Consider the following 71,816-nt stretch of genomic DNA (forward strand, 5'->3'; position numbering starts at 1 on the left):
TCCCTAGAGAGACTTCTGTGCTCTCTTTGTTGATGATAAACTGTTCAGATATAGTCTGAAAAAAAAAATATTCCCGCATTGATTCAGAATATAACTTTATTAGTAAATTTCAAAGCTGCACTTCACTACAGGCACAGAATTACTGGTCTGTAAACACTGTAATGTAGTCAGGAGTTGAGGATTTTTGCCTCCTGCTGTCTTGCTTCTTTCACAATGCAATCAACTGTATGACTGTGGTGCTTAAAGCAATCCTTGCAGATGCCACTGATAAAATATTTCAGTCATGTCAAATGTCATGCTTGTAAAACACTCTAACTCTGTCCTTACCATTGATTGCACAATTGCTACCAAGAGCTGAATATTATGGATGTGAAGTTCATAAGTCTCAGTGCAGGCTCTTGTACAACTTATTCATGTTTTCTTGGAGTTCTCAATATAAACAGTAGCTGTGCTTGTCACTCTCAATTTGAGAAGGCTCAGAGATTTCCTGAATGACAGCAGCATGATTCAGACTTTCTTTAAATCCTTCTGTGTATTGACATTGCAGTAAATGGCAAGTGTCAGCAGAACTGTCTTTATGAATCCTGACTTATTGCTACTGTTATCTATCACTGTTACTGAACTTCAGCAGTGCCCAGACCCCAGTTTGTGATCAAGTTTCAGAGCACAAAGCAAAATACACAGAAAGCTAGAGGAAAAGCTGTCACCCCAGGAAATTACGGTTTAGGTAAAGAAAACCAAAGATGTGACAAAAAAAAAAAAAAATATATATATATATATTATATATATAAATAATAATATACATATATATATATATATATAGGAGCAGCTTGCTTAGGATTACAAAGCAAGAATGGTAAAGCAGGAAATGGCGCCGATCCTTCTGAGCAGCTATATAATGCTTTGATAATAAATTTATCATCTTATAATCATGACTGGCAGTCCCTGTTTAATAAAGATTCCCAAGAGTCTAGGAGTATTTCATAAACCTGTCTCTAACTTGCAAAAGTGCTTTTTTTGTTTGTTTGTTTTTTAATATCTTAATCATTAAAGCCACAGAGAAGTTATTTATATCAATGGCAAAACAGAAAGAAAAGGGAAGACATGAATATGTTTTGCAGAGTTACTGTATATTGAAGACCATATACTGAAGACCATATATGAACTACCCACACAGGAAAATAATAAATCACAGAGCATCTGCTTTCAAATCTTGCTTGCTGCTGAACTGCAGTGGTGGAAATGGTCTATCTTTTATATCTTTCATTTCCAGTGATGCTGAACTCCTTTTCTCTTCCCTTCTCCCTGGTTATTCTTTCAATTAACAGCTTTTAAATATGCCTTTCCTGCAGAGAATTCATCTTTCCATCAATTTTCCTGTAATATTTACATTGTATGTGATACTAGCAGAGATTATAAGCAAAGCCTGTAATTAAAAGTACTGAACTCTCCTTACGCTACTGTCTTCTAATACTGCTCCAGCTACATAAAAGGGCCATAAAGAAGGAGAGATTAATTTGTTGAAGTATCAGCTCAGGGACTTCTTTCTTGCCTGTGGTGTGCAGAGACTTGGAAGAGACTGCTCACAGCGACATACGCCATGGCCAAACTCCACCCTGCTGCATGTTTCCTCTGCCTCCTGCAACCAGCAAGGATCCTGGGGTGAAGAAGTAAATTGCTGCACCTCGAAATCAGATCAATACGTGCCAGAGACCAAACAGATTCCCCATCCTTTTCAGAGCAAGGGCATGTAAAGGATGCCCAGACTTCAGGCATTCCTTCCACCCCCCGCTTGAATAAGATCTCGGAGGTGATATCAATTTTCTAACTGTATAATTCCACTGACTTCTATGGACTCTTTTCTGCTTTCAAAGAAATAGTGGGTCTAAGAACTCAAACCTGAGAAAAAAGTCTCCTAAAATACTCTAGCAGGCCAACCCTGCAGTCCCTGGCACTGCTTTTGATGGAAATTTGCATGCGCATACAAAAGCAGATTTAGAAGTTATTAGTTAGATTTGAGCCTAAATGTAAAACATCTGATTTAACATTACACATTCCCATGAGTTTTGTTTGTTTGTTTATATGCATAAGCAAAATCCAATGATTGCCTGTTAACATATTATTCAAGACATAAAAATCAATTAAAATAATTTTCTACAATTCACTCATAGCCAAATGCTGACACAGTTTAAACTGGCTCACTACCTCCCTGAAAAGCAACTGGAAAACCAAGCTAAAGACAAATATGGTTTTAGTCACTTTAAGAAAAAACTTCAAGTGTTTCTCCTGCACTATTATGAAGTAACTGAAGAACAATGAATAATTTAAAAGTTTGGTCAGCTTTTAAATAAGCTTTGCTCCTACTTGATCTAAATTAAATAAAGCTATTGTGATAATTCAAATAAAATGAATCCCAGTTTAGAGGATTTAGTCCAACTGAATATAGCTGGTAATTAAGAAAATAGCAGAAGTAGTACTTGCTCTTTCCTGTATTTTCTTGTGGGCAAAGAATACACAATTTCTAACAGCCCAGGTCCTGCAGAACTTCTGGTGCTAAAAAGGTACTTCAAATGGATGGCACCTGAATTAAGTCTCATCTGTGGAATACGTAGGAAAATCAGTCACTGCTCCCAGTGGCAACCTTCGGGGATATCAGAAGAAATTAATACATCCTATCAATGTTGGGCAGTGGTGACTACGTCTGTGGTTTGGAAAGCCCTGTCACTACAGCTACAAAGGATCCTGATGGCAAAATAAACCACAGGGGATATCAGAGTCCACACAAGATTCAACATCTGCTCCAGTCACAGCAAAATTTAGGCCTGGGAATTAGGTGAGCCTGAGACAGGACTCAGATTTCAAGATTTAGCCTTATTTGTTATTGTTCTCACAGGATGTGCTTTGTTCTTGCTTTGTTAGGCTGATATATGTTAAAAAGCACTGTACTCTCTACTGATCCTACATTCAAAAGCCAGTGAGCGCTCATTATAAAGTAGGGATTAAAATTCAGTAATGAAATAATTTTCCTTTTCATGACTTTACTAGTTAAAGTACAGTAACTTATTTCACTAATCAAGAAAAATGAAAAGATTAGAATACCACAGCAGATTTTCAAAGGCATTTTGTTAACAAGTGGAGTTAAGCATTTCTGTATCTTTATCAATCTGAGCCACAGCGTATTTCCTGCTAATAAATGAACTAACATAGTGTTAACCTGTGTTGGAAACAGGGAACAGTGCCATGGTTTACAACCAGCAGGTCCAAGGTGAGTGAGGCTGAGACAACTTAGTCCTACAAAGGAGAGCTGCTCCTGCTCCAGCTTCTGCTCAGCTCCATCACTCTGTGGATCCATCCTCACCTCAGAGCTGCTTCGTCGTTTTCACCACTCCTCCAAACACTCATTAATCCACACTGTTTTTCCCTCTCAGCTCGTGTTTGAGGGAAGGTTTTTACTCAGACACCCTTTGCTTATTGGCCTATGTGCCCTGCGGCAAGTCTGCCACAGAAAACTTTTCTCTCTGGCACTCTTAACGTATGTCCCAGCCATTTCCATCTCTCCTCGTCTTTTGAAAGATGAAGTACTACTGAAGTGACAGAGCTTCGTATACCTAATAAACTTATTTAACATCTCAGATTTCTTCATTAACTCTTTGGTTGTTTATTTACTTGCCTGCTTGTTTTTTCTAAGACGTTTTTTACAGCTAAATGTGATTTTATAGATTGCCAGAGATCCTCAGCAAGTTTTTGCTTCTGGCTAAAAACACGCTTTTCTGTAGGAAGAATATTTATCCAGATCCATGCTTGTTATAAATTATTGTCACTCACTACGTATCAATGAAGCATTAACAATATGCAACAAATTATTAAATGTCCTCCTTGGTGTCATAGGCTCACATCTTAAAACCTGTGGGATGAGCAAGGAGAGATTTAAGCAACAGCTTATCTTTAGCTGCATGCTTTTGCACAAAAGAACTGACGAACATGTGTAGGTGTTTTCCTGAAGCATGGCTCAATGGAAAGTCAGAGCTGATCTTCCTCTGTCACCGCTCTCCGAAGTAAGTTATGCAGATTAAAATGCTGTACAAGAGCTTAGGCAGAACCAGTGAAAAGCCAACAGCTATAAATACCTTGTTATGGGTTTTCATCTTTTTGGCAGAGCGGAATTAGCTTAAGCAATTTCCGCGCTTTTCGTAGAATACTCACTGAACAATCCCATTAGAGAAACAGAAATTGAATGGGCAGCCAATCGTAAAAATAATTGCTCAACCTTTATCCTTTCCAGATGATTTTTGAGAATCTGAACTCAAGAGCCTTCCTTATGCTAAGCATGAATTGATTTGTCTAAAATTGAATTAATTTTATTTGGGAACAGTCATATTTGAAGGCAAAATGTTGCTTGACCAAAATTTATAATTTTGGCATCTGGTTTCTGCGTGAGTACAGTCAAAAAAATAAATACCTGTCTTTTGAGGCTGATTATGTCTATATCTGAGAATGAAAATGTTTTACATCACCACTAGCAGGAGCAGGCTGTTTGCTACAAAGACCTCTGGACTAGCAGCTCTAATGCGAAAGAAGGAGGTATAAGTCCCAGAGCTCTATTCTCTCCTTACATAATGGGTAAGATGCATAACCTCTCTATATTTGATTTTGCCCACTGACATAATAGGAAGGAATATACTTATAAGCCCATCTGACAGACACACTTTCACATACGTTATTAGTTTAGAAGTTTGTAAACGGAATTTTATCGAGACCAAAAGCTGTAATTTGAAAGGTTCCAAAATATAAAATGCATGCAGACACAGGAATAGCACAGAGACTCTCTGCAAGCTGACCCTACAGATCAGAAATTGTTTCAAGATTATCTACATCCTTTTTAAGGTGTCCAATTACAGAAGGCAGCAATAGAGGAATTAAAAGGAGAAAGTATATTCCAGATATTAACAAGAATATATCTACAAGACCACAGATGTATACCTGATATTTTTGTATTAGGTAAGATTGATAAAGTCTTTAAGGTAAAAAAGAAATGATGTGATTCTATGGCCACCATTCAGGCAACATTTATAGTTAAACTACTAGACCCCTATTAGACAAAGGGCTAAGAACTTGCTGTTTCTACCAACTTGCCCTAGAAAATTCAGGATGCTTAGCAACTTGGAATTCAGACCTGAGTCTGGCCACAGAAGGACCACACAATTATGCCATATACTAACAGGTAGCTGCAACATGTCATCTCTTTTTTAATCAAACAGTAACATGCAAAGAACCATTTTTTTCAACTTTTCACCTGTTAGTCAACTGTGATCATTTCTATTGATTTGCACTGCAGCAATGTTCAAGATCCCAATACTGAAGCTCTGCTGCCTTAACGTTTGTACACACCCACCAATTTGTCGTGTCTGCATGTTCCATGGTTCTTTATATGCACAGTGAGTGCGTACATATTTGTGTCTTTGCTATTTCTTAGCCTTGTGAACTCACCTTTTTATGAAAGTGCTGCAGAGAAAAGCATTTCTCTCACTGTAAATCACGGTCTCTTTGGGTTTCCAGAAAACCATCAAGGTAGTGACAATATCCCGAAACCAACAAGCTCCCTTTAATTGCCAACAGCAACAGCTTGGTCTAGTTCACTGTTGGGATGGTTATTCAGTGCTAAAGGCAGCTAAAGCTAGTCAGCTGGTCACTTAATAGTTAAAAATAAAAATTTAAAAAAAAATACACCTGCCAGTGACACAGGGGAGAGTTGCATAAAGATTCATGAGATCAACATTTTGACTGCAATTCTTTGAGACATCCTTGTGTAAGCTTTCTCAGCAGCTGGACAGAATGAAGTCTCCAAAGGGAGAGCTTCTCCCAAGAGGATTTAAAAAACACTTCGTATATACACCTTGTATTGATAAATTTTTCTTCTGTAATAAATGTTTAAAATCCCTGTACCCATTCTGTCTTTCTATTCATGATTCAGACAGCATTTAGCAAAAGAGGGTCATTCTATTAGAAACAATAACTGGCATCCCATTCATGTTTTGTTAAGTCACCGCTGCCTGGAAGCCTTGAACAACCTTTGTAGGTATTCTTCAGTACCACTCAAAGGAAGTAGACCTTCTGCAAGGAAGAAATGTATCCTTAGGTAGAAATATAAAATGGATAAAGATTAATAGGCATTCATAGTTCTTACTGAAATGATCAGATCCAATTAATTCTTGAAACTAATAATAGAACCAGCAATAAACAATTATTTAAACCAATGGAACCTAAACACATATGTAGTCCCAATCAGCTGTAGTTTTGAATACTTTACTGACAAAGGGTGAACTGAGAACCTGGCAAAATGCTTTGCTAGTCTGGGGCCTTACTGAAAACTGAATGAAACTCCTCAGCTGTTCAGAATTAGATACAGAAGATTTTAGAATCAGCAAACTCCTTAAGATACGAGGACAGATCTCTTTTCAATGCTAGTGAAAATATATATACATATTTCAAGTTCTTTACTCTCACCTACTCTTCACTAATTGGGAAAGGGCTTTTCCAATTGCTGACATGGCTTTGGACTGCTCAAGAGATCTAATTAGCATTAAGTCACTTTATCTCTGAATCAAGCATTTTTCTGTTCCTGCTATCTTCCAGCAATTAATGGATTAGTGCTTATTTATGTCTCCAGGCCATTATTAAAGTTTTTGCTTTAATCTGGACGTTTGAATTGATGGTCGCCTGACTCTGAAAAACCTATTGTCTGTGAACTCTGGGGAGTGAAAGCAAGAGAAGGAAGGATGGCAGGCCTGGAAAGATCATAAAAATACACGAAAAGGAAGCAAATCACTGAATAGCAAACCCATCGCTGAAGTGAACTCAAGTCTGATATCTGATAGATTGTGTGAGGGTAAGGTGACTCGAGACTGCAGTCACTATCTGAGACTGCAGCGCAGAAGTCCTGCCCAGTCCAGCATCATCAGACCCCAACCAAAACCACTGAGCCTCCAGCACTATGTGATGCTGGAATGGGACTCAGAATCAGCTTTTAAGAATACACAGAAGTAGCAACTGAAAGGAAGTCAGCAGTGTAGAACAAGCTACATAAAATTCAGGAACTACCATTTTTACATGCAAACTGATAACTTACTTTTTAGTATAGTGGCTGACTCCTAGGTAATTATTTGCAGACAGAACAATCTACAGCACTCACAGGACACGGTGTGACATGGGGGAGATAAACAGATAAACAGGTAAACAATGATTTGTAGAACATTCAGTATCTGAGGACAGGTTCTGTGGATGTTCCTCAGTTGACCAAGTATGAATGAACAACCCAGTGACCAAGCAACACAGTGTTTTTTTATCTGCAAAACCTGAAAATCATTCCATTCTATTCTCAGTGCACTGCATCTATTGTTCCTGTTCCTCAGAGAGTACATGCACTTGTCTGAAAAGGCTATAAAGTGAAACGGGGAAAAGAAAGCACCAGTGAATAAGAAGAGGTGTTTTTAGAAACCACTTCTTCAGTCACTACTTTGGTTTTTGCTTTTAGTCACAGTCTGTTTCCCAGTGGATAATAATGTTAAAAGTTCGACGGCACCCACACACAGTATCGCCAGTCAGACATAATAAAGATAATTCAAGGAGCAGAGACTCCCTTCTGAGCTCTGAACAGCCACATCTGTCTCAGTCCTTTGGGCTTTTCCCTTCTCACTCTGTTTATTTCCTCTCTTTGTATCCATCAGTTTGCATAAGCACAGAAAACCCTTCTCTTCCACAAAACTGCTCAGACAGCTGCCTGGCTAGAGATGAAAGAAACCTGCATTACAGGGACTGGGGAAATGTCACAGCTTGTACTGAGAGAAAAATGAGCTACCCCGGTGCAACAACAGCCCGCTGACATAGACCAGCTCTGGCTAAAGTACTGGCCTATTCGAGTCTCAGGTGTATGTGTTAAAATTAAGATGGCCAGTATCTTACTTGACTTATTTCAGCAGCTCAAGAGACACATCCCAGGTCTTCTGCTGAAGTCAGGAGACTTTCCATCCACTTCAGCTCAAAGACTGCCCACACTGCCTCGGGGGCAAGCAGAGCACTTGCCAATCCATCCTACTTGTTCAAAGCAGGCATATTAAAAGGCACAATCTTGACGGTCATCAAGACTTGGTAGTCATCAACAAACTACCTGCTATGCCTTTTACTTCTTCCTAGTTTTTGCTTGAGTTCAAATTTGGCTGAAGCTGATCCACAAAGAGCCTGAAAATCTCATAAATTTGGAAAAATACCTCTCCCTCTCCCAGCACCATGCCCACTCCTGCCAGTTTTGTGATTTGACTGAACAACTCAAAGCTCACGAAAGTGAAGGCCAAGCCATCAAAGCTGTTATTTTTCCACTTCATAATTCTCACATCATTTTGGGGGTTCCTAAGTGGCTGGCAGACATTTTCAACATCTGATGTTGGCAGCTCTGCATATTGCCCTAGCCGAGCTCGCATGAACTCAATCATTTTCAGTTTAAAGGAAGCTGATCTCTAAGTACATCCAATAAAACCTTCATGGAGAGACTGATTTTCATACCTTTCCTGATAAAAGACAGTGTTGTTCACAATCAGTCTAAAGTTAAACACTTTATTTTCACTGACGTTGAAAGTGAGAGCTACTTACTAAGACTTAATATTCAGAAGGGAAATCAGTGGGAAAGCAGCTGGGGAAAAGTGTGCCGCTGGATGAATGACTAGTTTAGTCTATTTCTTCTTATAGCAAAGGAAAGTTATGCAAGAGAAGGGATCCTACAGACACATTACAAAATATAAATAATGGGTGGTTATAAATGAATAATTTCTTCAGTGGCTCCTATCATGGATTCTACTTTTTTTCTGTCTAAACAGGAAAATCTTTATGAAGTCCCAAGACTGGAAATTTGTCCAGTTCTCACAGACCGACGTCATTCTCTATAAAGCAAGATACTTGAATTTAAAATGCTGTATTTCTTAACACTGGAAAGTCTTGGCTGTATTTTAATTCTAATTACTTTCAAAACCAGCTTTTGACTGTGCAGCAAATGAGATAGCTGGCATGTTAGAATAACACTGCAATGCTCCATTACTGTCTTTTTGTGCTGGAAGGCGAGACAGTCATGGCATGCTGCAATATTCCCACTATTTTTAAAATGAGCAGTATTTCTACAGTTTTTGTAATAGACTGAAAGACTTCCCAGCTCTGCTTAGTATGATTTTGGATAGTTCTTCTGGTTTGGAATAGAAGTGACTATAAGGAAATAACAGATAATTCAGAGCAAAAGACTTCTTTTTCTGTCCATAGCGTTGGATGGCTTGCTTGATGCATGGGGCAAAATGCAAGTTTTAGACAGATTGCAATGTCTTAATACCACGCAGTCACATATTGGTCGTCAGTGTCAAAGGGCTGTAGAGCTGAAACCAGCAGAAAAAGAATGAAAATAGGCGTCCTGTTATTAATTTTCACAGCTCCTTCACACAGACAGTACTTGCAGAAGCATCCAAAGCAGAGTGCGTGTCCCTGGTTGGAGTACGTTGCATTGCTCTGGGGGCACGAAGGCGCCCTGCGGCCAGGTGAGCCATTGGCAGCAGTCACTTAAAGTGCAGCCTGACACCTGCTCAATGGCCAACAAAAAATTTTGCAGCTGATCAAAGGACCTAGCAGAAAGAAAGCAGGGTGGGGGAAATTGCCACTGCTTTCATGTTTGTATATAGTATCCAGATGCTGTACCAATGCTTTCCAGTCCTTTGCACTTTCAAAAGTATCTGCGGCCATTGGACCAGGCTAATTTGTCTAGGGAAACATGCTCAGCCCCTCCATGGATAAGCTTTCAAGTGATTATTTTCAATTCACTTTTGCAAATGTGCATACACATTTTTCCATGAATTATAATGACTTCCAGAAATGGATTCAAAGATAGAGTCCACAACTAAAAGACCTTACAAATAATATACTGTAGTGGATTAAGTGACATATTACACTTTTTCATAATTGCAAATCACTTTGGAAGAGACTGTTAGTTTCTTGAACATTTCCCAGACAACTTTCACAAATAATTCTTGATTTGCGATTGTATTGTTCTTGGGAGATGTTCAATGTTCAAATTCTGATGTGCATTGATTGGAAATTCCAGTTACACAAAATGGATCCTTCTATTCTTATTCCAAATAAATTCTAAACTAGAGGGTTTTTTTTTGCCATATTTTTATCAATTTAAAGCTTACATTCTGCAGACACCCTTTCAATATTTGTTTTATACTTGCTCCTTCAAAGAATGTTTCTGTTGATGAAATAATTTCTTATAGTATTTCTGAAAATGGAGCAAAAAGCATGGTTGAGAAAAGTGGATTAATAATTCAAATTTGCATTTATGATTACAACTTTGCAATGTTCATTTAATTTAGGATTAGAATTCTCCTAACTTATTTCTTTGTGTAGACCCTAAAATATTATCGGTGTAGTTATAGATTGTACAACAATGTTCAAAGGTTCTCAGAGAGCACAGACTTAGAGAAGACACAACAGGACACACATACAATATCAAACAGATAAAAATCAGCATTTGCAGTGCTGAGAGGCATATATGGATTGCCCTGCCTTGAAGGAAGTCATCTTTTTGTACGGACACTGCCAGACTTGACTTTTATCGTGCTTCAGAAATCATTCTAAAGAAATCAAAACCGTTTTGCCTGAAAGGGCATCACATGGCATTTGCAATATTTCCCTACGGCAGAGCACAGCAAGGGCTTACCTTGCAGGATTATTTGAACAGCCAGCAATTCATTGATTGCTCAGTGCTGTGAAGACAGAAGTGTTATGTTAGTGCTTAGTATTCTCACAACTTTTTTAATGATTATTTGTTCCCCCATCACATCTGCAGTGCCGCAGATCTAATAGAGGAATGCACCTTCTGGAGAGACTCCAGGGCACAGACTTATTAAGAGCTAGATGCTGGCTTCAGCTTTCCAGGCATGTGATGTGACTGCCATTTGTGGCTTCCCTTGAGCTGTTTGCCTGGGAAAGCCACCCCTCCCACCCCTCTGCAGGGATCTGTGCCCCTCTGTGCCCCTGCGTGGCTCTGAGAGCTACCAGCCCAGAATCACATCTGCCTTTGGGACTTGCTGCCAGGAAATGCCAGGAAGGAGGACAAAAGCCTGAACTGCCTCCTGTTTCCAGGGTACCCTTGGCATTGTTAAAACACAGTGTCTCCTTACCTGCTCCTGCTCCCAGAGTTCCTCCCTGGACTTCTAATCTTAAAAATTCAGATATTCAAATCCAGACATATAGTCTACATTAAATTTAAACCCTGTGCTCTACGCTGATGAGGCGTCTGCTCCTCACAATCTTATAAGCAAACAGGCTCTAAATGTAGATCCCAGGAAAGCTTCCAGGGCTCAGATTTTGAGCAAAGGGAACACTTCCATATTCTGCACCACATAGGAGAGGCCTGATGTTGCAGGTCACCTCTGCACCTGCGTACCACAGAAAAGCATCCAAGAAAAAAATGCCTTGGCTAAGGAAAGCCATTAGCTTTCAAGAAGCAACTGAAAAAGCTGCCTTTTTTTGTTGTTGTTGGTAGTGGTTTTGTTTTTTGTTTGCTTGTTTTTTGTTGTTGTTGTTGTTTATTTTTTTTGTGTATGTGTGGTTTTTTTGTTTGTTCTTTACATCATTTGAGAATATTTTCAAGCAACCTGAAACCAACAAAAAATGCAGTTGGTGAAATTCCATACAACTTCCATTTTTCACTGTTGGTGTATGCTAATATCCTAAAGATCCTAAATTGGCAAAGTTAGCAAAGCTTTGTATATTTGGTTGCTTTTTTTTTTTTTTTTTTTTTTTTGTATTTATTGCATTTGTCAGTTGAGTTTCAAAATGATGAGCTGGTATCTGAACAAATTCCTTAGGCAGTCTTAGGACCAGGCTATATAATGATTCAAAAATAAATAAATCATGATAACAGGAAAGGACAAACTTCAAGATAAATAATCTCTCTCAGAGGTGTAAATGGAGGAGTCACAATGACAGTGAAGATGAAGTCTAGATGAAGTTGAAGACCGTTATTCTCAACAATTTAAACCTAACCATCGCAGCAGAGATACTTCGGAGAGAGAAAATAAATCATGGCATGGGATTGGGATTAATTGTTCTAATTTAGGAAGCAGCAGAGAGGAAGGGCTGATGGACGGGCAGTGTACACCCCTACCGGTCCCCATCACAACTCAAAGCAGAATTCACTGGGTGGTGGGATGGGAGGGCTACAGCTCTCAGCCTTTTTGGTATTTCCATAACTTGGGTAGACTAGCAAGAAAGGTTTCTCTAAGGAGGCATAACTATACCCCGCCTCTCTGATGGGACAGGTCTCCAAAGCAATTGACCAATACCACCTCCAGCTCATCCTCAGTCTAGGCCCTGTACCAGTAGCAGGTCTTTCCATTCATTGCCAATGCTGCAAACCGTAACACCCTGCTGTTCTAGGCCCTTGGCTACAAGAAAAGTGTACCTCCCCAAGGTACAGTTATACCCTTTTCATTTAGACATGGTATACAGAAATGATTAGCAAAGATTTTGAGACCGATTTCTGCTTCAGCCCCTCTGACATTCATTGGCAAAGGCTTCCGGCACTCTCAGAGTTTTGCAAATGCAGCATTAAAGCTTTTCTGCCTCCTGTCACTAGTTATTGCAGCTCTATGAGGTTGCTGTTTTCCAAATGGGAAGTAAGGGGCTGGGTTCTGTTTACCTATCCAGTGATATAAAACCACAAATTTGGATGGCTTCAGCCTCGAGCATGGCCACAGGCAGCACATTGGAGACCTGGGTTTTACTGCTTCTCCATGACAAAAAAAAATTAACCCCTTCTTTCTTGAAAAATATTACATAAAGAACAGAGAACACTGAAAAGGTTTTTTGAAAGGGCCAAGGACTGCAGATAGTAATGACGCCAGAGGACATTTAGCTTAAACTAGGGAAGGTGAAGAAACAGTAACAGAGAGAAGGGAAACAAAGAGGAACAAGGACAGAGGAGTCTGGTGAATGCAACTGCTGCTACACCAGCCAGCACAGAACAAGTGTTTCATCTGTCCTACAGAATAGATGAAGGCAATGGAGACAGTAGGGAGTGGGGAGATGAAAGAGGCAGACTTGGCAGGAAGATGTCTGCGCACAGAGGGATTGGACTGCCTGCGCTCTGCTCTCCCTTGCACCTTGTTCTCGTGCTGCGGCAGGGTTAGGAGGATAAAGGGTTAAGACGGGGGCTGCACTGCTTTAGAGCCCTTGCTCATGAAAGGGCTTCTGACCTACATGAACGATCCTTACTGGAAAAGAAAAGCAGGCTGAACTTCAAAACAAAAGACTCAAAAGGTGAAATGTTAAATATTGGAAATACCAGAACAAATCATTTCAATTCTTCAATCCCCATCTTCTATTATCTGCAATTATATTCAATCATAATTTTGATTATGTTAAAAATATTTTTTTTTGTGAGAAAACTATTAATGTTAGCTTAATGTCATCCAGCTTCACATGGTACCTGTTTTTGTAGTGCTCAAGGAATATGTCAATATGTACCAGCAAATACTGAACAGAGCAGATTGGTTAGATGAGGCACGAAGATTTGTGATTCCCTTCCCTGGGTTTGCAGGAACGACAGAACCGTAACCTTCCATTGCTGCGTGTAGAAGAGAATGCAGATGAGAAAGGTGTAGGAAACTCCCTATTACTTTCCACACTGCATTTCTGAGAAGAGCCTGAGAAAACACACGCACACTCCACCAAAGCGAAGGTTAAAACTCCCCATGATTACACAGATTTATTTGTGGGCCCAGACAGGAGCTTGAAGGAAATGGAAGAGAGCATGATAATGAGCGCAGAGCCCTGTTAACAGACCCCAAGAGAGATTTTCCAAACCTGCAAGGAGCAGAAACAAAGCAGGAGCTGTATGCACACTAAGCTTAGGGTAGCTATGGCATATCTGAAAGGTTTTTCTTGGAAAGCTACAGCTTCCACTATGGGACTGAACCCTGTAGAGGGTTCTGTAGCCCCCCTAATGTTTCCTCCAAGTGATAACACTCAGTCACTGCACGTCTACAGAACAGACCAGGGTGTGTGTTCTGACTTAACAGCCAGCCCTCAAAGGCAGGTAACCAGACCGATGCAAACACACCAACAAAGCTGTGCACTCAAATAAGAGACAAAGCTGACACATAGAGCAGAACGCTGCTGGATATCAAAGAAATCAATTTTGCACACCCAGCGCTGAAATATGGCTCAAGCACAGCTCATGTTTTTTGCTGCTATCTAATACACACAACCTAAAAACATCTCCACCAGTGCCATAGCCAGTTTTTGTAGGCGGATACACAACTGCACATGCTGAAGTTATATGACCCATCTATAACGACTGGCAAAAGGTTTAACCATAGGTTCCTGTTTTTCCCTACCGTCCTTCAAGACACATTTTCTTCCAACATGAGACTCCTGTTTTCCCCACCACTCTACAGGAAAGACACGTTTCTGGTAGCATCACAAATTGCATTGCCAGCACAACTGAGCCACACATACCAACTCTGTATGCCCTAAAACAAGATCTTCTCCAGGCTGCCTTCAAAGTGATCCATACGTGATCACTTTGTCTGTGTCTGTGTCTGGGGACTCTGCTTTTATCCATACAGCCAGGCCCCTGTTCTCATTCCATGATTGCTCATTTGATATCGTTTAGGAGATGGCCACTCAAATATGTTTTTTTGATGTGGTTCCTGACAACCTCAGCTCGTTGCAGTCATGTCTGGTAGAAGTTGTTGGTTTAGGGTAAGTGAAATTCACTCTATGCAGCAATAATTCATTAAAAGAATGCTTGTATACAACATTTCCTAACCACTTGTTATTAAGATCTATTTATAGTGATGTCGTTTATACGAGTTTGAATTTGATTTTCTTCTGGCTAAAATTCTGAGGGAACAGTTATGTTCATGAAGAGTTTAACAGAGCTACAGTTTCAAAACCAAAACAAAACAACAAAACAAAACTTTTTAGACATTCTTTTCATAAAACATGTTGTAAAGGCTGCTGGATAAAAAAATAAAGATAGTTTAGTAAGACACAGCAAATAAATAATAGATGTCCTGCATAGAAGATTAGTGCTTTTCCTCTCTCAAACATGTTGGCCAAATGCAGAAAAGCAAACCCTAAGGAGGCTGGGTCATAGTTAATTGTCTGTCAAGGGAGAATATGAAATGATGAAACCACATTTTCACCCTCCATAAAAAAGTGCAGGAAGGATATTTACTTTGCATGTATAAATAACACATTTTATTGTTCTATTTTAGCATTTCTTTTCCTCAGACCACCTCCAAGAAGGTTTCCATAGAAACTTAAGAAGGAAAACAAAGCGGAATATAATTTTTGCTCAGCTTATATTGGTTCCAAATACCACTGCACTTACATCAGCAATTTGTCCCTGCATACAATTTTATCAGCTGAAAATTTAAGTGTTATTGTTGATTAAAACAGCAATTTTGATTTAGCCCAGCTATCAAAAACACTGCTTCCAATTCAGTTTATCACTTCTCCAAGTTATGGCATTTTAGAACATTAAAGATGAGTGAGCAATTTTTGAAGCACCTATAATGAGCTCTATCAAATTGAAATCTGCTTTGGAACAAGTATGGTCCTCTGTTCTCTCTTTTCTTCCCTGGTACTGATTTAAGGTACTGTAGTCAATATATTAAATCTTTAAACAGGTTTCAAATATGAATCTTTTCCATTTCTTGAACGGTTTCATACTGGTAATTATCATAATGATTTCTTAAGAGAGCCTGATCTCTCTTCCTTCCAAGGGATGTGAGTTGGCCACTTGCTGAGAGCGATGCAAAGCCTGTGATAGCACTGGCACGCATTTTTTGCAACTTCAGAGTCTTGATTTCTTTCCTTAGGTTTTTATTTATTGCACACTGCTTTTCCTCCCCTCTGACATTTTAAAGTCTTTTCACCAAAGACAGAAAACAAATAAAAAATAGAGAAATCAAGAGAGTTTAAAAGATTCCCAAAGGCTTCAAGGACGCAGTCTCTTTTCTGCATGCAGCTACTTATTACTGTTATTCACTTCTGACTCATTTATACATGCCTGAAACCATTTTAGGAGAACCAGTCCAACAACAACTGAATGCTGTTTTCTGAGGAGAAGGCTCATGCTGAGATGCCTGGAAGATTATAAATCTGAGCTAGAGGAACACAGAAGTAGTTTCACTCAGAGACCCCATTCTTAGGGAAGCTGCAAATTAGCAAACCCTTTTAGGATTCCAATTTCAATACAATTTCTTCCTGCTTACAGAAGCTGAAACCCGCTGACCTCTCACAATGTTTCTCCTAAATGCCAGTTGTTGGAAATCAAAGTTGTCTTGGTGGCATGAATCTAAGCTTTTACTTTTATTCTGTTCTAGCTTTGCTTGTCACAAAGAATAAGAATAAATCTGTTGCAGTACTAGAATAAAAGAACAAGTCTTTTCAGTTTTGGTGCCCAGGATCTGTTATTTCCACTGCATTATCGTTTCTGGGTGAAAGAGCACTATTTATGCACATACAGCTACACAAACTCCTGCAGGCGGAACGGGTGACGATGAAATTGTACGTTCCCACCTTAATTCAGGGTGATCAGCAAAGATGGCCCACAAATTGAGGTTTGTTTTCTTAGTTTGTTTCTTACCACAGTTGCTTTGGGGATGGCAGATTATTCCTTCTATTCTGCTTTAATCAAAAGCTTTTCTTTCAGAAGAAAAAGAAGATGACAGAACCCTCCCTGAAAAGCAAGCACAAGGGACTAAACCTTTCCCAAGAGCTCTTCTCCCTTTTCTCAACTCACACACAGCAGGATGCAGGTAACAATAGAGAGCAAACAGCAACATAATAACCTATAAAGTCATTTGCTGGGGACTTTCAAGCTTGAACTCTAAATTCTAACTTTGTTCTAAGGTTGGATACCATACCGCTTTCATAGTAGAGCGAGTGGTTTCAGATTTCCTTGCATGTGTTTATTTTTAGGCCAGGTCTGCTAATGAGCCCAAAGTGGAAAAAATGCCCCTGATGAAATGATGTAACAAGTATGAGCTCTGAATTTGTGCCCAACAATGGTTAACAATGTTGGCACTTGAATGACGGCCAGAACGGGCCGAATTTCTGTTCCAGCCATTTTAAAAAAAGAAACACGTTGGCCTATCTTTCCTCATTCTCCGATAGTGAAATGTAAAAATAGCACTATGCACTCCAGAGGGCTCCAAGGGCTCCTTTCATTAATGTGAAAAATCCATCATTTATAGCTCTGCAGCATGAATAGGTTTGGAAGACATTTAATCACTAGTAAAAACGCCACCACCCCAACCCCACTCCTGCGGCCGTATATATAGCTCACAGCTATTCATCTGGACTCGTGGGGAACTGCTCAAGTGTCCCATATATTCTCCATAGTGAATGAAAACAAAGGAACGTGTAGTGATAACTGCTAGTCCAGAATACAATTTACACTGAAAATACATAAATAATTATTTGGAAGGGTAGGCAAATGATAGAGCTTGCTTACTAAATATAATAGATTTTGCCTGAGTACTTTCCAGTGAGGATCAAATCATACTTCTGGTCTCTGTTGCACTTCTTGGCATGATATATGGCAAATGGAAAAGCAGCTAGAAGAAAATCCATCCTGGTATTATGGACAGGAAGGCTTGTATCTCAAGGACTAATCTGTATTAAACTTCAGATCCTTCTACAACAAGATTTGAAAGTTCTGTGTAGTTTCCTGCTTTCCAGTTACAAGCTGAGACAGATAGAATAAGGTTTTGCTCTAAGATTTTTCTGATTTGAAATGTTCTGTGTGTAACTAGCATAAATAGGTTACGCTACCTATTTGTCCGGATACACATATACAGGCTTCTACTTTTATGATAAAAAAATTTAGATTCCTAAAATTCTTTCCAATGGTCTACTGTCTCTTTACACTGCAATTAAAAGATGGATCTAGATGTTGGTGAGATCTCCATGTTTCTCTTGGCTTTCTGCAGTGGTTTTCAGTACAAAGCCACCACAGATTCTCAAAAAACTGCTTCATTTCAACAACAGCATTTTTTTTTAATATCGAAGTTCTGGTTTAAAGACTTGTATCACTGAAATGTTAGGTATTGATTTAGAAAATGATGACTCTGATATGAAAAGTTTGTACTTGAGATTGAAAGAGAACAGAGCAGTTAGTGAAAATATTTAAAGTAATGGGCAGCATCTTCTATTCTATAACTCAACAAGTCTTTGATTGCTCAGAAATAATGTAGCATAGGGAATAGAAAAAAGCACAAAGTGTGGCAGGATTGAAAAGGATATCCTGGATCATTAAGTCCAAATCTCGCATAACCACATACTGCTTTAAAGACAGAGAGACATTTTACAGGCTTTCCATTTCTGACAGCACCAAGCCAAGATTATTTGTGGTTTCTCATACAGACCTTTTTCAGATTTGACAATATATAAATCTACCCTTAGACCTCCCAAAACTAAATCAGAAACACTGTTAGTGCATGAGAAACAGCAAACATGGCGCAGTCTCTTACTGCCTTTAAGAACTGGTTGATAAAATTTTGTCTTGCTGCTGTTGCAGTGGTGGGATCTGTGTTGGATCTGGTACTGTCTGCCTGTGGTGCCCCAGCTCCACGTGGCCCACTTCAGCTCAGTGGCGTGCACCAGTTTTCATTTGGTGGAAAAATGCCCGCATATGATTTCTACCCAATTTGCACTGTTGCTTCTATTAATAACTGCAGTCTTGATTTCAGATGCAGAAAACAGGCATGCATACTGGCTGATCTGGTTTCTGTGCATCCTCTTTCCATGTTCAAGCAAGGCAGGGAGCCTGAGAGCGGAGGGTGCCTGTTGCAGGCAGCACCATGCTCATGAGGCAGAACAACCCTACAGCCTTGCTGAAACTGACAGTCATTCATCCCCTTACCGTCCCACTGCTATCTCCCATGTGTCAAGGACACTTGGGGAAAGAAGCTGAATTAAAGAAGAGGTGCCAATTTAAGGCAAATTAGGTAGATAAGCTATACTAACTGGATGGACTTTCTGTCAGAAATAAAGGTGGCATAACTTGGTTTCATTAATTCATTTCAAAGTGAATTAAACTGAAGCAAATTGAGGCCATTTAAATTCTGCCTGAGTATATGGTTTCACTAATGCATTTCAAATCTAAATTCATTTGGGTTAATTTTATTGACCATCCCTGAGTAGACAAGAAAAGATATAATCCAGCTTTAAACATCTGTCCCTGGATTTTGGGATTTATGCATTCTATTCTATTTCGTCTTTTTTCTTTTATATATCTACCATTGCTATTTGAATTTCAAGATAAGTGTCCCATAGGGTACTGTGAGTTTTTTTTTTTCCTTTCAGAGAGAACCATCTGGAGAAAAACAGCAATATTGCCAACCACTAGCATTAAAATTGTGAGTCAGGCCTTAAAAAATCATGAGATTTATTTAAAAGTGTGAATCTTTCCCCCACAAATGTATTTACATTTTTAGTGTGTCTCTGATATTTTAGATGTACTCCAACCACATTTGCAAACTGCAATACAGGAAAAGCTGGCTTGCCTACATAACAGCTGGTCTGCAACAGCCACAGCTTTAATAAAAACACCAAATATCAGGAGCCCCATAATGGAATCCTGAGAATGGAAATTGTAGAAGTCGGGAGCCCTGGCAGGACGATAACTGCTTATACTTGGGATAAATTTAAATGAACCTCTTCAGTGGGAGGCTGGCAATCCAGAGGCAGCTAAGCTTGAATCCTGCACTTGGTTAGCTCTGATCCCGGTACAGAAATGGTCTCTTTACTCCTTAGTGCTTGCACAAAGCTGCAATCCTGCTTGTTGAAGAGGACGTCAATGAAATGCAATGCTTGGTTGCTTTGCTGAACTCTGATCAAATGACCTTGACCTTACTCCTCAAACATGTCAAATTTGTCTGTCCAATACCTAGATTGTCTCCAGAATACCTAGAATAGAGGTGTTCTGATCTAGTATTGACTTTGAAGCTTCTATTTCTTAAATCCAGTTCAGAATACGTGTTTCTCTTTTAGGTTACAGACAACAATAGTGGTGGTGACTAATAGAAACCTCACAGTATCGAGCGTTCTGCAGCCAAGTCAAGCAGGCCAGAGATTCCCTTGAGGGACTTGTGAAAAACACCAACAGCTGCTTCAGGCCGCAGGAGTTTCCTCAGAAGAAAACTTTAGAACAAGTTAATGCGAAGAGGAAATATTTCTAACTTGCACTTTTCTTCATTCACTAGATGCTCATTCACAGATTCTGAGACACGAGGGACACAGCAGAGATGTCTTTCCACAGGAGCTGAGCTCAGAGTCAGAGCTACACAGCACTTGTGTGGTTTGGCTAAAGAAGGGGTTCTTGGGATCCTCAGTCAATCTACGACACTTGGTCCAAAGCACCTGGAAGCGAAGCAGCTCCAACAGATTTAGTCCCACAGATGATGAGGTCTGATCCAAGCCTCCAGAGGAGCCTTCTCACAGGGATCTCTCGCAGCCTCCAGCACAGGACCTGAGCTGCTCAGGCACTGCAGGGGCGGAAGAGAGGAGAGAAGAGCTCCTTTCCGCTCAGTCTACACTTTCTGCAAGTATGACAGCATCAAACCTCAAGCCCACTCATCAGTACAGATGGGTTTGAGAGTCAAAGGGATTTTTTTCTCCAGCCCCATTTGAAAGAATTATTTTTTTCTAGCTTGTGCTTGCTGAATGTATTAGCAGCCCTTTAGTGTTTGGCACTGCATGGGAGCTTTATACTACACACAATACAAGTTACATAAGAATAATTACTGGCCTGCATGCTGAGATACTTGATGAAGGACATGTCTACATCTTTTTTTTCAGGCACGGATATACCATAAACAAAGACCATTAATTATAAAGCAGCTCCCTGGAGAAATGGAAATTACTCGAGGAGTAAGAATGATTGAAGAATGATTGCTCTGTGCAGGTCATGTCCCACCAAGACGCAATTTGCTTCCCTTTGCATCATTCACATCTGTTTTCCTATACTACCGCTCCTGTATTTTACTGACTTTTTATAGCAAACCTCAGTACAGAAGGCTCGATGAGATCCATGTCTGTTCCTCACAAGACGTGTACAAAACGCAGTAAAAATGTTTTTGTGGTGTATTTAAAGACATTACCACAGCCTAGAGTTACAAAGGGGCATTTTTGAATACAAAAGCCAGGTCAGGATTTTAATTCAGACATATATAATCCTTCTTTACCCCACCAATAATCAAGTACACTGTAGACAGAGTAGCATCTCTTATGTTTCCGTCAGATTGTTTTTGCAGGAAGGATTTATTTCAATATGAACATTATAAATAAATTACTTGAGGGAAAATGAATGGAAAGCATATCAAATATGATTATAACTACCAAACAACATCTTTACTGGGCAGATTCCCCTGTCTACAAGATTGCCCAGTGACCGTTCAGGCTGGAGTGACAGGGCAGCCTTTCTCTGTGTGAACTTCATGATCCAAAAAGGCCTGCCTCTCGGTAAGCAGGGGGTTATATTACAAAAATCCTGACATTTCTTTAAATTCACAGGTCCCATGACCTCCATGACAAAACCACAGTGTAAACCTCCTACTGAATTAATATTTACCCAGGGCATTTCAAAGATAGTCCAGGCATTGTAAGCACAAGTGCTGGGCTCTAGCAGATAGCTATTTACATTTCTCTTTCAGTCACCCCTGGGACACATCCCCTCAGTCCACGGACACAACTGAGACTTTCTACCCATATGAAAATGCTGCCATCTGGGAAAGCATTAAAAAAATCCAATCAAACACAAACGCCAGCCGTGATAATGGCCATTTACACATCGGACTATCTCAAATGACAAAGCAACTATGTCCTGACCACAGCACCATGTACTACCTCTTTCCCCTCTAGTTTTGAACGTACAGTTGTGCTGCTTCCTGTCCTAAGCTGCCGGGTGGTATCGCAGTGCACACTTCAGCACTTGCTGTGTTCTGCTGCTGCAAAGAGTGAAGTCATCCCAGATGGTATGCAAGGATATACTTGCTTATAACGTGACTCATGTTTTGGAACCATAAAAATATTTATTTATTTTTGTACACTATGTATTGGTGTGGTACATAAACCATTCTGCACTCTCTCTTATGTGGGTTGTAGAAGTAGCACCAGGTTGAGGATATCACCACTGACATGTCTTGTACCTCTAAATCCTTCTCAGGTTGGGAGAGAGCAACCTGAGCAGGCAGCTGCTCTCGTCAGCCTTGCTCCATGCTACCCACTGAAAATGAGAACTGAGAAGTCCTTTCCATAAACGCTGTGGCAAAGCACAGAACAAATTATTTGATCCAAGCTTTGGTTTATATCCTGCTTAGAAGTCAGCCCCAAATTGGTTTAGTAGTTCAGGAATCTTGAAGAGGAAAAGTAAATTATATGCAATGCAACTAAATTGAATCTAGTCTAGCATTTTAGATCAAATATTCAGGAATAGCTATTAACATGTGTGAGGGAACTGAAGGTGAATTATGCTCCCGAGCTAATTGAAGAGCTTCCTCTAAAGGAAAGGAAACCTGTTTTGATACTTTATTTTGCTAATGAGAAGCAACGTAAAATGACTTCCTAGTTATTATGCTGAAATATGTCATGCATATTCAAAAACTATCTCTGAGGAACTGAAACAATTTAGATGAGATGAGTTACTGAATACATGAAAGGAATTGACTTCACGATCCAGCTAATGATTAGATAGGCTCAACTGTTAAAAATAATGACTGAACCAAAAAAATGTACATTCACACTAACTGCAACCACTGATAGTTACTGTGAGCTTGCTGGCTGAATTGCAATTTAATTTTATTTCAACTGTTTGCTTTTCATTTGTCTTTAAAAAAAAAAAAAAAGAGTCAATTTTTGTTCTTTGTACATGTGGAAACTCAGCATCAGGTTTCCTGGAGTTGGCTTGTGACCAGAGTATTGTCAATGATTTTCTAAGGTAGTGCTTTAGCTGTCCAAGAGATTTGACACTGTAATGGTGAATGTTCACCCATTAATTCTGGTTGCCTATTTGGCACTCTTCCACATCATTCTTTCAAAATGAATTGAGCAGAAATTCACAGGTTAAGACCAACACCAGAAAAAAATACTATCCAAATGGCATCTGCTTAAGAGAACCATACTGTACCTTCCCACCGTTACTAAAGTTTTTAACTAGCTCAAAGCAGATTTGCCAAGTACTATGTTGGCGTACACATCAGAATAAGCTTCCAAACTGAAATCTATGAATTCTCAACAGAGTTACAATTAATTGAAAATCAGTGATGCCTGTTTACAGTATCTTCCTGGCCCTCAATGTTCTTCAGCATCTTCCATGAACAAAACCTAAGTTAATATACCCAGGAAAATTTCCAGAATCGGCACTCAGATAAAGATCTCTGATCCCTTACCATTTCCTGTGAGCAGGCTAAAAGAATACGCAATACATAAAAAAGATATTGGATATAATAACCAGCCCTTGAAAGGTTGGAATCATTTCACTGTAGGAGCAATGCACTACTGGATCCAAAGAGATTATGAGATTCCATACCTAATGCAGGAACAAGTTGTAACTCTTCCCTGCTTTTTACTCCAAATGCATACAAGTGCCACAATAAGATTGGTGTTTGCAAACAACCTCATTTTCCTATTTGACAAAAGGCAAACTTGTTTCATCTCTTTGTTTGCAGTTTAACCAAAAAAGTACAGCACCACGCACCACTGGTACCAGCTGAGAAACCCCCGAGGTGGAGAGCAGAAGGCATGACGTACCCCTAGATGCCCAAATGTTGTCCAGCCGAGGATTTGTAACTTGTGCTGCTGACAGATCCTGACCTTCAGAGCAAGACTGCAAGGACAAGGGTCAGGGAGTCTGACTCATTCGCAAGCTCTATATTAAATCTGTCTCACCCAGGATATCTAATGCCTCACCGTTTACAGAATTAGTGTCTGGTTTATTATCTTCTAATACAATATTTTTGTAATTGGGAGCCTGTATATTTTTGATATGATCTGAAGGCAGTGACTAACACAAGACCATCACCCCCCCTTGCCTGGAGTCACTGTGGCTGCAAATGGGCACAGGTTTACACCCCCACGCAATCAGCTGCAGGGTTAGGGCCCTACCTTCTATTCATCAGACACAAATCAGGGAAGCACAGATCAGCAAGAAAGGCCTTCACGAGAGAAATTCTGAAAAATTTCTGACATACGGAGTTTTATGCTTCACGTGTACGTCCTATGAGGAGGCAGAGGGGAGAGGGCAGCAGTGCTTGAGCTGAAACGGGGAGAAATAGGGAGGCTGGAATGAAAGAAATTTTAAGCAGAAAGGACACTTAGAAGCACCTAGCCCCCAGGTGAAGAAAGGCAAAATGCCTTCACTCCAGCTTTCCTAATCAAATTAGACAGATTTGCAAGGTATAGAGTATTTCTTGCTTGTGGAAACAGATAATTGCCCAGTTTGCAACAGCAGCGACCTGCTACTGTGCTGACTAGGGCAGTTTAAACATAGAAGTCATCCACAGTGGCCTCAAGCTCCTAGATAAGTAGTGAAATTCATCTAGACCCCAATTGGCTTTTGTAAGGAAAGCTTAAAAAATCTCTGTGTCTTAAAATTAAGTTACCAAGCCAACGCTCCATCTCTAAACTGACACTTCACCTTGCTTGGGTGTCCTGTGAATTGCGGTAGCTCGAGCTGATGCAGCTAAAAGAACACACAGAGAAGACAGAAACAGCCATTGCCACAGCCCTTATAAGCCATTCCCAAGCATGGCAGCTGTCAGTCCTTGGGTCTGCCTCTGCTGCAGTTATCTGCCTCAAGCTATCTGATCCAAATGGATTATTTGGATCCTTCAGTTGGTGTTACACACCAAAAACCAAGGACAGGAGATATGCTACATACCCTGGCACAGAACAGAATAAACTCACTAAGCTAAGGCTACAAATAATACTCACTTTGAAATATGTTACAGGATAACGAGTACTTTAGTGTAAGACCTGTTACACTGAAATGAACCTAAAGCAGCAAGAATTTAGGCTGCAAATATTTTTATTTCATGATATTAGCATGTATTACGTGCTTTTGACTAAAACTCAGAAGTTCATAGTGTAAATTTATCTCCTGTTTCAACTCACACAGGTTACAGATATTCCTGCTCCCCTTGAGTGTCAAGCTGAACTCAACCCCAAACCCTCAAAGCTGAATCCAATCAACATTTCAACCTGAAACTACATAAAAACTTTAAGTTTTACTGACCCTTAAGAAAATCTTCAGCTGCCTTGGTCTCCTTGTTTGCTCAGGAGATTGAATAAACTTTAGGAATACGTCTGTGAAGCAAGGCTGAAGTCTTACTGGGAGCACATGAAGATCCCATTCCAGTCATGCTGGATGATTTAATGTTTCATAAATACAACACAGGCTTATGCTGCTTGTTATTGTGATGAATGCAAACAATGAAACTAATATACAAAAAAAAAACATTAATTTCTGAAATGCGGTGCACTAAAGGTGCACTAAGTCAACTCCCAAAGGGAAAGCCTGTGACAGAAACTCTTGGGCTAAGATGGTGCAAGCAGAACAAGGCTTAAGGCAATACAGCTGCTTTAGCAGTCAGACTTGGTCTCAATAACTTGGACACCTTCATGTGGTTGTGCTCCCAGCCTGAAATGTCTCACACCAAATTGCAATGCTCAGCTTTATTACCTGAAATTCACACTGAATTCACACTGAGCAAAGATCTTTGTTATACAGTAGACCACTGTCACTCTTAACATGTAGCATGTTTGGTATCCGAGAGACTGAATGCATTTTCTATTAAAATGCAAACAAAAATCTAACTCCCTGTATCATTAACTCAAAATATGTGTTAATAATCCAGGTGGATTATTTCATGTTTGATCCTAGGGATTCAGAATGGAGCCCAACTCATTTATCTGCAGCTGCATCATCATTACTGGCATATCAGGCACACACAAAAAAATTTATGAGACTGTGTCATTTGGTCAGTAACATAAATACATCTAATTAACAGCCACAAAAGGCTGACCTATTGACTAAAACAGTGCCATCATCTCCCCAGAGCCAACTTGCCTTTTTTCTTTCCTTTTATTTCTCTCCTGTCCTTTACATTGAAAATATCTTTTGTTGACTGAAAGCTCCAATCTTTTTTGCATGAAGAAGAGCCTTTGTAACCACAAAAAAACAGGTTAACAACTCAAGAAAAGATAAGAGCATTTTAAAATATTAAACCAGTATTTCTCATGTCTGTATCTGTTCAAAGTTAGATGGTTGTGCATCTTGAAGATTAAATGTTTTAATTGAAAATTTCCTGAGGTTTATAAGCAGTTTGTTTATTCAATCCCCATTTTTCTTATTACTAGCATTTATTAATATAGGATACAATGGAATATAACAAGTTAGGAAGTGATAGCCTTGCTAAAACTGAGTTTGGCAGAATGCTGATATTCTCTCTGCTGGTAGAGAATGTGCAATAAAAATATAAAACCGGTGGGAATTCATTTTGACAGTGCAAGAAAAGTGTGTTTATTAAAATATAGTGCTTTCAGAATCTACTTTTTTCTTGAAAGGTGCTCATAACTCAGACTAGTTCATATTACACCATTAGTGCATAAAAACTTGTTTGCTCCCGGTAACAAAAATTGGAAATATTTTTCAAGAGCAATTGCTGCAAGGCAATCTCTGCATTTTCATCACAGATGCCTGTGCAGACTCTAAGCTGAAACTACTGCCCATAAAGTTACTTCAATTAGCACATCAGCCTTTTTACTTACAGGTCAGTACGATAAGTATTAACAGGCTCGTGCAACACAACTTGAACAAATGAAGAATCAAACTATGATCTCATTAATCCGAGCTACCTCCTACTTTTAGTGGAAAACAGTTTCGGTTCTTTCCCTAGCAGCTTGCTTTTTTTCTTTTTTTTTTTTTTTTTCCTTTTCTTTTTTTTTTCCCCCCTTTGGCACTGTTGAACAAATACAGAAACACAGGCAAATAAATCTACATAGAATGAAAAATAACATCAAGACTCAGTATTTTCCACATGCTTGCTTGCCCACCTCTTGCCTTCCTTCCTAGCAGAGAATAGCAATCTGGCATTGGCCCCTTTTGCATTTATGAAGATAAAGTAGCCCACATACAGGGAAGTAATGGGGCTCCCTACTGTTCCTTAGTCACTTACGTGGAAGAGAAGCGTACAGGCTCATGGCTGAGTACAGCTCTTACATGACAAAGCACTTTCTCTGTTCATTTGAACCATTCCTTTCTACTCGCCATAACCCTGCTTGTTTCTCAGCTCCCTCAATGAATAAAATCCATGTCAGTGAGCACTGGGCTCCAGAATACTGCCCAGGGAGTACTTTTGCTGGTGACAATTCACCTGCAGCTTTCCCCGGTACAGAACTTCAAAGATCAGCAGAGATGGACTTGAATTCAAATTTCAGACAGAAGTTTTATAGTTTTCTATTTGGGATGTGGTCCTAAGTCCCCTGGTGATTTTGAGAAGAAAAAAAAAAAGATAGAGAAAGAAAAAAAAAAGCAGGGTATTTTATCCCACAGACAGTTTAGATACTGCCTTTACAAAGCCATGAGGAAAAAGGTGAACTACCTGAGCCTCAGCATTCTGGCAGAAAGGCTAAGCAGTGCTGCTTCACAGGTTTCAGTCCTGATACACCGGAAGGTGGTAGGAACTAGAAAGCATCCGCTGACTTTAAAGTTTAAATCTTGAAAACAAAGAGGTGGCTATTCAGCCCGTAGTCCTATGGTTTCATGTTAAATCAACTGAAATCTGTCTCTGCCATGGTGGATGATTTAAACATCATGAACAGATACAGTTCTCGAGGACATCAACTACCAGCTCCAAATCACTCACAAGGGAAGTCAAGTACGAAAAGCCACTTAGAGACTGGATTTAGGACTGTGATTTAAATGCAGCATTTCTATAAACAAACACATACTTAACAGCCTAACTATTCAGACATCGGGAAGTGGTACTCTCCAGTTCAGAAAATCTGTGTAATTTATTATGCAATTAGCAAGCATTGTGGTTACCAGTACTAAAGCTAGTTTAATTTATCTGAATTCAATTCAGAACAAAGTCAGTGTAGACTATAAATAACAGGTATTATACTAGTTCTCTATCCAGACTTAAGACGACAGTTACATTAAAAAAAAAATAAATTGAAAATACCTTTTTTGGAAATCATACTGGGGACTATTTTAAAGCAATTCATCAGGATGACATAAATGTGTGATACAATTCTGCTTGTGATGTATAGAAAATAAAGCATGGCAAGTGTTTTAAGTCAAAGATTTTACAAAATTATCACTGCCAAGTTGCTTATTCTTCATCAAAAAGCCTTTAAAAAATGTGGAACTGGCTACCAAAATTAAGACAATTTCATGGTACTTCAGAAGAATGTAAAAAACCAAGCTTCTGCAACATATCAGAATATATTTGAAAAATATAGTGCGCATTTGACTGAATTCTGTTCAGTCAATAGAACTATGGCAACTTCTACTTCAGAAAACTGGGATCTTAAAGGGACACTGCGGGATTTGGATGCCCTCACTGCACTGGGACGACGGTTTTCCCACTTGATATCTGACCATAATCAGCTATTTGTCCACCCCTCACCTTTATTTTTTCTCACAGTTTTCTCTATGCATTTGTATACCTTGAGACTCCAACCCCAGGTGTGGTTTTAAAATTTATTCTAATAAATACATTTAATAAAAATGATGCAAATGCAATAAAACAAAGGAATCAAATGTAGCCAAATGCTTACATAAACTAAACAATACAGCTATCAGGAACAGACTAATGAACCCATGTCAATATATGACGGTCATCATAGATCAGGTATTTTATATTTTAATTCATTTTGCTGCATTTCAAAAGCTGAATTAGATTTTGTGGCAACTTATGAAAATTTATATATAAACATCTTTCAAACCCTTCCTTCCTGTTGGATCCATCTACCCTCACAGTCCTCATTCCAGTATTTTCCCTCTGCAGGTTATGAATAGCTACTACTCTCTGCTGCAATGCTCTGTGCAGCCTTTGTCATATAAACAGAAACTAAAACAGAGGGTACGCAGTCAAACTGCTCAGATGTAGTTCAGGTAGACCTTCTGGGAAATGAGGACGGGGGCTATTCTTGACTAAAAGTCATTATCTCAAAAGGCTCATTTCCAATTTAAGCTTAAAAAGGGTCCTGAGTTTCTACTCCAGAATAGCAAAAGCTTTGGGCAGAATCCTCCACATCGTCACTCCACCATCAGCGCTGGGTTTGGCCCTGTGCAATGTCACAGCCAGAGCAACTGAAGCAATAGATGTTGCCAGAAGGACGGCACTTCCTAAATTTTAAGGACCCTGAAAAAATGACTATACCTTCAGACCGACAACAAAGATAACACAGATTTTTCTCTCCTGAAATTTGTCTACAGCCCCTAAAACTAATTAGTTTAAAATCTAGATTAATACATTAATGATAAATAAAATAATTATCTCTAGTTTTATCTCTGTAAACAGAAACCTACAGAAGTGGCTGAGTTACTGAACACAGTGGATTGGCTGAGTTTTTCACAACTAAAAATTAGATGCACAAGCTTAGAGAGAATGAAAGCTTTTCCCCCTCCAGATGGTAAGCTGCCTAGGCAGTAATTGATTTTAATCACAGACTCCTGACAATATTCTCTGCCTGGGAAGGGTTCAGTAGCTACTGATGTCTGCAGCTGAAAGAATATGGTGCCTATTTTCGGTTATTTTATGGTCCAGTTCCCAGTGTTCCCAGTGAACTTTCAGTAGCATGGTTTATAACATTATTATCCCCTCTTGTTCTGTACTTTACTGCTTAGTTTCAATTGTTGGACTTTAAACCAAACTTCCAAAAACGCCATCTATCTTTTCCAAGCCATTGATAGAGCCATCAGTTTAGAGATGTATACTACCTGCTCCACCTGGTTTGACACGTTACAGTATCATATTTTCCATTCACTCATACATAACATGTAGCCAAAGCTCTTTGACCTCAAGTTTATAAATGGGATTCAATACTCTTGCCAGAAATTGTCCCCAAATTTCAACCCAGTTCATTTAATTCCAGTATCCCTTCAAAGTGAGCATAGTTAAACATATTTCTTCCTGAATTCCCATCTTTCCCAGCTGGCTCTCAGGGAGAACCATTTGCAGTAGTCTTTCAGTGACACCAGAACACCTATTTTTCATCTTCATCTCAGCCCACAAAGTACGTGAGACATTATGTTTACTACAGCCCACAAAACTTTGAACTTTTGTGTATTCCTTTAATGCTGTAATAGGCTGTCCCTAAATTCTCTGTCTGCTTCTCCTTTATTGCCTCTGAAAACATCTACAGAGGTCCCAGGACTTCAGTCAATGCAAGTGCTTGTGTACCCTGGGTTTCAGGTTACCAACCATGAAATATTAAAGAGCATTCTCTGATGGTACCCTTCAGAAATTACTAGATATGAGTGAAAATGCCCCTTTTAACAAACTGTTGGAAGGGATTAAATAATCACAATCAACTCATGATACTTTCCTCTGTTACATTTCTCACAAGACAAGAGAGATTAAAGTTTTCGCAATACCTCGGCATCTCCAGTAAGATATCTATACTTCAGAAAGAAGAGATTTAAAATTATTCACTACTGGGTCTTAATAAAGGACTTGAACCAGCCCAGATTTGAGTAGTTTTATTTTTAGAATAGATTCAAATATTTCCAATGAAGAAATACTCAGATGTACACAGGTAACACAGACACAAGAAGCTCTCTACCCTCTGCCGAATAATTTCTGTGGGCTTTACAGATGCTATGGCATAAAGAAAAGTTAAGTGCATCATGTAGTTGAAACTATCACATACTTTTTCTTTATTATATGTAGCATTAGGAAAAAATATAACTGCACCACAGGCATCTCTCGAATTAAATACCACGTACAGTCCCTTCATTTGGTTGATGCACTCTAATGATATATTGGGTATAGCCACAGATGTTCTTTACTAAGTTGTACTGAAATCAATCTAATTTTGAGATGAATGAGGTGGTCTGATTTAAGGACTTGATTTCCCAGCATAACAAAACCATTAAAAGAAGTGAAGCCTCTTACCACTCAGAGAAATTGGCTTATTCATCAGAACTCTGTCATGGTTTCTACCTTTTAAACCGGAATTTCAGAAAGGTATCTATGAAGGTAACATCCATCAGCTATTTGGGAGGCACCTGGAAAACAGAAAAAGATGTCTCAGATTTATAAACAACACTAAGTTAAATTGCAATTAAGTATACAAAATATTGCTTTAATATTAGCGACAAGGTGGTAGAAGATCAGCACCAAAGAACAACAGGGATAGGTACCCATAGATTTTTTTAAAACTGAGTTTCAGTAGCTCAGGGACAGGGTAGCGCGATATGGCATAGAGCATAAGATCAACTATGTCCTATCTTGTCAGTGTGCCAAATTTTAAAGCTCTCTGATGGCGTGTGTGATGTGAGCTCATGGCTTCCATCCAGTTCTCAGTCAACTGATGTCCTCATCTTACCCACTGACACTATCCAGCAGCCTCAGCTGAGGAACGGATGTTAGAGGGAACTACAACATCCGGCCCTTATACAGAGGCAATAGAAATTTTTAGGCAGATCTTTTTTTCTGTTGTTGAAAAAAAAAATATGTTTGAAACTTTTTGTAGACCAAAACTGGAGTTTTTAAATAGCAAGAACACTATTTTGTTAAATGATATGGAGAGACTCTGTGCTGGTTTTCCAAAGCCATGCCCACACTGTGTGATGCAATATTGATCTGAACAAATTTGTTCTCGCACTGGAAGCAGCGCCGCTCTGTTTGCAGAGTGCTCCCTCGGCTACTTCTCCCTGCTCAGGAGGAGGTGAGACAAGTTCAGACGGTGTCCGGCTCCCATGCAGCTACACTGTTTGCAAGCACTTGCTGAAGCATATAAGTAGCCAGCCTCACAAGCCCACTAAACGGGGATGGGGAGCAGTTATCATTTGTGTAAGTCACGTAACGTCAGCATCTCCTTGCTGCTTTAAGGACCACAGCATTTCCCAAATCGCCGCAGCACTGTGGCTGTGCCGTGACAAGTCACTGCTGGCACAGGCTGCATCCTTGTACACCTGTCTCATGACTACGACAGCAGTACAGTCTGTGACTCTAGTGCAGACGAACATATATTCTTTAGGATGAGTAATTAAGCACTGAAATGTTCTCACCCTGAGGAGCAGAAAAAGCAGTTCAGCTTTTAATATATACCAGTTCTAGAAAGCATGTGAGCTAGTAGTACTCGCAGGCAATTACATCCAATTACAAATAACTTTCTCAGATAAAGTAATGTTTTCTTTGGGAAACTTCATCAAGCAGATTATGGAAATTTGCATTTTATTATCATTACTGCATTTTTTTTCATTGTAGGCATCACACAAACCTGGAACCCTCCTGTGCAAACACATGAAAACAGCCACTTCCCTCAAACACAGAAGAGGGGTCGTACTGTTCTCATTTTGTACTAAATTTTATAGACAGCTGAAGTACAGGGGATATAAGTGGTTTGCTTAAATCATACACAGTTTATGGCAGAGACAGGAGACAAGCCGAGCTCTCCCTAGAACCAGCTCTAGTACCAGGACTGCAAAAATAACCCTTTCCCTTTAAAGGGCTGTAACACACTGTGTTTGCGGGAGAAAAAAATGCAAGTGATTCTCTGCAGGACTGGAGCTTAATGGCTTGTCACTGTAGTCAAATAATTCAGTGTCAAATGCCAATTTTGTTTTTAATGATGTAGTGGTGTACCCAGCTCCCACACACGTTAGAGGTGCCTGGGTACTGTGGAGTCTCACTGGAAGCTGTGCAAAGCAGAATTCGAACATCCTTCACCACCTTTTTAATGAAATAAATTCATCTAATAGAAGTCCTTCAGTGCTTGAGTTCTCCATTTTACATTCATACATACTCTGTACCTTGTCTGTTTGCATTAAAAGAAAATCCTTTTGATCAATGCTCTGGCAACAAAATTGCACTCCCCTGCATAGAGCTCCCCTCGGTCAACCCGCGGTGTAAATGATAGTTAATAGATAAAGAGACACGCTGTCAAGATCAGCTATGCATGTGTTAAAGCTTAACTGTCTCTAAGGTAGCAAGGAATAAAAGCCTTTCAGGTAACGCATTACCGTCTAGCCTCATCTGCAATACATTTCAGTACAAGCAGCAAGGCTCCTTCCCTCCTCCTCACCGTCCTGATTTCCCTTTGCATCGAGTCTCCAGTAGGGTAAATGGGAAAACTTTGTTTCTCACAAACTGGGCAACTGAGACGAAGGAAACCAAGGTATCTGACCAAAAATATGCTTTGCGCTTTGCCTTACTGTCACAGGTGGCACCAGAAACCAGGAATCCACAAATTCCAGCCTGTTACTGGATCAGCAAGCTAGGTTCCTTCTACTGTCATCCAAATGGTGTGTCAGTGGTTATTCTAAATAAATCAATAAAAAAAAAAATACTGGCAGCCTTAATGGGGTTTTACTCTTCCACATTAGGATTACTCAGTGAGGAATCAGCTCCTTAGCACATGGTACAGAAATGACCACATAGTCACACAAATCCTCCTCCATTTACTGAGCTGCATTCACTTTGCAAGAAGCAGACCTCTATAAAAGCAGTAGCTGAGCCCTGGAAGTTCTTCTCCAAGCACAGGTTAGCATTGTGGGGCAGGAGATATTTCCATGCCCTCGTTACCCAGATTCACACAGAGGACTGGTTATTTATTTGCATGTAAACTTACGTGGAATTTCAACACTCTGACATTTAAAACAAAATATGCAAATCTACCTTTGCTTTTTCACATTTCCCAGCCAGCTACAAAGTTTACTGCAATTTTTGACAATCAGTATTTGCAATTTAAATAAAAAGCAATCAAACTTTGAATTTTTTATTTTTTTTTTCAGCAAGTCAGAACACTACCACCATGAGTAAAGAGAAAATTGTCGTGGTAGTCAAAATGAAAATGTCATCCCCCATAAGACCATAAGAGCAGGGGTCTCTGTCCTTTGCACTGCAAAGGATCAACACCATAGGCTACTTGTTAATAGCCATCGTAAGATCAGGATTATGAAGATCCAGGAAGAAAACCAAAAAGCAGAAATACCAATCCAAAGAGATGAATGTGCTATGACTGGTTAGGAAAGGAACACTGAGGACCAGTAGGATCATTATCTTATCAGACTAGTAAAGAACACTATTTTTTACATCACAAGAAATAGAAGGCAGCAACACCGGCAGTTAACAACAGCATCAGTATTCAGACATATGGCTAAAGTTCCCCAAAGTTAGTGCACAAAGCACGTCAGCCTGAGAGGAGATTTAATTTGTTTGGGAAGTTCTTATGCAGCTACTGCCTTTAACTATAAAAAATATTTCAAAGCTCTGTCATCTCCAGCACTGTTTCCAGCTGTGTTTAAACAAATCTGATTTCCTTTGTCATCATATGCAGCTGTATCTTCCCTCTCCTCTGCTTTCTTTTGAAAGCAGTTCGTGGCGATAAATTCAAAGAAAACGCACCTTCATTCCAAAGGGGAATATTTCTTCCCCACTCTGATGGTCACTGATCACAGACACATATTACAAAAAAGAGACTGAAATTGTACTAAAGGTGAGTTAGTTCACAACTACTCCTGCCCTTAAAAGTATGGTGTACCAATGTCAGGGCACTAAACAACCCTAGTCCTCTCTACTCATAAGAATGATGTTTTGGTCTAATGTTGCCTCCTGTAGCAGGAATACATAGAAAACAAGAAAATCCCTACACCAAACCAAGACAGGTCTCACACACACACCCCACTCAACAAACAGGATGGGAGAATAAACATGCTAACATGTTAATGCTGGTTTGGAAAAGGTTTGGAGAGGGGAGGGGAAGGCAGCAGTTATATAATTATCTGCCATTTCCATCATGCCCTCTCGTTCCCTCCCATCCATACACGTTCATACACAGCAGTGGGAAAGGTGGGGGGAAGAGAAGGGAGAAGAAAGCAGGGGCAGCACAGAAATCAAAGCTAAAAATCAAAAAGCCCCGATTATAATGCCTGTTTTTCCAACATATGTCAACATCTCAGAAATGAAAAGAGGTGAGAAGTTCACCCTCTGTACAGCATAACCGCTAGCAGGGGAGGGGAGTGAGAGAGCCCCCAGGTTCATTCATAGGTACCTCTGAAAACCTGAATTAAGCAGCTTATTGTGCTAGCACATAATGTGACCAGCTTTGCAGAGATCAATGTCTTCTCTACAGATGCCTGCTCACCAGCTGAGAAATCAATCAGCTAAGCCTCAACAACTGCCAGAGGAGCAACCAAGGGCATGCAGCCCTAATACTAAATTTAAACAGAGATTACAGCTCCTATTTCCCCAGCAAAGTGTTTCGGCATCAGATTGTAGGAACTCCCGTTCAGAGCTACTGTCACAAATGCTGGAGAAGAAGAGAAATGAGGCCTCGCTTCAGCGTGTCTGAATTGTCATATCTAAATAGCACGAGGCTTTTTCCCTGCTATATATCCCTCTTTCTTTTGTGGAACGTCCTCACGGCACCTGACCGAGGCACAGAAGAGCTAAGTGCTCTCAGTGCACAGGATGCCCTCATCCTTTTGACAAAAACATTTAGTCTCCACACTCAGCGTCCTTACATGTGGAATATTAGAAAATTCACCGATGTGCACAGGCTGCAGTTACTGATAAAGTCCTTTGATACTTACCCATAACTAAAGAGAGAGAATATTTTTATAATTGCTATGGGCTTTTAGTAGAAGTGTGAAAGAAAGGGAGAATACCCAGCCATCTCCTGTGGGGTCTGCTTTCGCTCTTTGGAGCTGATTTTGCATTCTGAGAGCTGAGGGAAGGAAGAGAGTAAGAGAATTCAGCTGGGTGAGCCTGATTCTTTCAGAAATACAGAAAAACTTGGTTGTTGCATAAAACAACTTTTGGAAAATGCCATGAAGTCCAGAGCGCAGCGCTGGGGAGGGCTCCCGCTCAGCTCTTCACTCCCTCTTCCAGGGCTTGGGAACAGCTGCTGCTCTCGTGGGCTCGACCTTGGCAGCTGCCATGCACTGATGGCAGTCACTGGTAAACGTGGGATTTCTTAAGACATTTTGATTTTTTTTCTGACAGTTTAAGATTTGAGATTTAGAGATGACCATCTGCACGCTGCACTGCAGGAAGACACATGCAGGGAGGACACCCTTTTTTGTTCTAATACTCTTCAATCTGTTGTGAGAGTTACTTCTGATTAATTGAGTTAAACAATCTGGTGTGCTTTGCTGTTCCTATAAGTTAATGAACTTTTCAGTCATCTTACTCATCAGCATGTAAATCTAAACCCACTGTGATTTAGAGAAGAAAAACAGGCAATAAAGAGGGTGTTGGGCTCAACCTGCAGCAGTTTGGATCTCAGGCAGTTACTGTCAGACTAATTACAGACTACGTGAAATCTACGTTCAATTTCTGCATTTGCAGATATTTACTTACTATTAATTGCCTGAACAGACTGAGCTACAATATGTATACATACATATATACATATACACAAAGCCCCCTCTCAATCCACTGGTCCATCTTCTGCACTGCAGCTTCCCATACTGGATCACCATAGGCAGCAGTGGCCGCCTGCAATATACGTTTTACGTGGCTTTCTGATCAGGGTGTGCACCCCTCATTAACCAGTGAGACATCTCGTCTCACATTCAGCCCAGCACCACCATGCCATGAGAGTGACTGCTTCAAGGGCACAAATCCACAAAGGCAGGAAAGACGGGCTTTGCCTTCCTCCGCTCTTTGCTGTCATCTCAGCAAAGACCAGTATTCTTTGTCAGACCTCCTAGAAAGGTCAGACAAGTTTGTTCCATCCATCTTTACCTTTTTTTTTTTTTCCTAACCAAATAAGTCTCTATATTATGGCTTCATTTGAATACCAGTGATAAAGACATCAAAAGTTGTTGTCAGCTCCTGAGCAAGACCCTGATGACATACCACTGACAATGCCAAAGCCACTCAGTACCACATCTCACAATTAATCTCTCTTCCCTGCATTCAAATCCATCTCTGTGTTTACACGTATTTGTAAATAAAAACATATATTTCAGGATTGAAATGTATACCTGGAAAAATTAAAGCATAAATTACACAGGCAAGACTTCAGCCTGTGTGTGCTGTATTTCACATCCTATCTCTAGAATTTCGCTTTGAGAATTTCCTGATAAAAAGTAGAAGACAGGCAAACCCCTTCCAAAGAAAAAAGATTAGAGGAACCTCAGAGAAGAGAAACAGCTACTCAGAATGATCTGCTCCTTTGTAATGTCGTAATTTCAGTCCCTCCCGCACAGCACCTCAGATTGCTGCCGACAGAATGGGAGGAGGTTGGGTTAGTACACAGTGGTGCCAAACAGCACTCCCTGCCTTAAGCAGGGATTTTAATAAGCAAACAAAATGAAAATAAGAACATTCTGGAGAAAAAGAAAAAAAGAAAAAAAAGAGAGGGTGGGGGAGATAGTTAGGGACCAAAGAGAAGGTAGGCATGACTTGGATTCCAACAAAAATCAAACATTTTAGGGTTTGGTTCCCTGCTTCTTACTAACTATAAGAAAAAAAGGTTAGACGATGAAGGGAAGGAATATTTCACAGCTCAAACTCAGGATTTTTTTTTTCCTAAATTTTAAACTCTATAGGAAAATGATCTATTAAAACTGATATAAAATAATCAAATCTTTCTTCAAATTTCATTCCTTTCATTAGCTTTTCATCAGCAATGTACCCAAGACTTTAAGATAGTTAACGAAGTTTTGGCTGATGCAAATTCAAAGTCAACCATAAAAAGGCTCTTGTACTTTATATGCTGCATAATCTTTCATTGAGTTTAATATTTTTATGGTCTACGTTATACAGATATGACTACAAGATAGATTTCAGTTTGAAAATGGATTACACAATATTCCTAGCATTCAAGGCATGCTATCAGTAAAAAAGTTTAAAGAGGAGATAATATTTACTGTGAACTACTTCTCCCCTATCTGAAGTGGAAAGTGAAGTATTCTGTAGCTAAATGAGAAATGACTCATTTTCAGAGCATAAATCAGAGTTTTAATTGAATTGAATTAATTGACAGTTGTTATCGTAAGAAGAATTTCTGTAATTTTTAAGGAATATCTAATACGCCTTGTTCATAAAGCAAAAGTTTGTAAAATGGAAAATAACAAAACTCTTTCTTGCTGGTTAATCTTTCTTGCAGAAGTCGCTTCCAGGAAATATATAGCTCCTATGTTAATGAACGCAATCATTCACAGGGATGCCCAGGGGCTTAGACAACCCTACATGAACCCAAACTGCAAATAAACCTCTCATATATTATCATATATAATCTCATATATTGAAATAAAACACAGTTCTCTGTACTAAACTAGAGTTATCAATAGAATAGGAAATCACTTTTAGTGGGGAGAGCACATTTTCTTAGTCTTGACATGGATAAAGTGTTTGGCTTTAATTTCCACACTGTGAATCATCTGGGTATTCCTACAGTTCAACAGAAGTAACATAGGATCCTGAGCCTATTAAAAGTATTGGCAAAATTCTCCATAATTTTAGTGGAGCAAGAATTTTACTCAATGTATCAACTTTCTTTTTTTTCTTAATGTGTGTGCATATAAATTAAAAATATGCTTTTGCAGATACACATCTGAATTACTCCTGTGACTCCAGAAGGATGAGTTCGGAATCACAAAAGCAGAACTAAGATAAGAACGTGATCTATTATGTGGATAGCAATTTCCAAAGCAGGAGAAAAATATCTGTTGCATGGAGACAGAGCTAAGAAGTCATATAGGAAACATTTTCTCTCACAGTCTCTCTCACGATCAGCTCAAACCGAAAGCTTTATTCTGCTGTTCTTTTAGAGCAGCCACAACCTTTACCTCTGATGAAATATTTGCCGGAACAGAAAGAAAAGGCTCAGGATCAAATCTTGTAATGACAACTCAACAATGCTGTCCTCTGGAACATTTTTCTGAAACCCCTTCACCTTCTTTCAGTACAGTTAACTCCACCAAATGAATTTCGCTCTACCAGCTGAAGTCTAACTACTCTAAAGATCGTCTGACTGCACCAAATTTCTACAAGACCTGATTCAGGAAGATACTTGGCCACATATCTGATTTTAAGTGCAAGGGTAGTCCCCTTGCAATCATCAAGTTCCTCATGTACTTAAAGTATGGCGTTGGCCCAAGAATAATCTGATTTTCTTAGTTGAGTATTCAGCCCAAAAGGATGTGTATTTTCACATGGTCCTTTTCCTATTCCAACCCTTCTGGATGTGACTAGCTGTCTCCATAATTAACTTCCCGTTCATTTTTACAATTTCATTCCCAAAGTAATTAGTTCACGGGCTGCTCCAGCCTGAATCTGATAAATTTTTAAAGCAGCAATGGCTCAAACCGTGGCATCTCTTCATCTCTTGTAAATACCACCTTCTATATTCACTAGTTTTTGGAATAAATGCCTCTGGCAAGAAGTATGTTAGAGCCCTCCAGGTGCTGATTAAAACATCCCCTCCTGAAACACTCCACTGGCCTGGCCTTTCCTGAATCCTCTCTCAGCTTGAGAAATTTAAACTGCTCAGCGTCTCAGAGCTTAATGGGGAGGAAATTAGGGTTGGTTTTAGGCTGTTCCTGGGCTGTCCTCTGGCTATTCTTATTTGGGCACATCTGAGAGATTGCCTAAAGCTACAGGAAATACTTTGTACAGCTTGACTAGGATCACTGTGACATTGCATTCGGCATTACTTAGTAGGGACATTTTGACTTAAATCATCACCAAATCTGGCTATTACTGACGAGAGAGTCATTTCTTCTCTCTCATGACATATAAGACATCCTTCCTTCATCCCTAACTCAGGATTACATTCAAATCATACTTAAATGTTGCATACAGTTATGGCTTCATCAAATTCCATGTATTTATTCTCCTTCAATTACATATTCTAGCTCTCTTTCTCTGCGCCTCTAACTATTCAACCACTCCATTTAATTTGCAAAAACACTTGGGGACAGAACTTGCAAGAAACAAAGTTAGTGTACAAGGAATCACATTCTTCTGGTTTTTATTTTTAGTTTTCACCGTTCTGGAAATTAGTTTGATGTTAATTCACTGGAAATGAAGCCAGTTTAATTTACTGATTGGCAATCCTCAAGAGAAACTTTAAGATTTTTGTAGCCAGACCTATTAATCTGAAGTACCTTCTCTATTATTAATGAACTGCCTTTGCTTTTAGCACACTGCTATCAGGAACTGAAGATGTTATTTCGACATGTTTGAAAACATGACTTTCTCCAGGAAGTTTCATCCGCTCATTTATTATTTGCCTTGAAGCTCTCATCAAAGGTAGATGACAGAAATGTTCTTCCAGATAACTGCCCTAAATCCTCTGAAGAGGTTTATTTATGTCATTATTACAGTATAAATTATTGTACCGATATTAATAAGGTTTTACTATCTGCATCCTTTCCACCTCTTCTGACATGAATTTAAATGCACACAACCGACACTTTTTCTTAGTTCCAAGAACGACAAGAAGGTTACTTTCAAGAACCTTCATAATGGAAACTGCACTGCACCAAAAAGGCATTTAAAATCTGTTTTGCTTTTGGTGAGTACAGCAGTGAAGTGCTTGAAAGCTGGGGAACACTAACTAAAAGCAGCTTCTGGGCTCCACGTGTAAGCACATGGCTACTGAGCGGCTGCTGGAAGCGCACTGCCGGCAGCTCTCCCACCCCTCCTGCAACGAGCAGCCTCCCATCCTCTTCCTCCTGCCCTCTGGTCGCCGCACAACCTTGGAGCTGCTCCTGTTTTTAATTTAATCTCCTACTACTAAAACCCACCGCTAAAGGTTAGTGACAGACACTTTTCATTCCATTCATGTGAAAGCCAGAAAAGACAGACAGCGCACCCTCGTCTAGGTGACCGCAGCACAGGCTGCCACAGGTGCAATCCTCTGAGGCCAGGCTTTAGCAGAAATCCAGTATTACAACTGAGGTCACTTCTTCAAAAGCGTGCAGCTTTCTGCAATCTTCTAATGTAATATTTTTGACAAAACTGCATTAAGAACTTGGCACACTAAGTACACAAGGTGGTTTAGCCAGCTTCCTTTAACCAGAAAAGTCTTTCCTGATATTAATTACATTTCGCTTGTGCTTTGGTATCTGAATCCTAGCAAGATGATACAATTTATTTTTTGTTCTCATGTTTGTTAGTACCAGATCTGTGCATTTTCAATCCATTTCCCATACAAGGTACTTGTCCTAGTCACTGGCATGGAGAAGGAACTCACCGTTTCTTTGCACACCAGGGAGAAATGGCTGATTAAAAATTTTGATAGGTTTGAGGTCCACCCAGTTTGAGTGCTTTTGTTGTGGGACCTGGTAAGGCTTGAAAATATTACACAGCTTGGGGAAAGCCATCCGCTGTGTAGTAATTGCAGTTCTATCCTTGCTTTATGTTTACACATTATTATCTGACTGCCCATTTAGGAGAAATAATTAGAACTTAGCTAACTATAAATAAGACAGATTTGTTCTTTCTGGCAAATTCCTTAATGCAACTGATTACCCTTGGCAGAAAAAGCTACAATGGCATGAACCTCTTAAATAAAACCTGCACAATGATCTTTCCATCTGTCTAACTACAATAATTAAAGACATCAGCAATGCAGAGTGCTTTAGATTTGGTTCTCAAGCATGGATGGCATCTATCATTAATTTGACTGACAGACTTATTTGTCTTCATTGCACCATTTTGATCTTATTTTCTGCTAGTACAAGGAGGCTTGCAGAGGACCAACAAGTCTGACAGATATGCTCTGCTTTCAGCTACACCAGCGGAACCTGGAACGACTTCATTTAGTTGCATCAACAAACAAAACAAGCAAAATTTTACTCATTGGCTGCAGACAAATCCACAAGTTTGTAACAAAATATATGTCTGCAGGAGACATAAGGGAAATAAACATTCTTTTTATGTGAAATAAGAGCATCGGTTTCAATCTAGTTTATAGTATTGCTGAAAACATTAAATGCTAACAATACATTCTTTGTTCCAAAGTCAGAATTCCTGAATTCTGAAGAGAGATATTTTCCATTGATTATGTAAATTGCATTGAAATTTGTGGTGCGTTGCAAAAGACTTCTAGAAATATCTAGCTCTACTAGTTGAACTGGAGTAAGGTAGTGAAATTAGATAGCCTGCGTAATTTCAGTATAAAAATCCATACTTGGGGAAGGACGGCACTGTTGGTTACAAGCAGCAGTGTACGAGGTTCAGACTACACAGATCACTTAGTCTCTATTAAAAGACTTAATATAATTGTTTCAGAAAAAATGCCACTCTATCAAAGATACTGGAATTTGAAACTAAAATTCTGCAGACAGATTACTCATTTAGAAACGTTGCCATTTTCATTCAGATACAGTCAATATTATACGGATTTAAGTAAACAACTTTGTCTAAAAATGCATTTGCTTTGACAACTACAGAGACTAGACCATTAGATTCAATACCAGTTAATAAAATATCTACGAAGCACCTATCCTTCTGGAAAGAAAGGCTGTCTTGAGGGTAGAAGTTCTTCTGTACCTGAGCATCATCCAGGAACATAAGTAGAGAAGGGCCCTAAGGGAAGGTGCTGCCTCCTGGGGTCTGAGCCCGACGCAGAAGAGCCTCTCCGTGCTGGTAGGAGCTGGCTTGAAGCAGACGGCCGCACGCCAGCTTTGCCCACCCTCTCGCGGGTGCCTTCAGCCCCTGCTGCTGGTTACCGCTGCCAGCAGCGCACCTCCCACAGCCTCGAAGCAGACAAGTGCAGTCGCTGTAAATGTTATGGGTTGCAAAAGATGGCACTTCTGCTCCTTCCCAAAAACACGCAGCTGAGAACTGGCAAACTGATCTCCAGCCTACAGGAAACCTCACACGGGAAAACTTTTTCTCATTGGGTGTGACCTCTCATTTACAGAGAGTTTCTAACCCAAATTACCTCATTTGATGCACAAAATAGAAGTGAATATTTAGGCATGCAAGGTTGCATTTTTCTCTCCCCTCTCTGTTAGCTAGGTAACACCTGCCTCAGAATGATCCTAGAGGTAGTGCAGCAGGATATTTTTGTGTAACAATATAGAGAAAAATGATCTGGGCAGCTGTTCTCAAGTCTCAATTTATTTGCTGTCAAATTTCCTTCTTTGTCAGATGTATATTATTCTGGAGAATGAAATACAGGTGATCTCAACTGGGAAGCTAATGATCAATTTGCAAACAATAATGAGCAAGTCCCCTAAGAAGAGAATTCTCATTTATCTTGTGTTTCCTTTATATTTTTGTATGGCTTCAGGTTGGATAATACACAAGTCAAAGTGGGACAGTTTCACCATGTCAGAGGTTAGATGCTGGTTTCCCCCTGGTCACCAGAGTGTTTGTTACTTCTCCTTGTGCAGAGCACCAAGCCCCTCATGCCTGCAGCAGTTTCATAAAAATATATTATTCTATAGGACTTTTGTCCTAATTTAGCACTTCAAAACAGATAAACTGTGAACCTGAGGAGAATCAGAGGGAGTGAAGAGGATATAGTAGAAAGAAGTTCCTAAACCAAGAGCAGAAAGATAAAAATAGAATACACATGTAGCAGAAAACAGAAAGCCAATCCAGATTCTGTGGGTAAATCCAAAGGAAACTGCTGTGATCCTCCGAACGTCTCCATTTGGAGATGTGTCAGAGCTTTTCCACACACGCCTTGTGCTCCTTTCTCAGTGCTGGGAAAATTATTCCAAAACCTCCAAGATTTTGTACCTCCTTCCCCCTGCGACTTCCTCCTTTCTCCTGCTCAAGCCAAGCCGTGCGGCTGAGGCACATCTGCCCGGCCCTCCCTGGTGTCTCCATCTGAATAAGCTGCGCAGTGGGACCGAGGAGAAGGGCAGGGATGCCAGAGAACTTAATCAGGTTCTACCCTGAGTTTCCACAGCAATGTCTAGCCTCGTACAACTAGAGCTGCATCTCCTCCAAGAGCCACAGCCAGCAGCCTGGGGACTGCTTGCCGCTGCTGCCCCATGCCCGAGGAGATGAAGTCCAGCAACACCAACAGAAATCCTCCTGAGGGCTCCAGCTGCCTCCTGGTCTCTCCTGGCTTCTGTAACACACCCAGGGGAAAAGCCTGCCTGTAAACAGCCTCACTTGTCCTCACCTGTGTGCAGCTTTTCTCTTCATTTCTGGGATTGCACACAGCTTCATTAAGCCTGATTTCTGCATATGAAATGCAGATGGGGTGGCCTGGCCATCGCTGCACTGACCCCTGCTTCCACGTACTGACCCACGTAGAGTCGGGCCCCGTGTGGGATCCGCAGTTACTGCAGAGCCAGTTCAGAAATCCTTAACCATATAAACTGAGTCACAGCCCAACGATATCAAGCTAAATAAAGCACTGTTATAATTTTAATCAATTAACTTGTGGGTTCTGAGCCTTCAGGTTACAGTGTTCATACTGCCAGTGTTTTGAACAGTATCATGCTGACTTGATAATTATTCAACTTACTTCTTTTTAAAATGAAAATAGACTCCCTTTGAATCACCTGACAACAGTGCTCAGGGCTTCAGCAAAACAAACATTCACCAGGATGTCAAGATGCTTCCGTTGTTTGCTAGTTTCAGAATAAAACTGTGATCCCAGAGCAGGTTTCTCTATGAACAGAAAATAAAGGATTGTGCTGTTAAATCCAAGATTGCAACTGAAAGTGCTGGCGGGCTAACCACACAAGGAAAGAGGTCCACAGTCGTAGAGTAATTTATGTATACGGGAAATCATAGTAAAAATGATTATTTTACAAATAATAAGGGAAGGAAACTTATAAATTCATTGGCCATTCTTCTACTGCTCTCCTAAAAACTGTTTTTCCTTGTAAACGAGTCTATCACAGATTATTTGAAATGAAGCTTCACAAAATTCAAAGTCAAATGAAGAGTATATCGTGCTACAACCCACACAGTCTCTAGGAGCAACATGCAAGGCCAAGACTAATCTGAGCAGCACCTACAATCCCAGTCTTGCAACTGCCTATTATAATTAATGCTCAATCATAAAGAACAGCACCAATCTATTTTCACACATAAAATGCCTGACGCTTTAAAAGCCTTATTCAAAAAACGGTACTGACTAGTCTTGAGACAGGAATTTCTATGTATTAAACAGAGAAACACGTTTCTAGAAATAAATTAAAAATACATTAAAATAAATAAATAAATAAATAAAAAGCTGTCATAAACCAGTCCAGCTCACTGATGATCAGAGAGAACCAAATACTGGAATTTCAGCTAGAAAGCAGCAGCGTTTCACATGCAGCACAATGTGCTTCAGAGCCAGGTTTCTGCGTGCTGGATAAATTGCAGCTTTGCCACCCTTTGCTGCAGAGAACAAGCAGAGGAAGGATTCTAGTTTTGCAGATAACAATTTACACACAGTATTAAATTCCCTTTAACACTCACTGTTATAACATCACCAAATGCTTGTATACTTTGGTGTTCTGGACTCCTCAGTTAAGCTGGCAATTTAGAACAAAGAATATTTCAGATCCAGTTTCAGTACAAGGAAGTAGAGAAGTCAGTGTTGATGCTCACATTTCCAAAGCTGAAAGGACTTCAGTCTAAAGCCATAAATTATTCATAGCATATTCTGACACATTGGGGAAGAGACCTGAATATTCATGTGCCACACAACTGGTAAAGTCCCTACAAATTTGGGAAATGATGAGACTGTGGAAACTTTCCTTACTTTCCTCATGGGAAAAGCTGTGCCATGGAGGATTCCACTGATACAAGACATACAATCAGAGCAGATGATGCTGTGGGACAGACTTGAGCCTTGAATCAGAGTTCCTATTTTTTTAATCAGTTTCCTCCAGAACAACTGGGGACGCCAGCAGTCTGAGAACTGTATTGTTAAATCACAGTCACTCATAAAAGAATACCAATCGCATTGCACTCATTTGCTAATCAGTTTGGATGTTGTTCTCATAATGCAACCATACTCAATAATGTAAACATCTGATTTGTGATTCTCTCTTGCCATAAATCTTCTTCAGCCATTTATAATGAGACAAAATGAGTGCAAAGCACAACTATGCAAACTTGGTGGTCAGTTCCATCTACTGTGCATCGATAAAAGTGACTGGCTAATGCCTTTAACGATAAAGAATGGGGCCTTCTTAAGTGTCTGACAATTAAGTCTCAATAAAACAAAGTAACCAGTCCTATAACATCAATAAAAAATATTACAGAAGTCTGTTGCAGCACTGGCCAGGCGGTGAGAAATCAAGACTACAATGCTCCTCTTCCTTTTGAAAACTCCTGTGCGACCTTGGACACCTACCTTAAACTTTGTACTTCATTTCAACACTTCTTTTTTCCCCATTTTCTTCCATCTGTCTTAAATTCTAAACAATTAAGACATCGACTGTCTTATAACACCTCTTACAAATATGTCCTGTTCTTGTCTGGGGTATCTCAGAAGGACAACAACTCTGCTATCAATACTTAAATCTTAAGCAATAGTATCAAGATTGCCCAGAATTTGCCTTCACTTAATCTCTGTATTTCAGTTTTCCCACTGCAACATTATTATTTTCTATTTCTCATGATGTGTAATGAGGCATATATTGGCTTTGACAGCCCCGTACCTATTGGCACACAGTACCAGGAGAGCACTAAAGATTATTGAGCTAAACAGCTGATAGCAGGCACCCCCTTTATAAATGACTTGGATAAGATTAAACGATGTGAAGAATAAAATTGATGTTAACTGATGGTCATTGCAAAGCGTTATTTTCAGGAGGCTCTTCCCCACAACGTGTTTCACTAATGCAAAGCAACAGGAGAGCAAGTTAAAGTGACTAAGTGTATGGATTAGGTTTATCGTGGAGACGATCAAAGCTGCCCTGAACACCCAGGCACCCAATTTCCATGAGTGCAAATTGAAAACAAGTGCTTAGAGCTCCCAAGTTGCCTTTAAAGACCTCAACCCATAAAAGATATTTTCTTCTAATGAAAAGATTTTTCAGAGCTCCATTTCTCACTTACACTCCCAAAACAAGTCTCTCTCTCTTTTTTTTTTCCCCAGAACTGGCTGTGAGGCTGTGGTTACGCTTTGGGCAGCAGTACAGCCTCAGCAGGCTGAAACAACCACTCCATGCATGCTCCTACCCTGTGTTATCTCTGTAATCTGCCAGCAACTGCAGAACACCAGAAGCTTAAAGTTGGAGCTGCTCATTTACTTTAGAAGTTGCTGCTCACTCTTTCATATTAAAAAAAAAAAAAAGAAAAAAAAATCACAAACCAAACAGCAACAACCCACACTCAGCTGCTGAACTGAACTGTAGCCGTAAGTGAATTACAGTACACGTGTTAAGTATGGCAACCAACTGCCCTTGGACAACACCTTACAGTCTTCATTCAACACTCCCGCTACTCACTGGTATAGGTAAGTAAAATCATCCCCATGCTAACTAGAAAAACTGAGGATGAGAAATCCAAGATCTGTCTGAGTCTGGCTTCGGTAACTCGGTGCCTTTGGCAGGAACAGCAGCACAAAGGAACCCTGCCCCGAGCCCTTGAGTGCTGCTTTTTCCTCCCCATTGCAGCCTAACCACGCCCTCGTTTGTGCCATTTATTATTGAATGAAGTGCTGAGATCAGAGCTAGGTGTTTCCTAACAACAGTTCCCAGATATTCATAAATACCGTTAATAACCTGCAGCAATTTTGCCACGCACAGCGCTGCTGAATGCAGACTGCTGCAGGTACAAATGTCAGATTCAAAATGTGTGAGCTCAGCAGATGAGCCCCATGCTCTGACACTGATCATATGTGTTGTGAATGTCATATATGGTGTGTGAGCTGATACAACTCTCACACCGCTGTAAATATCTTTAGACTAGTTATGCTAAATTACCCATTTATTACTGTGAGAAATGAGTATGATTCAGATATCTATTTTAGGGTGAAATGAATTATGCTCTAAACTCGAATGCCTGTACCACTCCAGTCTTTCTTGGGAGTTAGGATCACTGTTCCAGGTGAATGCAGTCCCTTGTAGCCGATGCTGATTGCCTTCTGCAGGATCACACAGGAACACACCGGTGCAGAGCTGGGAACAGCCCTTCAATTTCCTGGCTCGGCCTGATGCCTTTGTGCTAGGTATTATTGCCCTGCTTTTGAAACTCAGTCAGAACAAATCTTAGCTTTGTCCACGGATACAAAATAAACCACAAGTTTAAAAAAAAAAAAAAAAAAGAAAAAAGTGCACACTGAAGACTCGCGTATATAAGAGTGACTTCTCATTACCGCTCACCAAATTAATTCCCACTGCCGCGAGCAGTAAGGTGGCATTTCAGCCTAGTGCACTGGGTATTACGTTGCTTAAGGAGCGGAAGCGCACAGTCACCGTGAACCAGCCTCAGGTGGATTTAAATTACTCTCTGCTCTTTCAAAGTGACAGTTTCTGATCTCTGATTTCCATTGGTTACTAAGCTACTAGAAACAAGCATATTGTACATGGGTAAACAGTTATCATGTATATCTGGGTCACTAGCCAGCCTGTAATGCAACCTGTCTTTAGTGGTAATACACACTGTGTTCCTTCACACACGTTTACTGGCTACAGCAGCTTAGCCATGTTTAAATATGCTGAAATTTAGCTTCAGAAAGGCACAAGAGGTTGTCGATGTTGCTCTGGTGAAATAAATCAATCCAAAAAATCTATGGGATTTCCTCATTTAGATAAAATCTTGGAAATCTTGGAGCTATTTGGCATCTCTTAACATTCCCATCCTTTCTTGGACAGCTGTCTTTGCTTCAGGGTACGTGGTTAGCTATAAGGAAATGCAGGTGGGACACTCCCCAGAAAGAAGCTACAAATAACAAAAAGCACCTCCAAGGACAAAGGAAGCTGCATAAAATAGAGAAGGTTTTGACTTGCATTTTCAGGCATGGAAACAAACCAGCTACATAGATCCATGCCCATTTCATGGTCCTTGAACCAAGATGGCAGAAGCAATCTTTTTTCCTAGACCCCTAAGCTGCAGCACACATTCTTCCACAGAGATCCTCGAATAACTGTGAACAGCATGAAAGCATGAAAAATCAGCTCATATTGCAATTAGTTCTATATAGATCCAGTAGTAGAGGAAATACAAACCGACAAAGAGAGCCAAAACACTAACTGGTTTCTCCTCATGTAACACACTGCTTCCTATAAGCAAAATAACCTTTTAATTGCAGCAAAGGCTTTAATGATGCTTACAGCTTGTTTACAAAATAATGATCCCTCCTTAATCATTCCGTATTTCTCCTCTGTCGTACTGCATATTGATACATTCTGGGCTCTTTAAAATAGGATCTTGCTTATATAACACAGGCACAAGTGAAGTGAACTTGAGATAGAAGCTTTCGCTCTACAGCAATTCACACAAAGAAATATCTGTATGATTCCTCCATGGCTGCGAGCAACATTGTCATCACCGAAAAGTTTTTTTTCCCAATTCATTCTCAAAGTTCAGTATTTTTAATAAAAGTGCATAATGTACTGTTCCAAGAGTCACCACATACCTTAGGCTAAAATACTGTCAGCTCATCATTCACTTCTTAGGAAGATCAGTACTACACGGTTCACTTGAACTGATTTTTCATTTTAAGACTTAAAAAAAAAAAAAAAAGCTTGCTTTACATAAACAATTAGATACATTAGGCTCATGTTACTGAATGGTGACTGGACCCAGCTTAAGGAGTGCTCCCTGGAAACCTCCCAGGACTGAGGTGTGGCAGCTCAGCAGGTGTCAGGACAGGATCAAATGCTGGAGATGCTATGAGGATCATGGTCCTTTGGATGATAATTTTGTAAGGAAGAGTAATAAGTGAAAATGGCAAAATTTAAGGGTATTAGGCAGGAAACTGAAGATATAGAATCTCTACTGTAGGATTCCCTGAAAGGCTCCAAGTAGCTCATGTGTGGACAAACCTGGGAGCAAAATCTCCCTGTATAGATGAGAAAATGGTGTGAGGAAGAGCATTTCAGATTCAGTGAAAGGGTTTACACAGAATGACTTTGGCTTCACATAAATATTATGGGAATCTGGCAACTGATAACAGTAAACTTGTTAAACTAGGGCAGAAAGAGTACATGGTTTGGGTTGCACCATTTTCCAGGGGGAGGTAAAAACACTTGATAAAAGGGTAACAGAAAGTTACTAGGACTAGAATGACCCAATTTAAATGAAAATATCAATATAAAAAGCACAGGAGAAATTTGTAGAAGATAACTACTAGGATACTGTAAACTCAGTAAACAGCAAAAGAAAAACAAGTAGAAGAAAGAATTGTTCTGTAAGTTACAGAAAGCTCAGCACCAGGTCAGAGTGAAAAGAATCCCTGTTTTACTTACACAATCCAATCCCTGGACTGAAATTCCAAGGTCAGATAGGAAAAGTACAGCACTGAGATTGTATTACCAGTCACCTGGCCATGGGGGCAATAGCAGCTATGACATGCTGAAAGGCATCAGAGGCTATGAGAGCAGGAAATGCTATCTAAATGTAGAAGAGGTGACAGGCATGATATCAAGATTAAATATTTAGACATCGCTGACAATTGCTTCCTTGATTAGCTCCTTGTGATTCACTGGAAGAAAAGCAATTCTTGGCTTGCTTCTGAGCACCATATAGCTCTGGCTTGTAATGTCCTTATAGGCTCACAGGAATTAAAAAGGCTCCACCAAGAAAGAACAGTCATGCACCAATGCCTGTGCAGTCAAGGAGTTCCCATCCTGTCAAGCCCAGCTATGTCCAGGCCTGGTGAGGTTTCCCATCAAAGAGGAATTCAAAGAGCACGAATACAAAGCAATTAGTTTTTTATACATAGAACAATATGTTCTTTGAATTAGTTCTTTGAATCTGGTAGCATTTCACGTTATTTTGTTCATGGATAAAGAGAAGCCAAAGGAACAGAATAGAGACATTCAGGATTTGTTCTTCCATAAATTCAGGATGTATCACATCCAAAGCATGGCTTCTAAATATGTTTTTGTTGTTGTTGTTGTTGTTGTTTTGGTTTTGTTTTTTTGTATGTGTTTTGTTTTTTTTAAAGAAACAATAAATTGCGCGGTTGCACATTTGCCTGCTAAAAATGACAATGGAGAGGTAACAGAGAGCTTAGGTGACTGCCTAACCAGTTCCTCTTACTGATCAAGACATTAACTCTTTGCATTTATACTCACTGAAAACATGACTTTGTACAGAATCAAATGTTCCTCTATACACATAGCATGCACAGGCAGAGACAAATGCAAGTACAGATGTTGATTCCGTGGTGTGATGCAGTTAATTTGAACTTGTTCTTAGAGATGCTCAAAAACCTAATATATTTTCAAATTAGGCTCTTGAGGTTTGATCGTGTTCTCATTAAATATATGAATGAAACTCTCGGTGATTTTTACCAAGAGCCAGGATTTGGTCCTTAGGAAGACATGAAAACTTAATGTTAAGTGCTGCAGTCTTCTTAAAAAGTATTGTCACTATTCATTGATTTTTTCAGAAATAGCATCTCATAAGCAGTTACATCATTTGTTATCATAAGAAGTTCCACTGATGCCTCAGGCTTCTCTGAGTTTCTTTATACTATATTTTCTCGTCTGGTAGAAGGATAAATGTACAAGGAACAAGGCAGTTTTAAAGTAATTTTCTTTCATTTTAATTTACAGGTTTTTGTAAGATTGCAGTTGCTATGTGCAATTTCTAAAACCATAATAATTTGCATACATTAAGAAGGTATGTGCTTGCAGTATGTCATTACTTCTGTCTCCTGCATAGCTTTTCTATATGAAAAGCAATTCTGATTCAGAGTTATGAAAAATAACATCTAAAAATACTGTAGAGAAGTTAAATTAATAATACTTGGCATTTATTCCTTCTCTTGAAAACATTAATAATTGGGGAGTGTTCAGAACCTGTCTAGTTCTGAATATAAGTGAAGACCCACTGGAGACAGAAAATATCTCAAATTTTAATGCCATTTAACTGACAAAGAAGCAAAGGACTGGGTAGTTGAAGAGATTTGCTACAGGTTTTCACGCTTTGTCTGTATTCAGACAAATTTAGGCTTTTTAAAAATCCTCAAACCCACATACCATATTCTTTTTTGTCACAAAAAGTTGCTACCGAGTACTGAGTGGTTTTAAAGTCCTGCCAGGGCTGAGTGTCCTGATGCATTGCTACTCCGTGTTCTGAACTCTCTGTGTGAAGTGAGTTCATGCACATTCACTCATGAAAAAATAATGAATAAATTGCACTTATTTAAGGACCGATTACTTTAACTAAATGCAAATCAGAAATTTAGAAGAGAACATTAATTACATCCAGTGACATACATATCCATTATAAACTAGAAAATATACTCGCAAAACGTACCTGGAGGTAGCTCACCTTTCTGAACAAGCCAAGTTTTATGGCTTGGATAGCAACACCACTGAGTTTAGTACAGGGCAGCTCTTGTATGGTGCTTTAATACTGCAACACTGAGATGAACAGCACTCCAGGGCAGCTTGTTATAACCACAGCAACAGTTAACTTTGTCTTCTTTTTACAAGCTTTATTCCTTTGGTCTCCCCTTAAAAACAAAGATCCCTGTTGCCTTGAAGTCTTTTTTTCCCCCCCCCTTTTTTTTTTTTAATCGGAGTGATGAGAATTAGTCACAATTTTCAAAATTAAATCTCACTAATGCCTTATAAAATTACAATGAAAATTTCTTTCATAGTTCTACTGGAAATTTCTTGTCTGACATACATCTCGGGTTGTTATTTACTTTGTTTCATGACTGCATCAGACTGGTGGCTCACAGTAATCCTGTAAATCAAAAACTGCAGTTGGCTTCTTCCTGTCATTTTCAAATAACAACCCTCTGGCTTTAATCACATCTGTTTATATTTAAACAGTTGTAGGCTTCTTGCAGGAATTATTAAAGGAAGTTCTCTAGCTTGTGTTAAGCAGGATGTCAGACTTCTCATGCCTCCTGGCTTGAAAAGCTAATTCTATAAACCCATACATCTCAGGGCATCCACCTATCTCTAACAGAGCTGATTACGGGGGCACTCACCTCAATCAAGTTATTCCATAACTATTCCCTGCAACGTTCCTCGGCCCCTTTTCTAAAGCATCTAGGACTGCATTTTCAGAGTCACAGCACTGGATAAATATTGTAAACAATTATATTTGCACTTGCTTAAGTGCCTCGCTCATGACATGAGCTGGTTTAAATTTGTATGCTTCTACAGGAAAAAGTAAACACCGAGGCAGGTTAGGACATAGACTTGTACTTAGGAACCTGATTATTTAGCACCTTCGTTAATGCTTTAGTCATATTCTTCAGGCAGCAAAGGACTAGGAAACCTACTGGAATTTTCATACTGATGTGATCCAGACTTAGTCTCTGCCCAGATTCTGTTTAGTTTAGCGTCATTATACTTTTACCAATATTTACTTATGATCACACTTCAGCTGTGCTCTCGTGTTTCTTTACCTGATCCTGCTTTTTCACTCTGGTTTATCACTTTTTCCTGGCTTTCATGGTTGAACTCTTTTCTCATTGTTCAAAATTGCCTTGCAGCTCCTAATGTTTATGGAACTCTTGAGTTTGGGTAGTGAATTATTTCTTACTTAAGAAGAATACTTATTTCTACTTGCTGGAAATAATAGTCTAGCACTTAGATTTGTTTTTGCATTTATCACATCACAGAGCAGGATCTTTCCATTAACTGCATTCACCCTTCTGCAACTTTAGTCTAAATTTTGGTCTGAAAACCTGTCTTAACTTTTTAGTTGTTTAACTAAACCTGCTCTACCCTACATGCACAAACACCTTCTGGTACTTGCTTTGAGAAAGCACTTCTACACATTTACACTTCTCAGAGGAATGTAAAAGAAACTTTCAAGGTTTGAGATGTCAGATCTGATTTCCCGTCTCCTTCCTGACTTCAGGAGAAACCCCAAAAGAAAGATTTGCTGTTCTATGTGATGCAAAACCAGATCAACTGAAAGTGATTGGCTTTAATCTTCATTAATTTAGCATCTACTTCATATCTGATTTCTATGTCCCTTTGCTGTATGAAAGATGTAAGATAAGAAATATAAGAACCTTTGTAAGCTCCCACATAATTAATTTTTGGTCTTTCAGCTCGAACTGTACCAAAGTCATGTATCAATTTTAATTAATCTGCTTTTTTCCTAATTTTTATTACTCATTTCCCTAGCAGGCCTATTATCACCCTACCGTGGCAAGTTGAGGACTTGGCCTCTGAGCTGTGCACCTACCGGCACTCATCCTCCTTGCAGAACAGAAACAAAGAAGCAGAGTAGCAAGACAGCCCCACACCTCCCCACCAAACTGAGTTGTACTTTCTGCCTGGAACACGCATATCGCTATTTTGGGTAACAGCTCTGGGGCTGTAAGGCAAAAACAGCAAGCCTGTCTATGATTGAAATGGCTGCCAGAGTGCCTTTTGCTAATTAAGCTTTCTATGGTTCACCAGCACATGCAGACATCTCCCTGCAACCCTCCTGCAGTCTGAGGCCACCTTCTATTTAAGCTTTTAGAGTTTCTCCAGACAGCTTTCCCAATACTGAGAAGATCAGTAGCCCGGCTCTGTGTTATATGTTTTCTTTAAAAAAAAAAAAAAAAAGGAAAAACAGTGAGAAGTGGTCTGGAAATCAATCACATCACGTTACAGCCCTGTCTCACCCTATGACACTGCTCATCTCTAACAGTTACCATCTTATACTCCGGAAAAGTGTACTCAAGCACCATCCTTTCAGATGGCAGCAGCTGCCAAGGCTCTTGCACATTCAAGGAGCTGAGCGTCCCCCACTTCAGGTGGGAGACAATGAAATCTCCGGATGTCTCCCATCGTCAAACATTTCAAGGGCAGTAAGAACCAAAGGACAAAATTTGCCCTGAAATATTGAAGACGAGCTGATGGAAAAATACCTGGCTCCTCTCTAAAATGCTGCTCTGCTAAAGGAATGTGGAACACCGCTGTCTATTCCTCTATAGGTAGATGACCTCCTTATTACTTCGCACGCATTGCTCCATTAGCCAGCTCTGCTCTTTTTCATTCTAATCCTCAGCAAAGAGTTCTGCAGACTCTTGCTAATTGTTGCAAAAATTTTACAGTGCTGAAAATTATTGCTGGATCATTGCAATGGCCTGTCATTATGAGTAAAACCATTACCTGCAAATATTTTGAATGGAACAAAGCAGTTCTTTATCATTAGTATGGTCTTGTATGAGGAAAAATAATACAGTGGATTTGTTTGCAACATTCTTACAGCTATTGTTCTAAAACTTTCACGGGGAACTCAGGAAAAAAGAGCATCACTCCACATGCTTCCAAAAACGTCAGATGCTATGGGGTATCTGCAGTGTGGAACACTTTGGAAGTACCAGACAGTTATGGAAAATGCTGCTGACATATCCACGTCAAGACTTATAGAGTAGATTTGCCTAAAAATAATGTGCTGAAGTTTGTCAAACACACACACAAAAAGTAATTGTTTCCAGTGTCAATCACTCTCTTTGTCTTCTTTTCTCTACCCTTTCTTTCCTCTTTTTCTGTGCATATATATATAGATAGATATACATCCAGAGATGGCATCCTGCTGTACATGGAACACATGTGTCACCAGCCTTTGAAGACTAATATATGAAGTGCCAGCTGGATGTAGCAGAATAATAAAATGTGCACTGCTAAAAGTTCCTTTCTGTTGCAGGAAATGGTAAATAAAAGGATGCATGTGGAGATCATTTGAGATAACTAAGACAGATAGATTAGATGTTACTGATGGAGTAGGCAGCCAAATTCATACCATTAAGAGCTGGTCTGTTATTTTTCTAAAATACAGAAAAATAAGCAGTGGAGACACAGGAGTGACACAAGAAAGCCTACCACAGGTGTGTCTCAGCAGCTCCATGCCTCCTGGGACCATTCATAGGCTGGAGCTCGGGGCTGGGCTTGGAAGAACAAGCTGGATTTACTATAGTGAAGAGATTTCCCAAATATCTTGTTTTTCTCATGACACTACTATAATCTGATCTTGAAAATATTTATTATCTACAGTATTATACAGTAGCATGATGAGAACAAAGGGGTTACTGCGACTACTCAAAGTTTGGTATGCCCTGGCAGAATCAGGCTTGTCCTTAAATTTGTACTAAATATTTACAGGAAAAATCCAAAAATTTCAAAATAGAGCCTCTGAATTTCATTTTGAAGTTATAATAAAAAATGCCAGTTCCATGGGGACTTTGGTCCTTGTGGAGAAAAAAAGAGAAAATCCCCAAAACATAAGAATGGCTTTATTTTTCAGTTGAAATTTCAGAATCGTTTGCTTTCATTTTGAATATATCTTTAAACTCTACAAATGTCTCATGATTCCGCTCTGACATAAGACTGACCTGTCAGAGAGTATTTTATAAAGACCATTTCCTAGTTTGTAAAATAATAGAAAGCATAATTACAAATAAGATTTATCAAAAACATATGAACTAAACTTATGAACAACTTCTCATCCCCGTGCCACCTTACGATCACCAAATCCTAAAATCCTGACAGAAATTTTCACTAACAAGAGCTCAAGACAACGTCTTACTCTGTGGAAAAATGTTTACTGAATGCATTGAATCAGTTAATTCCTTTCATTAAGGTGAGAGTAAAAAGAGAAAAGTTTTGTGACAGTGACACACTGTTATGCACAAGATCACCACAGAGCACAAATACTTTCACATCCCTCAGAAATTCATTAAATTTACTGACAGACTATAATAAAGACAGGACTTTTAATTTCTTTCTTTTCTTCAAACCGTACTTTGCTTTTTTCTGTTTTCATTCCTTTTTTTTTTTTTCTAAGTGTTTCTAGCTCTTGCCAGATCCTAAGAGGTCTTACCATATTTTTACATTTTATAAAAACTAATTTTGTAACAGTCCTTCCTTTATGAGTTAAAACTGAAAAACTGAATGCTGAATAATGAATTACAGCTCTTGTTAGGTAATACTTATCCTGCTGTTGATATTTCTTAATGCTTTTCTTGTTCTCTTTTTACAGCAGAGTTCCCCATGCTTTATTTTTATCATTTATTATTTACAAGGTGCCATGTGTTCCTCATTCTTCACAAAACAGCAAACGTTCCAGGTCCCTGCCCAGAAAATCTTGCAATTTATGATCAAGATGAGGTGGAATCTTCTGCTTTAAAACCCTCTTGAATGTTACATCACGAACAACCAGTAGAAATGTTAACAGCCCATCCCAGCCTGCTGCTGACCAAATAAACCTAGGACAACACTGAGGTCTCATTTGTTACCGTTACCCCCTAATCTGTTGCCTTTCCATTACTTCCATTCCATTACTTCCGTACAGTGGAACTGATTTTACATCACGATCTGCTACACATCTGTGATGTGCTCGTGTTTTGATGCTGATCTGATCTTACAGTTTGGAGAAACCTGGATAGATAAGAACTTGAGAAGTGACCATGACATAAAGCTATATTGCAGATCATAGTGTCTAATTTCTTCTACTCTGGTAAGGTAAAGTTCACCACTACATACTGAACTGCTGGCTATAGGTCTATAAATATAACTTATAGATCTGTAAATGCAACTAGTTCGTTCAATCCACATCTTGGTGCCGGAGACATCTCATTAAACGCCAGTCAACAACCTCTTTTGCTATTCTCTGGTGTGCCAATGAAATGGCTGGAAAAGTCACAAAGACGTGGAATTAACTTTGATTTCTCATCATTCTTTTTACACCGGTTAACGAACAGTTCATCCTGTGACAACAGAAGTTAAACCACCACCAGGCTTCTGAACTGTCTTGTCATTTGGGTAAGCATTTCAGGCTTTCAATAAGGCTGAGTTTTGTAACTTTTCAGCGATGTTACACTGCTGAGAAAATACAACAAATATGAAACCTTTTTCATAGTTCAGAAAACAGGCTCAAATTTCTCAACATTAAAAAAGCCAAACAAGTGAATCTTGTTAAGTACTGCTAATAGCCATGACCATCTAAGATGATAAGCAGAGCTAGCTTTTTAACAGACCAAGCAGAATAGCCAGAAAAACTAGACAAGCGTTCAGGTATGTTAGCCTTTCTTCAGGTCTGAAATAGAAGTTAAATTTCAAGCTAAATACAAGCTATAAACAAGTCAATTTGGCACGTATTGGGCCTTCTGAAGCATTCTGAACCTGACAATACAGATGAAAGCTACAAAGATTATCTTCAGAAAGGCAGAAAGAGGGAGTTTATAAAACATGCTAGTGTTACTGGGATGAAGAGGAAGGAAAGTTACCAATTTCTCTCTATAAAGCATTTATTGCTAGATATCCTGCAATTGTGTCCTTTTTTCTTTCTAAAGAAGAATTCATCTTCTTTCTAAAATAAGCAGTCCTGATCCTCGTGGTGTCTTCATAGCAGACGTAGGTAGAGTGTAGCTTAGTAGAGCTACACTCAGCTCTGCTAAGCCTCTATAAGGTTCCTAATTGAACCAAGAAAAGTAACTTTGGTTTAAGGTAAGCTGCATTTCTCCTGCCAGGCTTTGTATTTATGGGCATGACAAAACCAGGAACATTTCCCTCTCTAGCTTGGGAGACATAGTTATAGATCAGACACCATTATGCTAATCTAAGTACAGCAAATGAACAAAAAAAGGCCTCAGGAGGTAACAATCTAGATTCAACCTACCTCTGCTCATGTGTTTACAGTAACCAGGAAACAGCTAATCCTCTTATTTCTAACAACAGCTCAGTTCCTCCAGGACGGCCAACTGAGAATTGGCTGTAATTACTGATTGCAGGAAGTGATTACTCACCTCCCTGACCTAAAGAAACTAGGCTTCAGCCATACCTAGGGTGTTTATATATTTCTGTGCTCATATAAACACTTTTCTGAATCCCTCTAGAAACTGCAAATCGTATTTGGAGAACACTGTTCTACAGAAATGACAAATGATCTTATATTTTGGAGAGAAGACTTCAAACTTGGAGTCGTCAGTACTTCAGAGTTCTTCATCACATTTAACTTTGTTCTGAGATTCAATGAATTCCTATGTCAAGTGGTCATGATGACCACAACCCGCATCATCATATTTGCAGTCTAAATTCATTATCACTTACAAAATGTTTTGCAGTGCTTAGAAAAAAAAATGTTACAGAAATGGAAAGCATTTTCGCTGCACTAATTAGCTGTGAGAGTGAGATCTTTACAGAATTGTAGCTCACACTACAGGGGTCCCTTTCCAAGGACTGCAGGTATCTTTTAAAACTTTTTTTTTTTTAATGTCTGAACACATTTATTTTTTATTTACCACAACCAAAACACATAGAAAGGCATACGGAATGCATGGTGCCAATATTATTCCGTAAACCATTGGCTTAGCTGGCCTTAGTTCTTCACATTTTCATCTGAAATTACACAGCCCTATTGCGAAGGAATAACATATACATTTCTTTTTGTCCTAAGGAAGTGCTGTGAAAATTAACATGTAGATTACACACAGGAATCACGACTAGAGCTTCATAGCTTGACAGCTCACAGCAACTGCTCAACAAGTTGGAGCAACAATAAAGGATAAGGAGGGGAGCCAATGGGAGTGCTGAGTGCATGGGAAGGAGCTAGAATTAAGGTGGGCAGAATGCAATTATTTAAATTGGAATTTAGATAAGACTGCAGAACCAACATGCCAGTAATGTGAAAAGAGAGAGATGAGGTACAGGAGATATTTTGATTACTGTTAGCTCACTTCACAGATTTTGTAGGGTGATAGCACAATCTGTTATCACGAAAAGAATTGTGAAGTTTTAATTGAACACATTAAGGTCTCTTTATCCATCCCCGGAGCAAAGTCTTCAATGTTATAAAGTCTAAGTGCATTTTCTAAATCTAGTTTGACTCAGTTTTTGAACCACCATTTGCATGAACAGTCCTTGAGCAGCAATTTGCTGGCTTTGATTTATGAAAAAGAACCCAGGCTGGAACATCAGCATCCCAGCATCAGCTGTTGGAAGGATTTACAGCACACCACAATGAGACACCCTGCGTGTCACAAGGAGCAGACAGGCACTAAGCAAGGTTCCCCTAGCAAACAGAAAGGGCAGACGAGCAATAATGCAGATTTTGCTGGAAATCACTCTATACGTCAGAGAAAGACAAAAGTGTAGAGAGCAAGAGAGAGAGGACCAAATTTTTCTCTGTAGCGTCTCCATCTATGGGTCTGGTTACAGAGTAAAGCATGATAAAAATAAAGTGAATAAAGGAGAATTGAGTTGTTCTCCAACCAGGGCTTATCAAGTAGTTTTTTTTGTTTTGTTTTGTTTTTGCCAGAGCACAAATTCTTTACATGCCCTCCAGCGTCCAAACAGCAGCAATGCTTTTGTTCTTCATCAGCCAGACAGTTTCCAAGTTATTTTGCCGTGAACTCATCTAGCGAAATCTCCCAGTACGCTCTGCATCAGCGCGTGCCTCAGGAAACAGGGACTTCACATGCTACCCACATTCACCCTCATATCCAAGCACGTGCATATGTCTACTGCAGGTTATATCTTAATCATTGGTACTTTCTGGAGAAAAGTTTCAACGTCTGCTGTGTCTTAATTATAGCATCTCAAGGGATACCAGCCGTCTTTCACATTAGTTAGCAAAGCCTTTCCTGTTAGTGATTCTTTGGAGGCCAAAATGTTCATCTTAACATTGCCACAAAGCAGCAGGTGAAGAACTCCTGGGCAGCAAAGCCGCACAAGACTTATTTGCCTTCCAAGCCTTCACACAGGATTTACTTACTCGGTTTGCAACAGAAATGGTAAATACCCCTCTGCAAAGAGATGAATTCCACCTCGAATGAAGTGGAGTTGTTCAATACGGAGCAGGCCTTTGGCAGGTATAAATTATCACAACTCTGTTGTCATGGAGCTTTGGGAATTTATCCCTGCTGAGGATCCGCTCCAGGAGTTTGAGGCTTTTATTGCTGTGTATGTATTGTGGCAGTGAAAGGTTGTCTATCATGATGAAAGTAAGCGTGGCACAATGATGTGCTTGTATTTATAACACTCAGTGTTTTATATGTGACTGTTATTCATTACTTTTTTTCTAATCTCATCTGCTCTTGCTACTTTCTGAATCTGAAATCCCCATTAAGATGAACTGTCCGTAACAGCCTTTATCAGCCACTACTGGCCCTGTGACATGGACAACTAACGGCACGCACACCCCTCTGCCCCAATTTACATCAGGGAAAAGAGACGTAGAGAGACTGGGTTAGTGACAATTTTAAAGAGAACCAGTGCTACACCAAGATACGAAGATCTAAGTTCCTGCAGTAGGTCCTGGGTTCACGTGACCGTTCACGTGAATGCTCAGGTTCAACAATCCCTGACAAAGTGAGGACGTGCTTCTTTCCGAAAATGACGCAAAGACATCATTACAGGGAATCAACAATTCACCTTAAAAGTGAACAGGAAGGGAATAATGAAAATGTGTAATGTGGCAATGTTTAGCAATAAGATCTTTTGAAGTATTCTCCTTTAAAGCTTTATTTTTGTGCTTTATTCAGTTGCACAACTCCACAGAATAACTTTTATATAGTTGTCTGAAAAAAAAATGAGTAGTCTTTTGCATTTTCCAGATGAGATTTGCAAAAGCTCCAAGAGATCTCTGAGCACAAATCCCACAGCTTTCTGCGGGACTTGTACTGTTGCATCACCTGTGTTTGCCTTGAAAATCACTTCTGAATCCAGTGGTTTTCTATCTGTTTCTGGCAATGGGGATGGAGTTAGTTAAACCAACACAAAGTCAAAGTCAGAGTACATTTTTTTTTTCCATTATAGACTTATGTTATCACATGGACATGAAAGAAACCCTAAAATAAACTCAGTTTGCCTGACAATCTAGAAGCCAACTTCTAAAGAATCAGTTTGTCAAAAGACAGACTTTGGTGCCCAACTATGTACTTTAATCACTTGTTTCACAGGTGTTAAAACTGAGGCATTTCCCACAAAGGCATAAGACATAACTGATCATTCATTTCCTATCTCAGTTCGTTAAACATACGATTGCTGTTGATAATCGAGATCACAGGACATGCAATCTTTAAAAAACATTATAATCTATAGTGAGATTTTTATTCTGCCTATGTATAAGGATCTCAATCATTTTTGTCTCTGTTAGCATCAAGACATCCCAAAATTTTAAGATAGGTATTTTTTTTAATAACTGAAGAAAAGTTAAGATAAAATGCATTTTTGCCCTGCTTGGAGACAAAATGAACAGCTCTGCTACAAACACGCTTTTGCATGTTAACCCAGGTAATTTGGGAATGACGGAAAAGCTGAAAGGAAAGATTCAGCAGAATTTATTTATGGTAGACTAGTCTTACATGCCAAGTCTCACAGTGCATGTTCTATTTAAAAATGACTTCCTTGCTATTAATCATGTGCAGCCATTTCTATGACAGCAGGAGAAAAGATGAGCTGGAGCTGGTATATTCGCACAACTCGTGACCCTGACACTTTTCCCTTGACAGGTGTCTATCACAGCTTCCCCCACCAGCCTGTGCTGCAATCAAATGGGGATCCCTCCTCTCATCAGTTAGGTGGTGTACATACGTCTCTGCTTGGTTGCTTTTCTTCCTGTGAAATGCTGCAAAATAGAGAGATCGTTGTGCTGCCTCTGCACATGATGCTGTATCAAAGAACACCAAATGATTTAAACAGTGACACAGAATCACTCAGAGCCTGGCCCAGTTAGAAAAATTTAAGAGCAACTCTCGTATTCTGGCACATGAGCAAGGACATAAAGATTTGGCTTATTGAGCTGGAAAGACAGATGCACGCTCAGGATCCCACACAGTAAGGTCCCAGAAATCTTTCCTTGTATGTGCTTCCTTTTCAGAGGTACACATTTGTTATGTATCAGCAGACAATTCCTGATCTGTGTGACGAGTACTTTTTAACCCCCACAGATGAGATTCTCTTGGATTTCAGCTAAAAATAAATATATTAAAAAAAAAAAAAAAGGAAAGGAAAGGAAACACCGTTAATAAAAAAAAAAAAATCTTACAGGTTGCAACTGAGAACTCATTGTGTAAATTCAGCATTGGAAACATGAATTTCCCACTCAGCAGAAAAAAAAAATAAAAAAATAATGACTTTGGCAGCTAGTGCAGCGCAGGAAGGCCAAAAGCTGTAATGAAAAAAGGTTTGATGGTTCTAAGGGCACTGAGGAAAGCACATTCTCCATCTGATAAGGGATATACGTGCAAGATTAGCCCTGGCTTCCCAGAAGAGCCCTCTCAGAGTGACATCAACCGTCCAGAAGAAAGGGATTGATGTTCACGTTTGCCACATGTAGGGGTTCAGCGCTGCTGCACTTGCACAACAAAAAATACAGCTTTGTAACTGCTTCTGGGCAAGTCACACAGGTGGGAGAAGGTCCTTTAACCTCTCACACTGAGCATGAAAGCAGGATTCACACACATGTACACGCATGTATTAAGAAATCTCAGACTTTCTCTTGTTTTGTAGGAAGTTGTGTGGTATTAGGGATAACGGAACAGCTTGGGAATCAGTAAAAACAGGTACTATCCTAACTTCTGCCAGTGTTGAACTATGTAGCCCTTAGTAAACCAGCTTATAGATTACAAAAACAGAAGTTACAGTGATCAGTTGGTTGTTCTAATGTAATACAACCATAGGAACACTCTAAATCATTTCCAGCTCCAAACAGACACACATTTTTAAGGGGGGGGAAACAAAAGAAAACAAAACAAAACAGGGAACTTCGATTTTTAAAGGTCCAGGCAGAGAATCCACAGAAATCACTTAAAAGCAATGTCTATGGTTAATTACCTTCATTGTAAGAATGTGCATATAGACTCAACTGTTGCCTAATTTACAACTTTCCACCACTTAATCTTTTTATACTTGCTATATTGAAAAGTCTTCTACTTTCACATTCTGCACCCAACATAAATACAGACTGGGGCAAACCATCTTTACTTAAGCTAAACAGATTCAACAGCTTGGGAATGTTGCTGCATAGAATGTCCAATCTGTCCATCAGCCATCCCCTAAGGCCTCACCAACTCTTTATTCCTTTTCGAAACACGAATCTGAATCTTCACACGTACTCAGATATTCAAGAGGTAATCACATCACTACTGACACTGAAGTACCGTAACTTCATGAAGTTTCTCATTTTGCATTTTCAGGTCTTTGGCCACTGTGTGACAATGAAATCTTACATTCAACCCATTATATGCACTGTGATTTCCCAAACCCTTTTCTGGCATTGTTTCTCAAGATAGAGTTGTTCATCCTGCAAAAGTAAGCTAAATTTTTTGTTCGTATCTCTATGCATGGGTTTATTTTCAGTTTTACTGAAACATATATGACTCATGGATCACTTCATAAGTTATGCTTATTTCCAAAATCCCAAATCTTATACCATTTATATGAATTTACCATTAATGATTTTTTTTAACATATTTTTCGGGTCATTAAAACAAATGAGAAACAGAGCATGGTCAAACAATTCCTATGGGATCCCATTAGATAATAATTCCCACTTTCCATATTAAGACTACCAGACAAGCAATTTTAAGTCCCTTTAATGTGTTGCCCAGTTGAATTTGCATTATTCTCATTTCTTAATCAAAGGTTGTATGGTACCATGACAAATGCCCAAAGAAAGTCCATTACATCAGCACTACAACATTCATCGACCAAACCTCATATATCATAAGAAAGCTATTGAGTTAGTCTGACAAGATATACTTTCCATAAACCAATGAGAACTGCCATAAATTACATTATTCCTGATTATTACTTTACTAATAATGCCCCATATCAGTCTTTCATTATTTTGCCAGGGATTGGCACCAGGCTGAAAGGCCTGTAATTACTAAGCCATCCCATTTAAAATTCTGGCACAGTATTTGCTTCCCCAGTGCTGTAACAATTAATGAAAAACAACATTAACAGTCTACAGACATTCTTAAATTGTTCCTTGAAAACTCCCTGATGAATGTTATTGGAACCACTGATCATAAAATGTCTTAACTTGAACAGCAGCTGCTTAACAACCTATAGAGTTAGTGATGAAATGAAAGTCATTTCCCAATCTCTAGTTCTACCTAGACCAAATTTGGATAACAGTACTACTTTGAGATCAGCAGTTTAAAAATAATTCATCAGAGCTAAGTATTTTAGTTTTATAACTCTTCAGTACTGTGATACCTCTCCAATGGTTAAGAATATCCATACTTCAACAAAAATCATTCTAGTCAGATATATTCTTTCCTTTGTATCGAAGAGGATATGTGGTACAAAGTATTTGTGTATGTTTTTCATTCTGGCAACCCAGAATTTATACAGCAACATTAAACCTCTCCCTGCCAGGAAATCCCTTATGTAACTGCGCGGAGTCACTCCGTAAGTGAATGCTTCACTGAATCCAGTAAACTCTCAGGGTTTATCAAGTACAACAAAGAGCAAAGCAGTTACTATAGTAAAAAAGAATATGTGTCGTCTGTATTATCAGTAATCGCAAGTGGATAAAATCTAATTAAAGAGCAATAATTTTCACTTTGAGATCTGAAAAGCACTTTTGTTCTTAAGAAATGATCAGAAGAAAAACCTCACAACCTCTATCACTTAAGGTCTAGCATGTTTTACATACTAGTACTATATAAACATTTTTAGCAATATTAAACCATTTAAACCAAATTTTCATTAATTCTTTAATTAAGTGCTCTATGTAAGCAATCTTTGCTATCTTCAAGGTAAGTTAATGTGTTTACATTGCACTCCAGAGCTAACTTTAAACCAAAGACAGCTTGGATACTGTTACCTATCTGGCCACAGACATTAGGAGCTCAGAGAAGGCAAACGTCCGCATTTTTATGCAGCTTCTAAAACAAGTTTGGAACCCCCAGTGAGTTTAACATGCTGTTAAAATGTTCCAGGTATCTGATAAAACTAGATTCAAATTACCTAAGATGCTCAACTGTGATCAGAAGTCTAACAGATCAAACCGCAGTGACAGGAAAACATAGACTTCAAAGTATTTAAGTTAGCTAGTTGTTTTCAGAATAATTATGCCTGATCAAATTCACCCTCAGATACTTTGAGCATGGAGTGAAGCAAACTCAGAAGCATTAAACAGAACTTTTAAACAGGGACAAACATAGTGCTTAGAATTAAAATAGGGAAAAAAAAAAAATAAGTATAATAAGGTGATGAGTATCCAGCAGACCAGACTGTTTTCCCTGTACAATAGGGTAACAGGCATTATAGGAAAGCAAAAAAGACTGGATACTTTCAATAAGAGCTTTATGATATTGTCATAAACAGCTGGGAAAACCATGGTGTAGACGAAATCACTGTTAGCTGCATAACTCTACCCAGAAAACAATTTTTGATGATTCACTTCATCCTAGAGGGGTTTCCCAAGTGGCATTCTATAGAGTGGCACATAATTCAGTATTTTGATTAATGATGTGGCTAAAGGAATAGAAAATATATTTCTTAAATTTGCAGGCAACATGTAGCTGTAAAAGCTTCTGAGAACCATACAAGGATGTGATCAGAATTTATAAAAGGCTTAATAAATGGTTTTGAGTAAATAGGTTACAGGTCTATTAGTATAAAGGCAAAATTCTGCAGTTAGATAGGACTATTCAATAAGGAAAGAAAAAAATAACAAACAAACAAAAAAACAACACGAGTAACACGAGTAAATGATTCAGGAATAATACCAAAAGTAACAGCAGATTACCAGCTGAACATCCCTCAGTAGCATCGTGGTGTTGCAATACTATACAGTGATGTACAAATGTAATAAACCTGAAGAATTTTTTCTGGTCTACCCAGCATCAGTAAAGACTAGAGCACTTGTCAAGTTTTGGACATTACTGAAGTAAACCAGTCTAAGGAAAGTAATAGAGGTGATCAAGATATAGAAAGCCTGACCTATATGACAAAATTTAAAGAACTGGGATTACTTAGTCTAGAAAAGAGAAAGTTGAGGAAGATGCAGTTTTGTTGAAGTTTTTTGTGTATAAAGCAGATATAAAGAAAAAGGGAATAAGCTCTTCTCCACATCCCCTTTGGCTCACACAAAATGGCTCCTCCTTTTGGCTCCTCCTTTCTTTGTTTAGATAGGCAGAAGATCCTTTATGCATAAGGCATATCTGTGTGGAAAATAGCGTTATATACACAACAAAATCAGCCTCTCTGCAAACTATCAAAATCTCCTCTGTTAGGAAACCAAATATATGGCTGGACAAACAACAGTAACTATGTTGTTAGCTGACACAACCACACAGGATGAAGGCCAGACAGATCCACCAGAAGCCTGTCTCCTGTTACAACTTGATGTGGGCGATACATTAACGGATAACGAGATCCCTCCCAGATCTCACAGAAATAGGCACTGCTGAACTCAGCACAATCCCATGTGAAAAGCCCACTCAGATCCCACCTTCCCTGAGGAAGTTTCTCCACAATTTCCCTCCTATGCAGGCGTAAGTGGTGTAGGCCTTGCCCCATGGCATGCGACGGCCTGTATGTGGGATGCAGTGTGCAGCACTTACCCCATGCTTGCTGTACATAAATTTGGGTAACAACAACAGGATATTCAACTGAAATAGGAGTGCAGAGTTAGTAATTATGCTGGTCATAACCTGGAATAACGCCATATTTTTCTTCATTCTGCTGACAAGTTCTAGGCTGGTATTTACTGACAGAGTTACAGGCGAACAAAGCCTGGGTGTGAGCCCAACAGCATAAAGAATTATCCTGTTAGTATTCCACTCAGGCTAGTTACAATTTAATTTTTGTTTGTTACTGACTTGTGGTTTTTACACTGAGTCTTGTTAATTAAATGTTTTATATGCATCATTAACAAAACTTTTAGATTTTTAAAATTAATTTTGGATTGTGTGTTGCTCAAATTTATTATTCATTACAGTATATAAAGCACCTCAAAAACCTCCTTTACAGGCATTCCCTAAGCACATATCAATCATGTTAGCGTATAAAAGCAATGTGTAAATTACACATACACAAATATAATTAATTAGTACTTTCATTGATGTGTGGTTGTGCTGTTCATACCTTACAACTGCAATTATAAAACAAAGTATAAAGTGTAATTAGACTCAGTCATACTAACAATATTACAAATTCTTAATGCTATGTTATTAATAAAATTTAAGACTGTTAATGCATTAACAACTGAGCTTAGTTTTCATGTTTTTTGCATCTCACTTGAGTCTAAGAATAAGCTAGGTTATTTTCAGTAGTTAATTTTTAATCAGGCCCATGTTTTCAGAAATAAGGCCAACTATTTCCAGTTAGCAGAAAATATTATTTATGAAAATATTTATTAGTATTAATGTTTGTAAATATCTCTTTCTTAATAAAATACAGACATTAGACCTAAATTAACCCGAGGAGTTTCCATGTATGCAAATTACTTATTATCTCCATGGTTGCATGAGCTAATAGACTGATGTTTTATATAAAGTATATGCACGAGAACATTGATCTATTGTCGAACAAAGCAGCAAATCTATATCTTTATGATCAAACACATTATCATTGGATGCTGGCAACACAAACTGTTGTCATACATGAGAAATAAAAGAGATTTGGAGGGACACAGGAAGGACAGCAGAGTGATAGAGACCACAACCCACGGTGCACACGGAGGTCCAAGTCCCCCAAAGTGCTCTCTTGCTTCTGAGGCTGCAGGAACACAGCACATCACAGGCAATAGCTGCCTCCAATGCCACTGAACACTGCCCTCAATTTCCATTTAAATCTCTTCCACTGAGCACCTTTTATCGTGCACAACTTACAGCTATGAAAGCTCATCCTCTTTCAAACTGTGTCCCACATTAAGAAAAGCACCCCTATTAGGGAAGTGCACATAAGTAGGTTTCACATTGAGTATGTATTTGATTTTCTGACTTGGAATGTGCAGGTCTGTTTATCATTCAATGATTTCCCTAACAAAAATCATGACTTGCCCTTGCCATGTGGTTTCTTGGCATAGAAAACACAGACTTTGCCATTCCAAACATTTCATTAATGACGAACACTATGCTAACTGTTTTTAATTTGGAAGCTATATGCTTCTCCTTGGGCAGTTTCAGAGCCAGTGATTTAAAACTATTTCTTAGATTGCCAAGATGACATAAATATTAGTAAAGCCTAAAGGAATGAAATATCCATTGCTATTGAAAATCAACAGGCCTCTCAGTGGGAGTTAAATGTCAAATTTTTGACAGTAACTAGGTAGCTACCAGACTTCCAAAAACACCTTATGCACTTTTGTATCTCTGAAAATGCCCTTGCACTCCCATTGCCATCTCTAAGCTTCTTGGTTATCCTAATTTCCCCATAAAAGTATTTGGAAACAAATTCGAAGCATTTATTTGTAAAATAAAGGATTTTTATTTGACTTTTTGCAAATTTTTCCCTGGCAATTTAATATTAATTAAAATCTGTTGAGCCATATGGTGACTCTTCTTTTTCTTAACAAACATTACAACTTTCATATTTTTTATGATGATTTTTCCCATTTTTGCCATAACAAACAGCAAAGCTCTGAGAGCTCACAGCACACAGACATCACTGGTTCAAGTCCTAATGCAGGCACACAGACTGCCATAAAAGGGACCACAACAGAAAAATGTTTTCCACAGAATCAAGGAAATGTTTTTAAACCATTTTAGGCAAGTGGACTCTGTGTGACTAAACACGCCCTATAACAAAATAGACCTTTGCAGTCACATGTAGAGCAGAGTCATAAACAGCGTGGATGCTGGCACTCACCTTTTTTAAAGCTGTAAATAAAATGCCTTTATATCAATGCTTCAGAACTGCAAACTAATACTTTCTGCCCCACCCCCCAGAGCACATTTCTGAGATTTTATTTATAACCAAGCAATAAACATTATTCACCGATTAGATGGAGAGAGAAACAAGCTTGCTGAAGCTCTCTCTAGTAAATAGCTGGAGCAGCGGCAGAGTTTACACTTGGGGAAGCACAGCACAGTGTGTGCATGTGTGTGATTTGCACTGAAAGATATTTAAAGAACAGCTCCTCAAGAAGAAACCGCTGCCATCCAGCTATCTATGCGTGCATCTCCCTCTGTCTCTGCACTGCACTGCCTGCTGCTGTGCCAGCCTGCTCCTCTTACTGACCAGTGCCAAGTGATTTAGCTCCCTGATAAGCCAAAAGGTAAAAGCTGGATCCACTTGGCTGTCCTGGATCTGCCAGATCCTGCCAAAATGTGGCATCATTATGCCACTGTATCAACAAACTGAGAAACTGATGCCTCTGCTTCTGGTGAATTAAGAAAAAATGTCTACTCCAAAACACACTATACTGTAAAATTTCATATCTAGCATCTTTATCTTGCCAAATTCCAACAGCCTTTGTCTCTCATCCGGAAATAACATGGCATGAATAATAACTCCTAGATTAACAATTCTTGCACTATAAGTGTAGTTCCTTCTAACGCGTAGGAAAATTTTAAGTCATTATGTATATACTTAGATTAATACATATATATGCATATATATTACTATATACTGGCTTTGACAAATTTACCCCAGCTTCCACCTGATGAAAAAAAGCAAGCAAACAACAACAAAAACAAAATAACAAAAACAAAACAAAACCAAACACAAACAAAAAAAGCTCTGTACAAGGAAGGAAGGAAGGAAAGAAAGAAAAGAAAGAAAGAAAAAAAATCACAGGAAACTTGCACACTAGCCCAGGAAAGGACGGTGCAACTAGAGCAAGAGTGCAAGTTCAAGACTACTGAAAGTTTGTTAGCCTAATACCTCTCTGTTCAATAAACAGCAAAGACACCAAGGCTCTAAGTTTAAATAGGAGTGGCTATTTTTCATCTATAGGTGAATTTTCTTCTAAATTGAGCAAAAAGGTAGCCGCATATCTCTCTCCATAAAATGAGTACTCCATACTTTACATTTCAAGTAAAACCATGATAACTCAAATCTGATCTTTCCATCTACGTAAGTACAGTCGACTGCATTATGCAGTGGTATTTCACAGTAAAGTATGCCTAACATGTATGGACAATGCCAAAGAAGTGTTTTAAGTTCATCAGCTCTTAACAGAGGTTTTCAAAGTAATTTAAGGAACGTAGGCAAAAAAAAAAATATTCCTTTTTTATTTCTTTTTGTCACCAATGTGTGGCTAAACTCCTAGGCTGCTCTGAAAATCATAGCGAGTTGGATGCATATTCATTGGATGTAAGAAGACAACTGTCACTTTTACTACCTAAAAGATAAAACACCCAAGTTTAAGCGAAAGGAATAAAAATAACTGCTAGATTTTGGTGGTGCCATCACTGACAAGTTTACAGGCTCACGTTCTGCAGCCCCCCTTTTTTTACTGAATAGGAACACTTCAAAAAGGCATATTCAGTTAGCTAAAATGAGGTCTGTGATGATAAAAGTGTTCAGGGATGAGAAATCTATTTTGCATTGCTCTGGTACC

At 39.2% G+C, this 71,816-nt stretch overlaps 1 long non-coding RNA gene across 2 annotated transcripts; it reads right to left on the reverse strand.

Annotated features, from left to right (window-relative positions):
- Positions 1-17,725: 17,725 nt before the first annotated feature.
- On the reverse strand, positions 17,726-43,317 carry LOC310904153. 2 transcript variants are annotated; one of them, XR_014588077.1, is made up of 3 exons: positions 42,795-43,317; positions 31,233-31,345; positions 17,726-20,472 (listed from the first exon to the last, which is right to left on the reverse strand). It is a non-coding gene; the product is annotated as an uncharacterized lncRNA (long non-coding RNA). The 2 variants fall into 2 exon arrangements; XR_014588078.1 differs by having other exon boundaries at positions 20,462-20,597.
- Between the last annotated feature and the right edge of the window lie 28,499 nt (positions 43,318-71,816).

Source organism: Anser anser (assembly GCF_964211835.1).
Source record: "Anser anser genome assembly, chromosome: 9".
NCBI lineage: Eukaryota > Metazoa > Chordata > Aves > Anseriformes > Anatidae > Anser > Anser anser.